The following is a 72,089-nucleotide window of genomic DNA, read 5'->3' as shown; positions in this document are numbered from 1 at the left end:
GGAATGTAATTTTACTCATTGCAGGATACACTAATAATAGACTGTCTTAAAGAGTAAAGTGGCTCCTGGGTCTTATAGATAGGAAAATCTTTTTCATGTAACAGAACAACACTTCCGATGTTCACAAAGCCTTCATGTGCCTCCCTCTTCACTGCAGAAGAGAAGAAATACATTTCTCCTATATATGAATCAGAAAGGTGTAACAAATCTCAGATGATTGCAGGAACTTTCCCAATGATAGAGGGTTGTGTCCTCTGTTGTTGAATGTGCTGGTCACCACAGAATAACCATTGCAGATGTATTTGCAATAGCGTTGGGCTGGTCCACAGCCGTAGTCATCATAGCCACAGAGGAGGAGGGGCCTGTGTACTGGAGGAAATGATGGTGGTGCTCACCTGCATAGGAGGTGTATTACTGGAATGGCCAACACTACACCGTGCAGCTCTTCTTCTTTCTTGAGGCCTGGACATTGCTACTGTGTAGCCAAACACAGACTACTGGGTAACAATGGCGTGCTTGTTTCAGGGGGAAGATTTCCAGCAGTTGCTACTGCAGATCTCACATCGGTGTTTTCTTTTCTTTCTTTCTTTTTTTTTTAAAATTATTTTATTAATTTATTCTTGTTACATCTCAATGGTTATCCCATCTCTTGAATCCTCCCATTCTTCCCTCCCTCCCATTCTCCCCCAATTCCCCTCCCCTATGACTGTTCCTGAGGGGGATTACCTCCCCCTTTATATGCTCATAGGGTATCAAGTCTCTTCTTGGCAACCTGCTGTTCTTCCTCTGAGTGCCACCGGGCCTCCCCCTCCAGGGGACATGGTCAAATGTGAGGCACCAGAGTATGTGATAAAGTTACATCTTACTCTCCACTCAACTGTGGAAAATGTTCTGACCATTGGCTAGATCCGGGTAGGGGTTTAAAGTTTACTGCCTGTATTGTGCTGGGCTGGTGCCTTAGTTTGAGCGGGACCCCTGGGCCCAAATCTGCCTATCATAATGTTCTACTTGTAGGTTTCTAGGACCCTCTGGATCCTTCTACTTTGCATTCTTCCATGCTTCTCTCATTTAGAGTCCCAATAGGATGTCCTCCCCTCTGTCCCAGTTTCCTGGTAAGTGAAGGCTTTCATGGGACATGCCCCTTGGCTAGTATGCAGATATAAGTGAGTATATACCATTTGAGTCTTTCTGCTTCTGGGTTACCTCACTCATTATGATCATTTCTAGCTCAGTCCATTTATCCCCAAATTTGGAAAATTCCTTGTTTTTAATAGCTGAGTAGTATTCCATAGTGTATATGTACCAGTTTCTTTATCCATTCTTCTACTGAGGGACACAGGCTGTTTCCATGTTCTGGCTATTATGAATAAGGCTGCTATGAACATGGTTGAGCAAATATTCTTGTTGTGTGCTGGAGCATCTTCTGGGTATATTCCAAGGAGTGGAATAGCTGGGTCTTGAGGAAGCCCTATTCCCATTTTTCTGAGATAGCACCAGATAGATTTCCAAAGTGGCTGTACTAGTTTGCATTCCCACCAGCAATGAAGGAGTGTTCCTCTCTCCCCACATTCTCGCCAGCATGTGGTGTCACTTGAATTTTTGATCTTAGCCACTCTGATGGGTGTAAGATGGAATCTCAGAGTTGTTTTGATTTGCATTTCCCTGATGACTAAGGAGGTTGAGCATTCTTTAAGTGTTTCTCAGCCATTTGATATTCCTCTGTTGAGAATTCTCTGTTTAGTTCCAAGCCCCATTTCTCAATTGGGTTATTTGGTTTGGTGGTGTTTAGCTTCTTGAGTTCTTTATATATTTTGGATATTAGACCTTTGTCAGATGTAGGGTTGGTGAAGATTTTTTCCCAGTTTGTAGGCTATCGCTTTGTTCTCTTGACAGTGTCTCCTGCCTTACAGAAGCTTCTCAGCCTCATGAGGTCCCATTTATTAATGGTTGACATTAAGGCCTGGGCCGTTGGTGTTCTGTTCAGGAAGTTGTCTCCTGTGCCCATATGTTCTAGGCTCTTCCCCACTTTTTCTTCTAAGTGACTTAGTGTCTCTGGTTTTATGTTGAGGTCTTTAATCCACTTGGATTTGAGTTTTGTGCAAGGTGACAAATATGGGTCCAGTTGCATTTTTTTACACATAGACCTCCAGTTAGACCAGCACCATTTGTTGAAGATGCTATCCTTTTTCCATTGAATGGATTTGGCTTCTTTGTCAAAAATCAAGTGACCATATATGTGTGGATTCATATCTGGGTCTTCGATTCAATTCCACTGATCAACCAGCCTGTTGCTGTGCCAGTACCATGCTGTTTTAATTACTATTGCTTTATAGTACAGTTTGAGATCGATATGGAGATTTCTCCAGAGCACCTTTTATTGTACAAGATTGTTTTAGCTATCCTGATTTTTTGTTTTTCCATATAAAGTTCAGAATTGAACTTTCAATGTCTTTAAAAAATTGTGTAGGTATTTTGATAGGGATTGCATTGAATCTGTAGATTGCTTTTGGCAGGATGGCCATTTTTACTATGTTAATTCTCCCGATCCATGAGCAAGGAAGATCATTCCATCTTCTCAGGTCATCTTCAATCTCTTTCTTCAGAGTTTTGAAATTTTTTTCAAGTGAGTCCTTCACTTGCTTAGTTAGAGTAACTCCTAGATATTTTATATTGCTTGTGGCTAATGTGAAAGATGTGGTTTTCCTAATTTCTTCCTCTGCAAGCTTGTCATTTGTGTATAGGAAGGCTACAGACTTTTTTCAGTTAATTTTGTATCCAGCTAATTTGCTGAAGGTGTTTATCAGCTGTAGGAGTTCTCTGGTGGAATTTTGAGGGTCACTTATGTACACTATCATATCATCTACAAATAGGGATAATTTGACTTCCTCCTTTTCCATTTGGATACCCTTGATTTCCTTTTGTTGTCTTATTGCTCTGGCTAGAACTTCGAGTACTATATTGAAGAGATCACATTGGTGTTTTCATAGGGCATCATGCTAGTTGGCAGATTTTTAAGAGTATGTTGTGCAGACATTGTAAACGTCGTCTCCTTCATTTTTAGAAGCAAAACACTCCAACTTCTTTATTCTACATGCAGTCGCAGTTGCCCCCTACCTTTCCTGATTCACTTCCCAGTGGGGTTTCTTTTCTTGTATGTCCCTTCTCACCTGAGGCCCACACCTCTAATCCTCCACAGTCTTGGTTTAGAAACAAATGTCCTTGACTTTTTAACTTCTATTACTGTAGTGCCAAGGTCTATTCTACAAATGCTTGATATTACATGATGCCATCTAAAGTAACAAAATGATAGGCATACCCTCATGCATAAAGCAGCTTTGGCCAAGTTATTTCAGGATTTTGTCATGATAGAGGTTTTTGATATTAATATTATTATTAGTATAATTAATTCTGATACCAGGCAGAGGAAATAAACTTTAAACATATCGTACTTGTCCTTCTCCCATGCAGGCCCACCAACATCATCACTATGACTGATGGAGACTATGATTATCTGATTAAACTCCTGGCCCTTGGAGACTCAGGAGTAGGAAAGACAACATTTCTTTATAGATACACAGACAATAAATTCAATCCCAAATTCATCACTACAGTGGGAATAGATTTTCGGGAAAAACGTGTGGTAAGTGTTTACTATTAACTTTACTACCTATTCTCTTGTACAAGAAAAGAATGGAGAATCTGTGTTTATTGCATTTCAAAGTGTCTTTTTTTTTTTTTTTTACCACATGAAACTTCCAAATGTTATTTATTATTTCTTCAACTGCCAATAACATTTTGATAGAAGAATATTGAATGACACTATCTCCTGTCTTCAAATGCATATGAGGAACTAAAATGTTTTTCTGAATTTGTAGATGGTAAGGTTTCTTAAGGAATCTTTCAAATTTTTGACTTATTAAGTACTAGAAGTATGAACTCCTTGGTCCGAGGTAAATTCCTTAGAAGTTGAAGGGTGCACTTCCTTGGGCCTAACAAAGAGGTTAACAGTATGATTGGCAAGTAGCTGGAACATGAGATTTGTAAATTCTTGCTGCATTTTTATTTATGTGTAGCCTCAGCCATCAATCACTGGCTTGTTACGAACAGAATGTGAGACCCATCCATGCTATTTTCCATAATAAGGGAGCTTAAGTGAGAATCACAACACCACTTCTTCCTCCTATGCTAGACACTAATGACAGGGAGGAGGGTATTGTGACATATGAGGCATGTAGCATAGGCGCATAAGCTTAGCCAGACGTTCTGCCACCCATGGTATCCTTGACTGCCAAGATGACTGTGCCTTCCAGTTGATGTCACAAATCCCAGAGGAAAGGCTTGGTTGAAAGCCACAGCAAGAAAAGTTGAATTGCTTCCTATACCTTATCTGAGAGTCAATAGACCATGGGCATCTCTGTTTCCAGCACTGCCACGGTTCCTCTGACTTCCCATCTTAGCAGTGCCTACCAATTTAGGTGGAAACCCTGTAAAAAAAAAAATCCTTGTAAACATTTTCACTAAGCCTATTGAGGAATCCTATGCATATGTCCTACTTAAGTCATTTTGAAAGACAATTCTATGCTAAAAAGTATGCAGGTGGTTATAAAGCAAATTTTGTTTAAAGCGGTTTTCCCATTTGTAATTTCATTTTGGTCTATTACAACTGTAGAATAGAAAAATTATGGTCTTAATTTAATGGTTTTAAAAAAATACTCAAAAGTTTAAATGAAAAGTTGGTGTTTGAACCTAGTGCTTGAGTCCTCATCTGATGCCTGCTGCCTTCATGAGGAAACGACAGAAGGTGTCTAATTTAAGTCTGCAGTATGCCCAAACTGTGCTGAAAATCATACTGTACTTGACATTTAAAAGTGAGATATATGCAATGCTTTGGGGGAAAATAAAGCAAATATTTATTCTGCACTATGAACTTTGATTATAGTAATCAACAAAAACATACTGAGTGAACCCGGAGAACTAGGATGTTGACAGAATCCAAAGCAATATTAACTCGGGAGAACTGTGTTTTCCAGGTTTATGACACACACGGAGCAGATGGCTCTTCAGGAAAAGCGTTTAAGGTACACCTGCAGCTTTGGGACACTGCTGGACAAGAGCGGTAACAGGAAATTACTTTATTTATAGCCACCTATGCCTTAGAAACCGTCGAAAAATTAATGTTGTCTGTGAACCTTAAAAAATAAATGATATCCTACTTTTCCACCAATTTCAAAATAGATACCTATGCCCAGTGTGGTAGTCCATTCCCTGTAACCCTAGCACCCAGGAGTCTGAGGCAGGAGGATTGCTTCAAGTTTGAGGCCAGTCTGGACTACAAAACGAGAGAGACTGGCTCAAAACACTAAACAAGCAAAACAGAACAACTAATGGACATTTGTATCAAGATATAAAAGTTCATTATTTCTGGTTTGTCATCTACACTAGAACTGGACAGTTAGTGCAGATCATAGCAGTCAGATTCATGTAAAATTTTATACTTCCTAGCGGAAAGAAACTTGTGCAGATTTACTCTAGTGAAGATGGGTGTGAGCAATGTTACAGGAGCTGATTGCAAACGGTGTTCAAGAAAAGGTGTTTGTACCTTTCCGGTCTTTCTGTTTTCCCACCAAGACTCTTTGTCACATGCTTGGTGACTGCCTTTTCTTACTCAGACTTGACTCACACCATTGCCTGATAACTATGTCTTTTTGAACTCTCTCTATGTGTGTGTATGCTCACATGTATTGTGTGTGATGTATGTATACACGTGTGTGTCTGTATGTGTGTGTGTGTGTACGTGTGTGTGTGTGTACGTGTGTGTGTGTGTGTACGTGTGTGTGTGTATGTGTGTGTGTGTGTACGTGTGTGTGTGTGTACATGTGTGTGTGTGTGTGTGTGTGTGTGTGTGTGCCTGCCCATGTGTTTGACTATGGGCATGCAGGTGCCATGAAATGTCTGTGATGGTCAGAGCACAGCCTTGGGTGTAGGCATGGCAATCGTCACCTTCCACCATGTTTGAGGCAGGGTCTCCTCCCTTGCAGTTCACTAATGCATTCTGGCTAGCTGGCCCAAGAGCTTCCCGGGGTCCCCCTGTTCCTACTTCCCAGCTCACTGTAGGAGCAGCTGGAGAACAAATGCACACCGTTACATCTGGCTCTTTGTGGCTTCTGAGAATCCAAAATGAAGTCTGTTCCTGCTTCAGCCACGTTGTCCACTGAGCCATCTCCTCAACCGTAGAACCTTAGCCTCAATCCCACCTTCCCTAACCATCTCCTCTCACCTGTCTTAGCTCAAGTTCCACCTTCCCAGCCAGGTACAAACTCCCATTTTCTTTGGAACACCAGCAACACCTTTATTCTGCCACTATACCTCTACTAAATGACTGCTATGCCACTGTTTAATAGTGTACATTTTCTCTTTAAATCACTAACTGCTCTTTATTGACTCACTTTTGGCCACCTCATCCCTAAACAACTGTGAGCTGTGTAAGGACAGAATTCTACCTCAGTCTTTCAACATCATCCCCACTGTCATAATCAAGAGCACAAACAGTGCATAGTCGCAGTGGTTGCTTGGAGTTTGCAATGGTGATATTCCATTATTCAGTGAAAACAAGTTTCTTTGGGACCCAAAGTTTTAAAGTGTTAAAGGCCCAAATCTAATAAAACCCTCTACTATCATCAGATTGAATAAATGTGGCAATAGAGTGACAGCAAAGATATGTAGAAGACATCTTGCCTCTGATTCTGCATCATATGTCTTATACTGCTGATGCTTGTAAACACCCATATTTTTGAAATGCATCCAAAATGTTCTCACTTTCAGTGAGTGTAAACGCCAGGAGAGGTGCTGGGCCCTCTCTGTTAGCTTTTTTTTTTTTTTTTTTTTTTTTTTGACTGTGAATTCCATTTACACACACCCTTCAACACTGCTGGCTGGTTCTTCTGAAGTCATGCCTCTGAAGACTCCCCTTTCATGTGTCAGTTTTGTTGTCACAAAGATGTATGTTTTATGGACCAATTTAATTCATTCTTGAAGAAGCAATATGAAAAAATGTGGTTCCCATATGTCCTTGCACATGACATGTCAGCCTTGCATGATGGCCGACTTCTCTCATCTGTCCCCTTAACACAGCTGCATTGTGGGGGAAGTGGGGCATGGGAGGAGCTGACTTAGTAACTCCTGGTTTATTCATCCCTTGAGAATTCTGCATCGCGGATATATAAGGTATAGCTATGCAACAATATAAACAAGTCCACAGACCTCAGCTCTATGCCTCGGGGCATCTGGCAGTCTAATCCAGGTAAGAGTAATGGTCATTGATGACAGCCAGTCGTGGGAAAGCAGGAAACTACATAACCTTGTGTGAACATAAAAGGTCCAGCCCTTATGGCTCCTCAGGGGAGAAAGGATGACAATGTGTCTGACTTTGGGATCTGTCGCTTTCTGTGGTCTTAGGTCCCTCCACCGTGCTGAGTCACTGGCTAGAGCAAGGTGGGAAAGGAGGATGTGTAAGTGGATAGCAGCTGCACAGTTCTTCCAGGGAGTTATGGAAAGAAAGATGACAAAGGATGAGCGGTCCAGGATGTTGGCCTGCAACCACAATAACAGTGTCCTATTTGTGCTTCTGTTAGTGAAGAAAAATATGCTTCACTCAGACGGCGGGAAGAAAGAAGCATCTTAGTTGCTTTGTTATGTGTTGTGAGCAATGAGGGAAATAGCACATAGGCTTGTTGTCCAAACACACACACACACACACACACACACACACACACACACACACACACACACACACCACACACACAATCAGTTTTCTCAGCCACATCAATATGATGATTAAAAAGCAGTTTTGTGGGCACTGCTTTCCTCAGAGAGAACTATCACTGCAAGAATTCCCAGGCATGGCAGAAACAGACAAACATGGAAGAAGATGAGTAATGTCTTGGTTTTATAATCTACATCTTTGCATTATAGCAATGCTGTGCAGAAGAAATGATTGAATTATCTTTTTGGGGGGAATATGTCAAAGTATCATTCTCTTTTGATGTTAAAATCTGGGAGAATTTTGAATCTTGTACTATACTCTGTCTTTTTCTTATTTTCTTTAATATCAAAATGTAATTTGTAAGTAAATAGTGTGTTCTGGGCAATGAATAGACTGTTCCAAGCTGTAAACACAGCTCCTTATTCCTTGGAGCTTAGGGATTAGCGCAGTTGGACAGTCAATCTCCACATGGCCCCAGGACAGCAGTAGGAAGGCAGAAGGTGGGAAGTGAGCCCTCAGGAAAGAGGCTGTTCTAGAGGAAGCAGCTTCTCCGCTGGTGCACTGTGTTTGCCCTCATACACAATGCATGAGGAAGTGTAATCCAGGCTAAAGGACAGGCAGAGGGAGAGGAGGCACTAATGTGAGGCAACCCACAGAACAACCAGCGTGTGAGAGAGCCCAGGGGGGACAGTGAACTTTCTCAGAACTAAGAGAGGATTAGCATGCCTGTGGGCAAGCAAGAAATGAGGCCTAATGATAGATGGGAGAGGACCCTTAGAGCCTTTATGGCTTAGTGAGGTGTCTGGGGGCTATCCCAAGAGCTGTACACAATCATTAAAATGTTGTTAGTGAAAGAATCACAAAATCAACCAGAAGAAATGAGGGCTCCCCAAAACTGGACATGGGCAGCTTTGCTAAGATGGTAATTGTGGGTGAGAGATAACGGGAGTGAAGGTAGTGGAGTAGAGCATGGTGTAGTGAGGTGAGCCAGTGACGAAGCATGTGTGGATGACTCACAGGCAGTGAGCAGGGAGAGGACTCTGCCACCAGCAGGATGAGGATGCCCTTCCCAAGAAAAGAAGACAGGAAGGAGAGCAGCTTAGTTTGGGGTGTATGATGCTAGAAACACCTGAGTTTTGTCTATACAGAAAATTTTCTAAAGCATACGTGCAAAGTGCAGCCAAAAAGCTAAGTCTATGTATCCAGGGTGTGGGCATAAAATGAGAAACGTCCAGAATAAAGCTCTGAGAAAAGCCAACATGAAATATTTATAAAGTAGACTAAAACGAGAGACCAAACGTTAAGGAAACCATCGAGGACAGCAAATGCTGGATTTCTCTATGTGCATTTCCGTAATCCCACAGTTAACTTCAAATGTTCCCTGGTCGCTGTGTGCATTCTCCAGTCTTGTCCAGTGCTCATGTCACTGTTAGTCTTAGGCCATCTCTATCTCTACTAATGAAGTTGGGGCAAGGCCGGGGGAAGGGTCCATGAGAGTGCATCTTAGCATTTGTTCATAGAATACGTTCAGCATCCTCCACTGTGCATGAATATCTTCACTTCCTCTCTCCAGCTCCCGAGTTTCTCCAGTATCTTTCCTTTAGTCTCCCATCATCTTCCTCTTCCCCGTGAGATTCACACATCCATATGAGGGAGAGTTTCACCCTAAAGAGTCCTTTAAAAAGAGTTCACCAACCTTTCTGGTTCTAGCCGCTGACCAGCTTGTGGTGTGCCTCTTAAGCTCACAGGGGTTTTCGTCCTCAGCTTGGTTGTGTGGCCATGCTTCTGCTGTGCATAGACAAGAAAGTCTGAAAATTCTAAGTTAAAATCCACTATAAATGGGCTAAGATTTTCACTGTGGACCAGAGGATACCACAAGGCAAAAAGAATAAGATTCTGAGAGCTGTGATGGCAAGTTGGTGATTGAATGCAAGTCTGTATTAGTGCCATGGTGTAACTAGGCCTGAAAGTGGTCTTTAAAAACCATCTGCAAGCAAATCTTCTCTCCCTGTCCCACAGCCATCTTCTGGTCTAGTCTCACGTGTCCATTTAATAAGATAAGGGCATGCTATGCACACAGCACGTGTGTGTGGGAAACAGTATTGACAGTGATTGTCCGTTTGTGGACTGAAAAACACTCCCTGTGCTTCATTGGCAGGTTCCGGAGTCTCACCACCGCCTTTTTCAGAGACGCCATGGGCTTCTTGTTAATGTTTGACCTCACCAGTCAACAGAGCTTCTTGAATGTCAGGAACTGGATGAGTAAGTGGCCTGAGTACTACACACACATGGGCAGCTTCTTTGGGACTCAGCAACTCTATTTGCATGTTTGCCTTGGAGGATGCAGCCACAAATTAACTCTGAAAACACATGAGCATAGTGTATTGTGTGCTCAAACCTTACCTTTTGTGTCAGTTAACAGCATGGGTTAGAATACGGTTTTCCTTTGACATTCTTCCCAGAGAAGCCTATGTGACTATCTCACCACTAAGGTCATTAGTATTTTAGTTAAGCAGCCATTAATTTCATTTGCCCAGTAAGTCTTGATGAGCTTCTACAAAGTGAAAGATAACATGTATGGTATTAAACTTGAGTAGACAAGGCACAGAGAACATCCATACTGTTTCTTGGGAGGGGACACTGGTACTTAGACATGTTCAAGGATGAAAAGGTTAACTAGACTAGGCGACTAGGCACTATGCCAGTGAATAGTCACCCATATTGATAAGGCATGGTGTGGGAATCACACAGCTCATGCTAGGTTTTACTTGAATAAAATTTTCCTAAAGGAGAACCAATAGGATGCTCTTTCAGTAAAATGTGCACCGTGTGGGCATGAGGACTTGTGTTCAAGAACCCATGTAAAAAGTGCCAATAATGGTAGGGAAACTTCTACTCCAAGCACTAGAAAGGTAGAGATAGGGGTTCCCTAGGGCTTCCAAGACAGTAACTGAATCCACAAGATCCGGTTTGGAGAGATGCCTCAAGAAACAAGCAGACAGATGACACCTGAAGAATCACATGATAGTGATTTCCGGTCTCTAAAGGCAAGCGAGTACCTGTGTACACACACCTGTATACATATATGTGCACTCATGAACACACACACTCACAAATAAATAAGTTGTTCAAACATGAAGACAATTCAAATAAAAGAGTCCCCAGCCTCCCTCTCCAGCTCCTTCCCACAACCTTCAGAGTCCACGACTTCATATTTTGTATGGAATAAAAGCCGAGTCCTTCAGCTGCATCGTGAACAGGAAGCCCAGATGTCTTCTCTGATCCCTGACACTCTAATCACTGGCCCCCAGTCTCACAGACTCCCCTTCCTGTCCTCTCTGCCTGGATTTCTCTTTTGCAGTTGACATCCTTGTGCTACTTCCATCCTTCCTAAAATTTTGCCTAGACTTCATTTCTCTCTTCATTTTTTAAAATATATTTTATTAATTTATTCATATTACATCTCAATTGTTATCCCATCTCTTGTATCCTCCCATTCCTCTCTCCCTCCTGTTTTCCCCCTACTCCTCTCCCCTATGACTGTGACTGAGGGGAACTTCCTCCTCCTGTGTATGCTCATAGGGTATCAAGTCTCTTCTTGGTAGTCTGCTATCCTTCCTCTGAGTGCCACCAGGTCTCCCCATCCAGGGGACGTGGTCAAATATGGGGCACCAGAGTTCGTGTGAAAGTCAGACCCCACTTTCCACTCAACTGTAGAGAATGTCCTGTCCATTGGCTAGATCTGAGTAGGGGTTTGAAGTTTACTGCATGTATTGTCCTTGGCTGGTGCCATAGTTTGAGCAGGACCCCTGGGCCCAGATCCTCAGAACTAATCAGAGAATTCTCAACAAAGGAATATCGAATGGCTGAGAAACACTTAAAGAAATGCTCAGCATCCTTTGTCATCAGGGAAATGCAAATCAAAACAACTCTGAGATTCCATCTTACACCTGTCAGAATGGCTAAGATCAAAAATTCAAGTGACACCACATGCTGGCGAGGATGTAGAGAAAGAGGAACACTACTTCATTGCTGGTGGGAATGCACACTTGTACCGCCACTTTGGAAATCTATATGACACTATCTCAGAAAACTGGGAATAAGGTTTTCTCAAGACCCAGCTATTCCACTCCTTGGAATATACCCGGAAGATGCACCAGCACACAACAAGGACATATGCTCAACCATATTCATAGTGGCCTTATTCATAATAGCCAGAACATTGAAACAGCCTAAGTGTCCCTTAGTAGAAGAATGAATAAAGAAACTGTGGTACATTTACACTATGGAATACTACTCAGCTATTAAAAGAAAGGAATTCCTGAAATTTGAGGACAAATAGATTGAACTAGAAATGATCATAATGAGTGAGTTCACCCAGAAGCAGAAAGAGTCAAATGGTATATACTCACTTATATCTGGACACTAGTCCAAGGGGCATGTCCCATGAAAGTCTTCACTAACCAGGAAACTGGGACAGAGGGGAGGACATCCTACTGGGACTCCAGGTGAGAGAAGCATGGGAGAATAGGGAAATAGAAACCTACAAGAAGATCATTTCTCTCTTCTGAGAGTTCTTTCCTGACCTACTGCTCCACCTAATGGAGGACTTATCATCACCAGTGTCCTCTCAACACTACACAATTCTTATGGACAGTGCCACTGCCCAGCATCTTTAGAGATTCTTGCATTTGCTTGTGTTATTTGCTATTTCCAGCCTAGAATGCATGTGCTTTGAAAGAGTAGACTTCACCTCTTTCTTCCAGTGCAATGTTCTGCATCTTTCCTGGCACTTTGTAGATGTAAAGTCACTTTGTAGACTCTAGCTATGTCTACCTATGTCTTTATGGCTCTATGTCTGCTTATTAGAATATATTAAACAAAATTAACAATGTACTAAATATAGCAATAGGTAAAATTTTATATGTGTTTTCATGTGAATTCAGTAACCAGTTACAGCCATTAGGGAAAATGTCAACAAAGCCTGACTTTCTCATTTGCCTTTCCAAATTAATGTTTACCCTAGGATCTGGCTTTATTTCCTTTGAATGTTGTATGTCCGTATCCAAATTCTGGTCCTATGATTAGATTCTGTTGAGACCAGGAAATAATATTATTATTAGATTCTTCCAGAGAATGGTTTGTTTGTTGTTTTTCAAGGCAGATGATCCTCTCCCTCAAGTCTCCAGGAAGATATTATTGGGATTTAAGATAATTAATTGTCGTGCCTAATAATCTCTGAGTTTCTAACACTCCAATCACTGAAATTACAGGATAAATCTGTGTGTTTTAGTCTTGGCTACAGGGCACATAGCAGACCTTAGGGAGGTAGAAAACATAGATGGACTGGCTTCTCTTTCCTTTCATCTTTTTTCCTCATTTCCTACTTTCCTCATTTCTTTTGCTTTCTCCTTCTCCCTTCATCCTTCTTTTATTCCTTCTTAGTTTACTCTCTCTCCTTTCTCTCTCTCCTTTCTCTGTCTCTTTCTATCTCTCTCCCTATTAACACACGCACACCACACACACACACACACACACACACACACACACACACACACAAACACACACACACACACACAGTTTGCCTAAATAAAAGAGAAAAAGATTTTCTCTTAATCTTGTCTCGACACAATTTCTGGGTTTTCAAACTTGTCCATTTCATAGATCATTGTTTTCATGTCAGGAGAGACGGGGAGAAAACTGCCATCTAATGAAGCTAATGAAGCAAGCAGAGGAACATACATGAAAACTGTGCTCTGTCATCTCCACTTATAGCTGAAGATCCAAGGGAAGGAAGACACATAGGTCAGAGGGCACTTTCCCAGGTGTGGGGGCACATGTTCAGGCACTGGTTCAGGCATTTCCTGCATACCTTCCTATCTGTGCTACTCTCTGTAATGTGTAGGCATCAGCTCTATTTTATAGATAACGAAACTATGATTGAGGAGAGGAGATGACCAGGCTGATCCAAATAGTAGCCAACAAAGCTAGCTATTATATGACCAACTGCGTTAGGAGTCCAAAGTATAAGCAGTCTTTCACATCACTTGTATGCGTCTAACTCATTGCTCTCATCTGCTTTCTTACCAAGGCCAACTGCAAGCAAATGCTTACTGTGAAAACCCAGATATAGTATTAATTGGCAACAAGGCCGACCTGCCAGACCAAAGAGAAGTTAATGAACGGCAAGCACGGGAGTTGGCTGAAAAATATGGGTAAGTTGGTTTCACTGGGAACAACCTGACCTGTACAGACAGGAAGCAGAGCTGTGAGACATACTGTTGAAAGAATCCCGTTGGATCAGAAACAGTGGTGAATTTAAAAGACTTTCCAGGCTGGGGAGACAGCTTGCTGGGTAGAGCGAAGACCTCAGTTTGGATCCCTAGCTGCCATGTAATAGCTGACCATGGCAGAATGTGTCTGTAAGCCAGAGCTGGGGGTTGAGAAGAGATTCATTAGCAATCCAGTCTAAATAAACCAATGAGCCCTAGGTTCAGTGAGAGACAGAGTCTCACAAGAAAGCATACCTGCACATATATACATATAACATACAAATACACACATGCATACATACACACCACCACCACCATCATCACAGCTTCCAGAAGTCACATTAATAATAATATCTAACATTTATGGAGTCTCTGTCATGCACTGACAATTGTTGCTAGACTTTGGCTCACTGATAGCCATGTGTAGGAGACATTGGAGGCAGTGCCTTTTGTATAAGAAGGGCCAAGTCACAGAATGATTAAGCACTTGGTATAAGCCCAGTAGCTATTAAGGAACAGAGCTTAAACATATTTCAAGGAATCTAGATCAAGGCTTATATTCTTAAACTCTGGGCTTTACTGCCTCTTACTTAATAGTTACAAGTATGCAAAAAAAATCTGATATGACCTGACTAATGCAGAGTTGTCTTCCTGGTACACTTGACTGATGACTGGAAGCAAACTCAAACAAAACCAGCCCTGTAGTTGCAAAGTACCTTCCACAGAAGAATTTGTCCACGAATTTTATACTTAAAGCAGTTTTGTCACCTGCCAGAAAGATCTCACTTGATCTTCAAAGTTTAGTTCCTCTTGAAACTGTTAATTCTAAAGAAATGTAGTTTATATTCCCACAACTACTGTATTCAGTTTCAAAATCACGTTTCTAGGTGGTTGGCCAGAGGAAAATAAAGTGTTAGGGTGCTACTTGTCACTGGTGTAGGCACGTCTCCTATGGTTTTAGTTTCTTTCATGGTGTCAACATAGTGCTGAGGTCTTGGCTACCTCCTCTAATGGTTTGCCACACAATGGGGTCCCGACAATATGAGAAAAATTCACCAAGGCTTCCAACTTACCAGCAAAAACTGATCCTAAGAGCTCTTTACCAGCCACAGATTGAATCACATTCACTTGTATATCCTATATCTCTTCTGATCTCCTCATTTAAAAATATTTCTCATTAAAATTTTGGTTGAAACTATTTTTTCTTTTTGAGAAGGCCCTGGCAACAGTTAGGTGGTTCTCTTTTCCCTAGGTACCTCTCTTTCTGTTAACCATTATGCTCAATTTCAATTTATGCCAAATTTTTGTTCTTCGTACTATGGTGCCTCACATTTGACCATGTCCCCTGGAGGGGGAGACCTGGTGGCACTCAGAGGAAGGACAGCAGGTAGCCAAGAAGAGACTTGATACCCTATGAGAATATATAGGGGGAGGTGATTCCCCTCAGGAACAGTCATAGGGGAGGGGAATAATGGGAAAATGGGGGGGGGGAGGAATGGGAGGATACAAGGGATGGGATAAACATTGAGATGTAACAAGAATAAATTAATAAAAAAAATCATTTGATCTTCACAAAAAAAAAGAACAAAACTTTAAAAATTAAAATGTAATTATATCATTTCCCCATATACAAATGCAATTTGATGAATTTGTTTTGTGTGTGTGTGTGTGTGTGTGTGTGTGTGTGTGTGTGTGTGTGTGTCTGTCTGTCTGTCTGTCTGTAATGGGGAAGTGGGGCTTCCAATTGGAATAACTATGTAGAGTGCTCGTATTTGGGGAAGACTAACTTTTTGTCCTTTGACAGTCCTTAGTTGACTGTAGCTCTTCATCTAGGGGTGAGGCCTCATGCAACTTCCATATCCATATTGGCCTTTCAAATGGTGATGTCATTGGCCAGCTTTTATTTAGGGATTCATATTATTGAGGTATCATGGGAATAGCTTCCCTGTTATTTCTAGGATACAGAATCTTGCAGTACACTTCCTGGCCCTCTCCTTAATCATCCTCAGTTCTGGGACTTGAGAGATGGCTTAGTCATTAACAACACTTGACACTCTTTCAGAAGACCACTTTAGTTCCCTGCATCCATGTCAGGTGGCTTAGAACCACTTGTAACTCTAGCTCCAGGGGACCAGACACCTCCTGCTTCCTTAAGCACATGTGTGTGTACACGCATGCACATACACATGTGCATACATACATAAATATGAATAAAATATTTTAAAAAATAAACCCCAAATATTTAAAATGATTTTGTGTGAGAATATTACTTTTGCATTATTCAAAAACACAGTAAGAGTTGGGCACAGTGGCACATGCTTATAACCCAGCACTATAATCCCAGGGAGGCAGAGGCAGGTGAATCTCTGTGAATTCAAGGCCAGCCTGATCTACAAACTGAGTCTAAGTCAGCCAAGGCTACACAGAGAAACTGTGTCTCAAAAAAAAAAAAAAACCCAAACAACCAAACAAAAAAACAAAAAAGAGGAAGAAAGAAAGAAAGAAAGAAAAGAAAAGAAAGAAAAGAATATAGTAAACTCAAAATGTCACAATATGGTGACTATATTTATGAATGGTAACATTGTATTCTTGAAAAATGAGTGTGAATTGTAATAAAACATGATAATATCATTGAGTAATACTATTTGTTAATTAGCTAGAGTTAATCTTCCTGTGATGCATATACATTCCAAAAGAACATGTTTTATATTATTCACGGATACAATTTTACAGGTCGTTTTTGAAAAGTCTGTCTCTCGCTTTTCTATGCTAGCATACCATACTTTGAAACAAGTGCAGCAACAGGACAAAATGTGGAGAAGTCTGTGGAGACCCTTCTGGACTTAATAATGAAGAGAATGGAAAGATGTGTAGAGAAGACTCAGGTTCCGGACACGGTCAATGGCGGAAATTCTGGAAAGCTGGAAGGAGAAAAGCCAGCAGAAAAGAAATGCGCCTGCTAGACACTCATAGGAACCAGTGAAGAAGAGCCAACCCAAATGCCGTGTCCTGAAACAGTGACAAACCACAACGTTGTTCTTGAGTAGATCATGAACAAAGGCATGTCTTTCTCATCCAACCCCAATCTATTTTAATAAAGCAGAATAGTCAATAGCGTTTAAAAAAAAAAAACTGTGCTGTTATTCTGAGCCCCTTCCAAACAAAAATCAAAGCTTTCCTAAGGTGGTCTCAGCATTGTGAATGATCAGTTGTATTTTTATAAACTTGTGTATATGAAAAGAAGTATCAGCGAGTTTTAGACAAAAGCACATATTACTGACAACCTGGAGAAAGGAATAGACTAACTAAAAGGAGAATATGAAAGAATGATTTCTGTTTGCAACTACTTATGTGAAGTATGACTCATACTTCTGTATTTGCACTGGGGAAAACATATTCCTAAAAATGGATACATAACAAAGAATTCTGTGTGGCTTATTAAGGATGACTATGTCTGCCCAATAAGCCATACTGCCCTAACGTGGTGGATGGGTTAACGACAGGCTTCTGTAGGAAATTGTGTACTAATGCCATTTTTACATTCCTAATAAATGGCAGAGAGACAATTACAGGTCTGTGGATGGAAAAGTGCAAGGGACATTCCCTGGAGGAAAATGAAACATGGGAATATGACATTTGAACGGTGAGATTAAACGGATCTTTAAGGTATGTCTGAGAGAATAACTTAATCGAATGCCACTGGAGCAGATCAGGACAAGCATCACCAGTTCGGATTGACAGTACTTTCAGAGGCTCCAATTCAAAAATTTAAACCCTTAGCATTGCTTCTGATGGTGCCCAAGTTCACATTTTATTTTTTTTATCAAATTCTTATAAAGAGTCACAAGAAAAATAAACCATTTTTATTGTACATATCTTACAAATGTAGTAAAGAAAACTTTAGATTTGTCTTACATTTTTGGTAGAAAACAAAGAATGAGTATAAACTGTGGCTTTTGCTTCATTTGAGAAAAGCACTAGAAATACTACATTGCATTTTCCTTCTAAGCCACACTCACCCCTGCACTGAAGCAATTACAGAAATTAAGGTGTGTTCATGAAGTTATAGATCAATCACTTTAAAATAATTATGGACTTATAAGTATGGTCACCCTGAATTTTCATGCCATCAGTCAACAAAATATGGTGATGCTTCATTCTTTATTATAATGTTTTTACTTTGTCAGGAGAAAAAAATATAGTTGAGAAGTACTTGAGAAATTACCAAGAATGGAGCTGTGTTCCTTCGTCTCTCCAAAACTATAGTCAGTGGGTTTATTTTTTCCTGAAAGCTATCTCTTTTTTCCTCTAGAATTAACCACAGAATTATTTCCCATTGACTTATTCTTATCATTGTAAAAATGCATATTGCATTAGTTTTTATTAATCTTAATTTGGGGTATATATAAGCCAATCTTATCAAAGTAGTGTTTAAACTTGTGGATCAATTTTACCAATAATAAAGACAATGTACTTTTAACAAAGACAAATTGCTTCAAATTTTCTGTTTTTATAATGAGCATACAACTTGTGACAGGACAGTGCCTCTTCTTTTACATTTTTTTTTAATGTCAAACTTTTGCATTTCTTGACTCCTTTAAAAGTTACAAACATTGCAATACAAAATTCCAGTGCCATCTTCAACCTTTTCCCGCTGACCTCCACCTGGTGTATAGTCCATTTCAGAAGTACAAACAAGACCCAAGGGCGTGTTTACATAAAATGGTTTAAAGACAACTTAGGCCCAGAACTGTGCCACTAATCCATGTGATCTGGAAGCTTAGACCTTTGGTCCAATTCTCTACATTAACAGCTCAGCATTCCAGCTTGCACGATGTATTTAGGTTAGTGTTCCTTTCGATTCCCACGGTTTAAGACACTCCTCAAGATCTCAGTGTCTGTGCCATAAATGTAGAAATCTAACAGTCAATTTTTGTGACATGTCTTCTGGAAGGAAAGTGGAAAGGATGACCACAGCTATGGCAAAATCTGGTGAGTCTCTTGAGGTCAATCTATTTCTGATTTTGATTCAAATCATACCAATATTTCCATAACGGGGATGATTGAGTCCTGTAATGGTGAAGAGACTTTACTTTTCCATCTTTCAGTTTATCAGTGTGTTCTAGTAACATGGCAACTTTGCTTTGACCAGAACGAGCAAGATTCTTTTATTGTCAGAATAAGGAATTTTTTCGGGACCCATTTTAAGAGCATCACTGATAACTGTAGCATGAAACGAAGTGCAATGATGCCTGTAAATATGGAAATGTGCCTGTAAATATGGAAATGTGCCTGTAAATATAGAAATGTGCCTGTAAGAGTAACAGGTGTTGTGTAACAAGCTCAAGAGGGTTGACATCCTAAACTGCCAAAAACAAAAGTATTCTACTCAGAAACACTTGGTTTAGAAATATTTCTGTCTGTAAACTTTGATGTCTGGCCTTGAAATCTATTTGACCACTGTTAGAAATTTATTCTCCTGTGACACCCAGATTCTACTTCTGTATATTTCATTATATAACTTAAAATTGATCTGGTGCCATGAATATTCTACTTCAAAGAGCTATATGTCTCTTTTACCCCACCACAACATATATTTTTTAGCTGATATTTTCTCTTAATAATCACCTCCCAAATGCTTGTAGTGAGCTATGTTGTGTTTTTGAGAAGTATGGAGTGTCCACGATACTTCTTATAGACACAAGGCCGAGTCTCGAGTGTTGATGTTTACAGTGCCTGAACTCAGTGCCTCAAACACCTCTGGGACAGGTTTTGTCTCCAATAACATAAGTTGTTTTTGCTCATCTTGGGTCTCTGAAATGCCTAGCAGAGACGAAACAAAACAAAACAAACAAACAAACAAAAAAAACAGCTGAAAGTCATCTGATAGTGTCAGCAAAGGGTGCAAGAGCATTAACTGGGACCTGGGAGTTATTGCTACTTTCTCCTAACATGTCGCAGATTAGAAATTGCTATTAGATTAGAGTTAGCTATAAATTGGTACAGTGCTATTTTTAATTGTATATAAGAATTGTCTTCTGAAAGATATACAAAATCATGAAGAACAGAGAATGTGGCTCTTCGTCTGATTGTGGTGACAAACCATGACTAAGTGGAGAAAATACTACATGTTGGGGAATATATTTGTAGTTCTCTGTAATGGTTTCAAATATCATAATTTACTATGTTAGCCAATTTTCTATCAATTTCCTTCAAAAATGCCACTAAAGCTAGCATTTTAAAAGTATTTTATCTGTTAATTTTTGCTCAGATGGGGCATTCTATGGATCACTGGGAGTCTTTGTTTTACTCTACAGTTAATGTTTGCCAACCTATATATGTAAGATGACTGGGCAAAAGCTCTTCTAATCAATGTTGTGTTATCCTTTGTATCAAAAACATAAGTAAACAACCTTAAATGACAGCATGACAACATTAAAAATGTGTAATAACAGCCTCATTCCAAAGACATTTAAGCTCCAGACTGAGTCTAGTGGGAACCGGCAGATTTTATGAGGCCAGGGCATCTTCTCATTAGTGTCCGTTAGTGTGTGACTAAACAACGTGAGCCACCTGAGAGAGCCTGTGAAGGGGAGCGTTCACTGTTCTGTACCTCTCTTCTCTTCAGCAAGAAAACAATATGCCTTCCTTGGTATGTGTCACATTCAAGATTTGAAGACAAGTTGTTATTCATAGAGGATTTTAGAGTTATATTCCAACTCCACCTATAAAGAAGTAACATTTCGAGTCCCTGGTTTGCTGAAATCTGTAGTAACTTCATAAAAGTTTGGAGATATACAAACTCAAATGTACATCCCTGAGTAGTGTATTTGAGGACTTGGGTTTGGCCCTCAGGCAACATGGGGAGGGGAAACTGGAGCTAATTTTAGCCAAAGTGATAGAAAACTTGATTTACATCTTCTACTGCCAAGCTTTACAATACTGAAAAAATGACCTAACAAGTTTGAATATTTTAAGAAAGCTTTATCATTTTAAAAGATGCCAAGAATATAGCTATGGTTGCCTAAGAATTTAGTCTATTTAATTTCTTTCTTGATATTTGACCACGGTGATGTCAGCTCATTTCTGAGGTAACTTTGTAAATCTGAAACATAACAATTAAGTACTGAGTATTATCTCAACACATGGAGCTGCCTGACTTACAGTGTAGAAATGATAAACACTACTGGGCATAGAGAAGACTTCATCAAAATTCTGCCATCATTTGATTCTTGAATGGGGTCCAGCCACAGTGACAGTCCTGGTCAAAAAATATGAACAGAAATAAGAATGACAAGCTAGCTGAGTCGGGCTTTTCAATGTAGGCGACCATGAAGAAGGCCGTAGGTCGACTAAGGTAGAGAAGGAAAAGATTTATCATCTTAAAACTAGATCCACAGAAAATATTTCCTAATTAATCTTGCCTGTTTAGTAGGGTTCATGCCCTTATAACTAAGCAAAACAAAGCATAAGACTACCAAATGTTTAAGATACTTAGAAATATTTTACATATGAATCTGAAAGTCTTAATGAAATAGACTTTAACTTTTCAAGCACTAACATTTAAAGAAGCTTTACTGTAGCTTTCTTTGTACCAACAGTTTATGGTAGAAATGTTTTGTAATTTAATATATGAAAAGATTATTGCCAAAAACGACAACAAAGGTGAAATAGTACCCAAATGGTGGAATTACTTAAAAGGATGCCGATTTTTAGGGATTCTTCTATGGTTTAAATTTTCTTTGTGCTTTCTTTCCTTTCTGAGAGGTCATGAACACTGTGGCTAGCAAAGTCTTGAGTGAGTGCCAGAAGCCAGCTTATCCTATTAACTAGCAAATGTGGTCCTCGTGTCAGACAGTGTATAGTAAGGACTCAGACACACACACTTATTGTTTTGTTCCATGTGATTCCTGTCCCCAGATTCTCCTTAACTGAGAGTCTGTTGCAGAAAGGAAAATGCGCAGAAATGACAAGTTCAGGACCATGTGGCGTCCTTTTTACAGACGTCGAGTAACTCATAAGGTTCGAGTTAGATTCAGAAGAAAAGTACGATAGAAAATGTTGCCTTTCTAAGCAGACACCTTTACCACAAACTAAGAATGAGAAGCTTGCTCCTAACTTGAGTCGCTTCCCATGGTAAGATGTATAGCAGGGTCATCACAGTCATTGTAGTAGGGCTTCTAAATGGACAGTCAGTCACCGTGATGTCACTGTTAAAAACATATTACTGTTTGAAATAATGTGTCATCTTGTATTTCTTTCGAGGAAACCAGTTAGATTCAACATAGGATATTACAAATTGCTTAAAATCCCATGTACAAATAAAATTTTATGTCTAAACGATTCTTGTATTTGAACTTAAGAAAAATAAAGTATCCTGCTTTACTTATGTAATGAAAGTAGTCTTTCTAACAACATTGAAGTGCTTCGTGGTGTAACAACAGTTTACCTTCCAGTACTATTGTCCATCCTTTTAACCTGAGCATGTTTGTTTTGTCTGCTTCCTGTACCGATCTCAGTTTTGTCAAATGCTTTAAATGTAACTTAAAGCTTTGAGTGTGGATTATCCAATGTGCTCCTGAACGGGCTGTGGTTTGTGGTTCCTTACAAACACCGTCAGGTAATTATTTGTTCTTTCACAGTTCCAGTGGCTTCAGAAATCATAGCATCCCATGAGTTTGTGGTATCTGGGTTTGCATAGTATTGTTGGCAACTGTACTTAGTGATTGTTCTTGCACACTTTTCAAATAAAAACATATTTTTTATCAAGTGTTTCGTGTATTCAGGTCAACTTTGTGTGTGTGTTGCTGTTGAATGTGCAGTTGAGTGGAAAGCAAAATACTGATACCAGCATGAAATGTTTGCAACATTAAAAAAATGGAATCCATTTGGAGCAAGGAAAACTTTGAGTTCAGCCAAGTGACTTACTAAAATCTCTAAAAGTTCTTACTCGCTGTTTAAAAGCTAAGCTTTTATATTGAAATTCTTAAATACGTTTGAATGATGGGTTCATTAAAAAAACGAGAGGTTCATATGTTGAGGTGTTCCATGTCCATAAGCACTTCCACATTCTTTGTCTAAAACAAAAAGTTGCACCGCAGTGGGCTCCACCTTGGCCACAGAGCTAGCTAAAGCCTGGCAGTTCGAGGCCCATTCTAAACCGCAGCCATCCAGCTTCCGTTCACGTGCCCATTTGCCAACGGTTCCTGGTTCCCAGAGTGAGTCTCTTTCCATATGCTGCATGGAAAGGCTTCGCCAAGATAGTGATGTGTTTTTAATTTAAAGACCATCAAGGATCCCAGGTGCAGGCAAGTCCATCCGTGGCCTCACTCTTCCGACTTTACTGCCCAGTATTGCAGCTGGGCACAGGCAGAATCTTTTCCTTCTGGGCTCACTGTAAATCGGTCTGTACAAATCTCTAAAGTCTTGCTTTCCAAATATTTTATGGAGCTTTTTAAAAGGCATAGTATGTGCCATATTGAAAGGAAAAGGCAGAGAATCCTGACATTATTCTCTGTAATTATAGGATTGCTGTGTTTCCACTGTGTTTGCGGTATGTTGTGTCACAGTCATCTAGTCTAAGGAAAAAATTTACTCTTATGTGTTGTGGCTTCTGCAGAAGGAATTAACTCTAAGAAGCGTAGGGGCATTGCTGTTCTGTCAGAAATGCACAAAAGCAGCACACACCAAGGTTTAGAAGCCAACAACATTGATTAGGATTTCACTAAGCCAGTCTGCTTCCGGGAGGGGTTTTGTTATGCTAATAGAATTTTTGCAATCATCCTTTCTCTGGACCATTTTCACGAGTCTCTTAGAGATGAAGGATTCTTTTATTCCAAGTGTCTGAAGGTAAAACAAAGCCAGCAAGAGCTTTAAAATGACAGCAGACCTCCTTGTGTCCTCGATTCATGAATGTATGCACTCACCCTGGGATGGAACGCAGAGGGAGCAATAAAGGGACCCCCCTCCCCCATTTAACACATTGGACACAGATGCATACCTAATTCCACCCAGAAACCTAGGCCATTGCTCCTGTTCTTAGTTCCAAGGGCAGGTTATCACGAGACCATTGGAGCAGTGTAAAACATGTTTCCTTCCTGGGAGACTAGTGGGCCTGCCTGAGCATCAGCATGAGCCCCACTCTGGTCCAGCCTGATCTCCTCACTTTCTTGCCTCCCTCTTTCTGCTTAAATATACTTCCTAAGAGAAGATTATATTTTAAACGACTGCCCCGTTTAAATCAGCAATGCATATCACTACTATATCACCCCATCTAAAAGGGGGTAATGTCAGCTTGGCAACTGCTTGTCCCTGTAGACAGCTTCATGTTTTCTTCACGGTCCATCAGATTTCTCCAGCTTGATCTTCCCCACCAGTAGAATGCCTGCTTTTCACTCTTGTGGGGATGGAACTCATGGCCTCAAGCATGCAAGGCAGCCACGCCTCCATTCTATTAGCTATGTTTAGAAAATATAAATGTTTATTTTTCTTTCTTTGCTGACTCTTCCCCTTCATCCTCATGCCTACTACCACCCCCTCCTGTAGCTCTGGCATCTAGAACTGGGTCTGGCAATCAAGGGACATCCAACAATATTCCCTGTAAAAAGAAATGAGTAAATCTTACCTGAAAACACGACTGACTAAAATATAGTTGCTTATGGCTAGTTCTTTTCTTCTTTTTTTCCCTTTTTCATTAACGTTTTTTATATATACATTTATATTATTACATCTATATAAAATAAACTACATACAGCAAGAGGAACCACGAACATTCAGGAATTACATTCATGTTATACTCATAGTGTTTTGGCTGTTTGTCTTTGGCAGCCTTGCAGAAAACATTTTCCTATCTCTGTGAGTCTAAAATACTGAATGTAACTCAATATCTATCATATCTCATCTCTATCAACTTAAAACATCTATCTAGACCTAAAAACATCTTAACCACTAAACAACTAGGCTTAATTTGGTCTTCAACCTCAGCAGAGACTTGAGAAGGAGTAAAATGAATTACCTGAGTAAACAGGAAGTGTGCGTTAGCAGCTTCCAAATTTAATAATAATTTTAAAAAATGATAGAGACAGTTTTCTACCTGAGCAGTCACCCGTAGCTCTCTAAAATATTAGAGCATTGTCTTCAGCCTTTTGGCCCAATATATTTAAGAGACATATTTTTTAATATTTTATTAATTTATTCATATTACATCTCAATTGTTATCCCATCCCTTGTATCCTCCCACTCCTCCCTCCCTCCTGCTTTCCCCCTACTCCCCTCCTCTATGTCTGTGACTGAGGGGGACCTCTTCCCTCTGTATATGCTCAAAGGGTATCAAGTCTCTTCTTGGCAGCCTAACAGACATATTTGTGAGACAGGAACTATTGAGGACTTTCTTACTCTGTCTTGGCAGAGTTTGGCTACCAACTCTGTCTGCATCCAAGCCTGCTAAGTTTTAGGCAGAATTCAGTCAGTGGTCGAAATGAGGACATTTTGCCCAGTGGCTTGTTTGCCATATTTGAAGCCATCTCCATGAGGAGGTTCATTGATGCTCATCATCTTTGAGGTAGGCTGGGTGCTGCCATGAGTTAACTTGTCTTGTCAAACAATCATTAGAACAATATAAACATCTTTAAATGCCATATTCTGTAGGACTCTGAGGTTTTTGAAGACCTTAACTATTTTACCTTATCTGTCTATAGAATCATGTCTATCTGTTACATCTAGGATGTATATCCTTGTGGCATAAATAGACTAGTAACTGAAATTACCACAATTTGATCATTGACAATTAACTTGTCTAACTTACTTATCCTAAACAGCCTGCAGTAGCATTTTCATAATATTAGAGGTAAACCTTGTATTCTACTTGAGTGGTATGTAAAGGATAATCTTAAATTTGAATTCTAAACCAATGTATCAATACAGGCCGTAAACTTCAAACCCCTACCCAGATCTAGCCAATGGACAGAACATTCTCCACAGTTGAGTGGAGAGTGGGATATGACTTTCACACATACTCTGGTGCCCCATATTTGACCATGTCCCCTGGAGGGGGAGACCTGGTGGCACTCAGAGGATGGATAGTGGGTTAACAAGAAGAGACTTGATACCCTATGAGCATATAAAGGGGGAGGAGGTCCCCCTCAGGCACAGTCATAGGGGAGGGGAGTAAGGGGAAAATGGGAGGGAGGGAAGAATGGGAGGATACAAGGGATGGGATAACCATTGAGATGTAACAAGAATAAATTAATAAAAAAAAGTATTAAGGTAAACCTTGTATTCTACTTGAGTGGTATGTGAAGAATCTTAAGTTTGAATTCTAAACCAATGTATCAAAATTAAACTTATTTTGCATCAATATATAAATTTCTATACCAATGAATTAAAAACAACCTTGTGAACACAGTTAGGGCCTTGATTCAACAATCCACTTTTTGTAGTATCTTCCCCATATACCTCCACATTCCCCCTGCTCTCTTTCCAGCCCCCCTTTCCAAACCATAGAAAGAATGATAAAGGAAAAGAGAAAGATCCCTGAGTCCCACTTCGTTTTCCTTCTGGGTAAGATCTATAGTAACTTATAACCAACTCCCAGTAAAAATAAACACCTAAAGCCTCAAAAGGCAACCAAAAACCTACCCAACCCCCCTTAAGGGTCATTCTCTTAGAGTTTCTTCTGGCTGATTTGGTATGAATAATACCTTTGTAGGGATCCAAATAAAATTGGGGATATGGTTAAACAAGGTAGGAATGTCACTTGTGATCCAGTTTCTAAATGTTGAGAACTTCCAGGCTTAATAAGTCCTATGTGTGACAGTCTGAAGTGCTGGAGCAATTGGGTACAGAAGCTGTCCTGTTCTAATGGAGAGCAGCAACTGAAGCACTTGGTGCTGGAACATGAAGGATGTAGGAAGTCAGCATCCAGCGTGCTGAGAGGAATGAATCCTGTCAGGTCTGATGCAGGTTCAAATTCCAGTTCTTTTGTTCTGGAAAACAGTTTCTCACAAGCATTATACCATCCTAAGATTATAAGTGTATGAGGTGTGCATGGTGCACATAGCAATTATGGCTAGTTCTCTGCTCTTTGCATGCGCAGAAGAAAGACATCTGTAAATCTTCATTCTGGCCATATGATGAATGACATCTAGTCCTAAGTCACATGTATTCTGTAAGCAATAAGAAGCATTGACTATGCATAGACATTCATGTCTCAGCCTGTATCAGAGCTACTCCCAAATAGTGGGATTAGGAATATAAACTATCTCTTTGTTCTGCAGGTTTTGTTTTTTTTACATCCTGCTTGTAGTCCCCTCCTTCATCCCCTTCCAATCCCACCCTCCCTCCCTCATTTCCTCTCCCTCCCTCCCCTAGCCCTCAGTAATGGCGGCCTTCCTCTCCTAATATCTGATTTCAGCTCATCAAGTCTCATCTGTACTCTCTGATTCTATCTTATACCTACTCCAATGATGAAGATCAATAACTCAAGTCACAACACATACTGGTAAGGATGTGGAGAAAGAGGAACACTCCTCCACTACTGCTAGTAGTACAAACTTGTACAACCACGTTGGAAATCAACCTGGTGCTTTCTCAGAAAATTGGGAATAGTTCTACCTCAAGTCCCAGCTATATCATGCCTAGGCATATACCCGAAAGATGTTCCACCATACAACCAGGACATTTGCTCAACTATGTTCATAGCAGCTTTATCTGTAATAGCCAGAATCTGGAAACAACCTAGATGTCACTCAACCAAAGAATGGATAAAGAAACTGTGGTATATCTACACAATGGAATACTATTCAACTATTAAAACCCAGGAAATCTTGAAATTTGCAGGCAAATGGATGGAACTAGAAATGATCTTTCTAAGTGAGATAACCCAGACCCAAAAAGACATGCACGGTACTTACTCAGTTATAAATAGATTTTAGCCCAACGTAGATGTCTGCTGAGAGTCTCCACCCAGTGGGGATAGGGACAGTTACTGAGACTTCAAGCTGGACCTTGGGCAGAGTGTTGAGAGTTGTATGTAAAAGTGGGGGAATGGAAGGTCTGGGAGGAAGCAGGAGTTCCACAGGGATACCATCGAGACCTGTGGATTGAGGTCTGGGAGGGTGGAGAGGGAAGGGGATTGCACAAACTGATGCTCCAAGCAAGGACAATGCATGCAGAGAAACAAGACCCCTTTCTCAATGTAGAAATGAACTGCAGATTCTCTGCATGGGGGAAGGCGGGACTGCTGCTGATCCTCTGACTTGCATAAATGGGGCCCAATACTTGGTCACTGCTCCTTGGCAAGACGGCCTAGTGAGCACACAGTGGAAGGGGATGCTGACTACCTTGATGATAGGCTGTTCCCAGAGGTCTAGGGGAAGGGAATAAGAAGAAGAGGGAGGGGGAGGGTGTCAAAGGGAAGATAAGAAGAAGGGCATAACAATTCAGAGTAAAATAGAGTAAATAAATTCTAATAAATAAAATATATACTTAAAAAATCTGACCGGGTTGGGCATGGTGGCACACGCCTTTGATCCAGCACTTGGGAGGCAGAGGTAGGCGGGTTGCTGTGAGTTCAGGGCCAGCCTGGTCTACAAAGTGAGTCCAGGACAGCCAAGGCTACACAGAGAAACCCTGTCTTGAAAAACAACAACAACAACAACAACAAACAAGCAAAAAACAAAAACAACAATCTGGATGGAGAAAGGGGTTGCTGCAGAGACTGATGCACCAACCAAGGACCATGCATGGCAAGGACCTAGACACTCAGCTCAGTTGTGGTACATAGGCAGCACAACCTCCTTGTGGGTCCCACAATATGGGGAGGAGGGACTACTTCTTTTCTTCTTCTTAATCTCCCCCTTCCTCCTTCTCCTCTCTTCTCATTTTTTTTCTCTCTTTATTTTTCCATATCTAATGCCTTATTGGAATAAATGTATATAGATTGTATTGCACATGGATGGTGCCTGTTAAATCCACCATCATGAAGATACTGAACTCTCGATCTTTCTCTGTGCCCATCTCCAACTTCTGTCTCCCACAGACACCAAGTTTTCACTAGGAAATCATATAGTATGTTTTTAGTTTACTTCAGGTTTCCTTTTGCTTAGCATAATAATTTGAGATTTTATTGGATCTATATAATTGTTTATTGGTGGTTTGGCTCTTTGGTGAGTTACAGTGCAATGTATATGTATGTCACGTTTTCTTTACTGATCTGCTAGTGGGCATTTGCTTGTTCTGATTTTAGCTTCTGGCTCTTATAAAGATGTGATTTAAAAATAATATAAAAACATACCTGAGTTAAAAAAAAAAAAAAAAAAAAGCTTCAGTGCTCCATCAGCAAAAAATCTGGAGACTGGATATCTAAATAGTATGACAAACATGTCCAAATGCTTAAGAAATCTCCAATGTGACCTCACCACTTGTCTGGTCCTATCAGGAGTTCATGGATACATCCAGTTGTTCCAAATCTTCAGTACTGGGCAGCCTGTGATTTCCACTATTCTAATGGATCCTGGGTGGTTAGCGCCTAGAGGTTTTAATTTGCAACTTTCTAATGTATGGGCTGGAGAGATGGCTCAGCGGATGAAGGCTAGGCTCACAACCAAAGTATTTATCAAGCCTTTTTTGTGTGTATCTGTCGTTTATGTGTCTATTTCATAAAGCAATTGCATAATCATTTTGTGCATTCCTGTCACACTATTGTCTTATATTTTAATAAGCATATAGTCTGGACTTAAATAAAAAACTATGCATGTTGTGGAGGGGTTCTGTAATTCCACAGGTGGAGTGCTTTAAAGGAGAAATGCATGCCGCCCTCATTCCACCTAAGCTGCACCGGAGCCTCAGACATTTGAACACTTGTTCTCTGGTTAGCAGCACTGTTTGGGAAGGCTGAGTTACTGTGGCCTTCCTGGAGGAAGTAGGTTATTATGGAATGGGCTTTGAGATTAAAAGGACTCCATGACTCCCAGTTCACTCTCTCTGCCTCATGCCAGCTATTCACGATATGCTATCAGCTTCTAGCTTCTGCTATCATGCTGTCGTCACCATTGTGGACTCTAACCATCTGAGACCGTAAGCCAAAATAAACTCCTACTCCTATATGCTGCATTGGTAATGGTATTTTATCACACTAATCGACAAGTAACTAATACAACAGCCTTTTGGTTTGCTTAATAGTGCCTTCCAAAGAACACAGACTTGAATTTTAAGGAATCCAAGTAGAAATTTTAGACTTTGCTGGCTCCCGTCATTTGTGTGACACTGTAAAATTGGCTCCACTCTACAATTGTAAAAAATATTTCCTCCCAAAACTTTGTTTCTTGTGGGACTCTGCTGGATAAGGTTGAAGTCTGACTTCTCCGGATAGCCATTTTGTGCTCAGTGTATGAAGGAGGACTCCCTTTTCCCAGATGGTCGCTCCACCAGATCTGGTAACGCCAGATTTTGTAAGGAGTGTCACATAGCCCTCAAGGAATATAACAGGCCTGACCTTTTCCTGATAAGGAACTTGCTTAGCCAGCAGAAGGAAATTTCTGAAAGTACCCCACCCTATGCTTAGGAGATCCTAGCCTCCAGCAAATGACCTTTAATCCTACTTAGAAGTTATTCTCTTACCTATGGGATGATTAAGTACTGTTTTCTCCTTCTTGTGATGGGACCCTTATGTGTTACTGCCACAGTATGTAGATTAAGCATCCTGGTACCATTAGCCCTAGCAAATCAGATACATTCACCCTCAAACCCTTCCCCAGGACCTACAGTTTATAAATAAAGGCTGGCTGGCTTGCTCCTGTTCTCTTGCTCATGATTTTTTCCACCATAAACATCTGAGACTCCATTTACTCCAGAGGGAAGCGCTACTGGACAACCAGTGGTCAGGAAGCAATGGTGGAACTGCCTATGCAGCTACTGGGGCCTGCTCCATCAGTGCTACTGGCTCTGTGCTGACCTCCAGAGAAGCACTGTGGAGCCTGTATCCCACCAGATCTTCCTGCCAGCAGGGTTTGGACATCTGCCTGCTTCCTCTGCTGTGCTTACGACAACAGCTCAAACAAAGAGCTGTAACACTTTGGTATCATCGCAGGCTTGTGGGCTCAGGTCTCCACTGCCCTCTGAGACCTGCAGTCTCATTCTAAAAGAGCAAAACACTAAAACTCATTTTCTACCTCCCCTGGAGAGGCCAGGAACCTGGCTTAGTGTCCACCCTTAGGGCCTCACCCTAAAGTGCTCTAGCTGCCCCTGAGCAAGAAACAGGACATTAGGGACCTTTGATCTTGAGGTCCCTTCCTCTCATCCAGAGGTAAGCAGTGCCTGGACCAGACCACTTGTTGTTTTTGCAAAGAAATGGGGTTCAACTCTCAGCACCCTCATAGTGCTTACAACTATCTGTAACTTCATTTCCTGGGGATCCAATGACCTTTTCTGAATTCCACTGCTACCAGGAACGCACATGGTACATCTATATACATGCAGGCAAAACATTCAGACACATGCAGTCAAATGAATGAATCTAAAAATTAATTTAGAAAATCTAGCAAACAGTAGACATGTTAGCAAAAACACTATAATTTTAGTTATGCAACATTCCCCGGACTGCAGTACCTGAATAGACCTATAAATACATGTACATGCCTTTAAATACTTAAAGGGTAACATACTTTACATGAAAACTGGACAGAGTGGAGGCATCTTTCCTGAGAGAATGATCAAAGGACTAAGGAAAAGTTTCCTTTTGTGCCACCGTACTAGCTAGTTTTATGTCAGCTTGACACAAGCTAGAGTCATCAGACAAGAGGAAGCCTCTTAATTAGTGATCAATGGGAGAGAGCATAGCACATCGTGTGTGCCATCCCTGGGCTTGTGGTCCTGTTCAGAAGCCCCACAAGGAGACCATCAAGGACAGCAGATCTGGACCCAGGGGTGGGGGTGGGGGGTGCTGCACAAACTGTTGCACCAACCAAGGACAATGCATTTAGTAAACCCCCTGTTCAGATCTAGCCAATGGACAGCTCATTTCCCAGGGTTATGAGGAGAGCAGGGACTGCCTCTGACATGAACTCTTGTGGCCCTGATTTGATCACTCCCCCTTAGTGGGGAGGGCCAGTGGGCACACAGAGGAAGGGGAAGTGGGTCCCCTTCTGTTAGAGCTCTAGGGTGGGGAGCGAGGTGGAAGAGAGAAGGAAGGTAGGAATAGGAAGATACAAGTGAGGGGATATCAATCAGGATGTAAACTGAAAAAACTAAAATAAAATTTAAAAAACAAATAAAAAAGCCAGTGAGCAAGCATGCTGAGCAAGCCACGAGCAGTAAACCAGTAAGCAGCACCCTCCATGGCCTCTGCATCAGCTCCTGCCTCCAGGTTACTGCCCTTCCTGAGTTCCTAGCCTGACTTCCTCCAATGATAAACAGCGATGTGGAAGTGTAAGCCAACAAAACAAAACAAAACCCAGACCAAAAACCCTTCTTCTCCAACTTGGTTTGAGCATGGTGTTTTATCACAGCGATAGTAACCCAAACTAAGAGAGTGACAAAGTCTCTCTCTCTCTCTTTATTCAACAGACACATGGTCTGCTTTCTGAGAGTCAGCATTTCTGAGGTTAGAGTTTGGTTTTACATATAGCACTCAAAAGCCTCACCTTACATGAAGGCACACAACAGAATTTGAGCACACTTTCACAAAAACACCAGGCATAAGATCCCAGCTCAGAACTATAAATGGATTCTTTGTGGCTTGGAGAACAGCCATTGTCCCGTCGCACTGTACTGTTTACATTACCATGGAGACCCCTGGTAACGGCACTGTGCTCTGTCATTTTACCTAATTATTTTAGATAATATTAATATCAGGAAGAAAAGAAGTAACAAAGCAAAATACACCACTTGCAGTCATTTGTGTGTGTGTGTGTGTGTGTGTGTGTGTGTGTGTGTGTGTGTGTGGTTTTCCTCTAGCAGAAAACAAAGGCCTTCTAAAGCGACACAAGGCAACCAGGCTGCCATAATTCCAACCTCAAAGGCCAGCATTTGGTGTCAAATGAGTCTAGAAAAATCTACTCCTTCCTCTTCACATCAACTTGTAGAGACCAATTCTCTTAAAAACAAGGCAGGAGATGAAACTATGTCAAAGTGAGATATTTATTATCTAAAAGCTAAATTAAACCACACCAGTCATTCGTATATGTTACACACTCCTTTTTCCTTGTCCATATAAAAACCACTAGCAAAGGTCAAATCCGACAACCTTAAAGGAGTCCACGTAGGAAAATATTTGAAGATATAGATTCGGACTTTATTTTCTTAGGTTTAAAGCAGAATTCACCGTCCATGTGGGAAAGGTCAGAAGACATTTGTTGAACTGCCTGCGACATCACCTTCCTGTGATGTCACTGACACATAATAAGGAACATTGAAATAAATACTGGCATGATGCTGTTTTAACTTGGGAGCTGAAACTGCATTTCAAGGAATAAGTAAGATCGTCACAGTCCTTCTCTCTCAGAGCTTCACGCAGCCAGCTCATTTCCGTAGCCGAATCAACATCAGGTAGGGAGAAGCACCTTCAGTCTTCAATTCGCTGTAGAAAAGACGACAGGAATTATCAAAGACCAAAGCGGGACCAGGTATAGTCTAGTAATACAATTAGCATACTATCGTTATCTAAGGAGAGGCCTAATTGAGGCAGGCCTCAACTACCACCAGACCCCAAGAGACAGCCACTAATAGATCTATTCTGATGGATTCCCCATGGGATATAGTGAAGTCGTATCAGAAAGGCGTTTATCATCAACAATTTCATCTAGGTTGAATTGAGCAAGAGTGAGGTGGAGTAGTGAGAAGGCAGAGTTGGCGCCTTTCCACGTGGAGGAACTATGCAGCAAAGTAAACTTAGGATGGGAAAGGTCAAAACATCTGTCCCCTAAGTGCTTCAGTTCTGCCTGTTCTTCAGGCCTGAACTCCTTCCTTCCCATCTGAGTACAGAATTTAAACTATACGTATATGCGCATATGTATACATGTGCACATCTATATATGTATGCATGTGTTTTGTAACAATATAGACCCTTAACTCAAACATATCACCTTTTGTATACAGCATAAGAAACATCTCTGTGCTGTTTAGGGGGTAAAGTCTTTTGTGTACATAGTGAGACATAAGATAGAACTAGATCTTGGGAGAAATCTGATTGATTTATTCAGACAAGTTTTACATGTCATCTCCCTCAAGTTATAATTCCATTGTATACTGGAAAATCCAGGCTTAACTTACCAAACCATGTTGCAATGACATTCTTAAAGCAGCTAGACAATTCTCTTTTACCCTTAACACTGGAACGTGTATGTTTAAAAGAACATAAGGTGTCCAGTGTCAACATTTCAGTCAGGAAGTTGCTACTAGTCGATTTTTTTTCCAAGTTTTAGAAAGAAAAAAAAAAACTTTTTAATGGTCTAATCCTGAGCTGTTAATTAATTGTACCTAAAATACATTGCCAAATAAATCATTGTTTCCAGCATATCGCCTCTATACCAGCCAAACTTTCAGCATTCAATGCCACGTCATTGTAAAGGGATGCATACATCCAGCACTTCCTCCACAGCCCCACCCAGGCTCTGTTCCCTCTAGAGTCAACGCCACTTGACTGTGACATGATGCTCACCAAGTTCTAGGCAACAACACCGAGCATCCACTCTTCTCCAGGAAAAGCTGGCTTCCTCTTTAAGTGCCTCTAGGGCTTAATATTTTTTTTTTTTTTTCTTTTTAGAAGTTGCAGTGTTGGTGACCAATAAGTTGAGAATTTCGCACCTGGAGATCTGCGAGGCATCTCTACTCCCTAATTATGCACATCATTAGCAAACTGAATCATTGTTGCTAGGAGTTTTGAAGAGACAGATGAAATCTGTCTGAATTCCTAGACTAATGTTAATCATAGCAAGTCTGATTTTCCACCTCAGGCCTGTGCCCCGGAGTCTCGGAAAATGGGCTCCTTCCCTAGGGACTAGACAGTGGAATTCAAAAGCAGCTAGAACAGGAAGTTTTTAATCACTTTCTAAACGACACATGTAATTACAGGCTATGCTTTCTCTTAAGTGATCATTTCTTAAAGCTTATGGAAATGAGACTTGAGTCCGGATTCAAATTCTGATTCAGCCAACAACAATAAATATCATACACAAAGAAATCTGTCTGGCTCTAAGTATCATTTTGATTGCTTCCTTGGGTGGTTATCACCACTTGAAATCATCGGTTGGTAGCTGGGAGTTGTTGAAGTTACATGTTCTTAGTAGTACAGAAAATAAAAAGAAATAACAGGACACGGTCCTTTCCTCGGAATGTTTACAATCCTTTTGATTGAGAGCTGGCATGAAAAAATCTAGTAAGTACTAACAAGTCATGATTAAAACATCCATTAATGGCACAAAGAACGGAGCAGCTGGGAAGGAAGGAGAATAGAGAAAAATTTATGTGCAAGGCTTGAGGAAAGTTGTGAAGTTAAGTTTGGGCTTGGCTTAAGGCAGAGAAGTAGGGGTGGGGCATAGAAACACGTGTTTATTTAGTAGGTATTAATATGTCCAGCCTCACGTGCTCAGGGGTGTGTAATACGGACAGCTCTGGACAATATTTGGGTGAGAGGTGTATGGTGGTTAATCTTCATCATCAACCTGATGGGTTTGAGATCACCTAGGAGATACACCTCTGAGGGTGTCTTTAAGGGGGAGACAGAATTTCAGGTGGAAGATGGGACTGAAGGGGGAAAGACCTTACCTTGTAGACACAGCCTTAGATACTGATATCCTAGGAGGTTGCGTCCAATGTGCCACCTTGGTTTTAAGTTCTTTATTCTAAAATTGGAAGCCATAAGGTACAGAGATCAGACAGCAAATCCACACATTACCTACACCCTCAGTGGTTTTGCTCTGCTCTTCACCTGCCTCAAGCCTATAGAATGATTCTGTTGTGGTTATTTTATTAGAACCAAGGGGCACAATATGTAAATGTACCCTGAAAAGTATATAATGTACCAAAGGGTTAAAATATAGTACCCTGAGATTCAGCCTTTGAACTATTTGAGTTTACAAAGATTCTTTTTCATAGGCAAATGAAAACAATCTTAGTGATACAGATGGCACATGTGTTTATATGTATTTTACACATTAAATATACATATACCTACACATGCATTTATCTGATCACCTACATGAATATTGGAGTTAGTCACAATCTTTAGAGTCAAGTACACTCAATTGCAGTGTCTGCCATCTGTCGAGTGAGTTGGTTTGGATGAGAATGGCCCCCACAGGCTAATATTTGAATGTTTGGTTTCCAGTTGATGAACTATTCAGAAAGGATAGAATGTGTGCCCTTTTTGGAAGAAGTGAGTCACTGAGGGTGGGCTTTGAGGTTTCAAAAGCTCATGCCAGACCAAATCTCACTTGGCCTTCTGCCTACAGATCAGAATGTAAGCTCTCAGCTACTGCTCTACCATGCCAGCCCTCCCACCTTCCAGAACAATCTCCACCATCATGAACATGGACTAGTCATGCCAGCAAGCCTCCAGGTATATACTTTCATCTTAAAGCTGCTCTTGGTGTCTCTTCACACTAGAATAATACTCAAGGCACTGAGCAACTTTAAACAAATGTCTTATCATCTCTGAATTTCATCACTTTCAATACGTAAAAATAAACAAACAATAACTTTCTCCTAGAGCAGCTTTGAAATTGAACATGCACAAAGTCTTGAGTTCCATCCCAAGCAGCTAATATACCTTAGACAGGCCTATAATCTCAACCCTCAGGGGGAGGCAGTGTCAGGACCTCAGAAATTCAACGCCATCCTTGGCTGTGTAGAATGTCAGGGCCAGTTAGTTATAAGGCTTAGGCTTCTAAAGCTCCAGAGTGCTGACAAGGAAAACATTTATCTACTGAAGAAAGTAAAATTTCAGTTTCTAAAGACCAGGGTTCAGTAGTACTTGGAAAATCTAGGAAAATACTGAAAGGTATTGTCACATCTTAGGAAGATCCTGTAGTCAACTACCATGTTTCCATGATGGGTTCATGTCCCCACTAGATGGGTCAACCATCCCTGCTGAAAACGGAAGACAAAGGCAGGATGTGATGGAAAGAGACACACTTTCTTGGTCCCACTACTGGACCTCAAAGATAACTAAATCAATGCACAGCATCTAGGATAAATTATGATGAAGTTACTGGATGACAAAAATCTTCTTGGAGGGACTCCACTTTTGGAGGGCTTTCCTGTACTTCCTGTGAAACAGATGGAATCTACCACAAAAAGCCAGGAATGGTTTTACAGAAGAGAAAATGAGTGGATGAGAACAAAACCATGTCTTATCACAGAAAATTAAAACATGTTGCTTATGTTTTTTATTTTGTTTTTAATTAGAGATTAAATAACATTTAACTTAATTTAACATTTAATTTAAAAATGGTTCTTCACCATGAATTGTTAAGTCAAATCTAACAAAAGTGGAGGAATTTAATGCAATTATAAAATTACTTTAAGATTTTTTAAGTCAGTTTTTTGCATAGCTGTCATGTGAGAAGCTCTTGATTCTACAGTCATAGAGAATCTTCTACTGTGAAGGAAAGCTAACCCACACCACTTCTCCAACCAATTCCCAAGAAAAGCCTCTCATTTTACAGAGTTTTAAGAGCCCCGAAAAGCACAACAATTTCAGCTGACTTTGGGATTGTAATTAAGCCCAGAGGCAAAGCTAGGGAGCTGGGATGGATGTGGGTGAAAAGGACATCACATGTCAGGGGGAAGCATGGGGACAAGAAGTCAGGAAGCCCCACGTTGTGCCTGGAGAACACACAAGAGCAGCCTGGACCCAGCCTTGGCCCAACGTGTATGATCATCATCTGTCTGGCCATACAGTCAGTATCCAGGCACAGTGTGGGTGAACCTTTAACATTTATGTTGTATGTAAAGATAATAATAATAATAACAATAATAATAAATATAATATGTTTGTTCAATAATGATTTAGTCACAAATTTAATAGTTATTGAAAGTAAGCTATAATTTCTCATGCATATGCACTGAAAAAGATACCTTCATAAACACCAGGGCACGTGTAACATAGAGACACTGAGACACAGCCAAACACAATTTTACACACAAACACATTCAAAGTCAGACAGGCACAGAATCATGCACAAGCACATGCATATGCTTGTGTATGCTTGTGGTAATGCATGATTTACACACAGGCATACACTTAAATATATATGTCCAGGCATGTACCAATACTGAAACATAGAGCACAGATTCTGTTCTTACCTGGGCTTCAAGTGTGTTGACCTTTTCTTTCAAGGTTTCAATTTTTTTATCTTGTTCCTTTAAAGTATGTTTTAGTCCTTCCATCTACAAATAGGACGAACAATTGGGAAATCTTGTCAGGCCATGGGGTGTAGTTACAAAAGTGAGGCATTATACAGCTCTCTGTGGTCAAGTGATGGTCATCAAATAAAAAGATGCAATCCCGCAGCATGAGCAGAGCCAGTAGGCCACTTAAGATCACAAGACAAATTGGCACCCAGGGAGGAAAGCACCAGATGATGCCACTCTTCATTTCCCTCTATAGGAGAAGTGTGCCTACAGGAAAATGCAGCAGAAGGCTGCAGCAGGTACCCTGTGTCTCACCCTGCAGAAGAACTCACTGAGGAAGAGCACAGACTGGTCCCTGCTCTAAAATAGCCCCCTAGATTCACTGTTTATGACTATGTAACAGTCAAGTCGGCTTGTACCTGGGATCCCAGCTATCCAGGAAGCAGAAGCAGGAGGATTCCAAGTTCAAAGCCAGCCTGGGCTGCATAGCAGCTCCCACACTATCATGATCAATTAAGCAAGACCCTATATCAAGGATCAAGGTAAAACAGGGCAACTGCTACAGCTCAGTGCGACAGCACTTAGCTAGCATGTGCAAGGCATAGTGGATCCACAGTACTAAAAAAAAAAAAAAAAAAAAAAAAAAAAAAATTTAAATCACACACAACCCAAACCTGATTAGGTAAGAAAGGTTTGAATCTCTTAATGTACAAAGTCTTCCATATGACAGTGCGCAACATCTGACTCAGAACATGTACACTTGTACAAAAATCACTGAAATACCTAAAGAGCAGATAAGCTCAGTTTTTCAAACTCTCTTCTAGAACCTGACAATGTGTTGACGTTATAGGTAAGAGAAGCCCGGAGCCAGGTTGCCTGAGAAACAGAAACGATGCATCAGTGAGAAGGCGAGCCGCGGAGCTTAGCCTGCCAAAGTGTCCAGGTCCAGTCTTTGCACTGCAGACCTGCAAATGGCCCTGTGACTCTGACCTCCTGGATGGTGCTGTACAGGTTCTGGTGCTGGGAGTGAATCACAAACTGCAGGTGACAGATCTGCTCCTGGAGGGTGGAAATCTCCATCTGAAGATCCCGGCAGCTGAGAAGGAATGCAAAGGAGGAGGGAGTGGAGGGTTTTATTTATTTATTGCGACACCAGCCCTACCCTCCTGCTGTTGAGCCTTGTGTGGGTAAGATGCCAGGAATAAGCGGACCACCAAAGAATCATGGGGGAAGGATAGGCCTGTGCTCTGCTTGTGTAGGAACTTGAATGAGATAGCCATTGAGGTCAAAAGCTGCTTTCTGGGTGGGGAAATGGATCAGTGGTTACAAGTACTTGCCCTGCAATCACAAGGACCTGAATTTGCATTCCCCGGACGCATGTAAAGCTACATGTGGTAGCCAGCATCGATAATCCCAGGATTTCTACAGCAAGTATCCGTTAGTCCAAGACTAACAAATACTTAGATGTTCAAAGCCAGTGTTTTCGGCATATGCATAGGGGAACAGGAGGCTTGGGTTCCATAACATGGTCCGTTAAAGGACCCAGTCTCCAGCAGAAACACAAACCTTGGTCTTTCTCTTAGAGAGAGGCAGTGGGAGTTAACATGTTGGTGGGCAGAGGATGGTTGAACTAAGTTGCTGACCTAAAGTATGCGTTATGTTGACATCAGAGAATACCATGACTATGGTAAGTTTATAATCAAAAGTATAAGAAAAAGACCCACAGGAACTGTGACATGAATCAGGACCTAACATTCCAGAAGATTCCCTAAGAGCAACTGAGCATGACAGCTTCTGTGATGACCACAGTCCCTCCCCCGGAACTAGGGCCGAGAGAGATCAAGTTGAAAATTATGGACGAGCCAGCCAGCCCAACAAATGAAGGTTGCTTCCATAGAGCTTCTTTCACTCTCTGTAGAGTCTGAAGAGTGCCAGACTATCATAGCTTCACCTGGTGACAGGCCAGAGTGATGTACACTGTTGAAGATACCCACTCGCTCACAGGGATGAGGATAAAGCACAGAGGATAAAGACACCTCCAGCATCTCTGAGTAAATGGAGAAGGATAGACTCACTCTTCGGAAGAATGAGCTCTCCCAGTGGGTCTCCAGGACCCTCCTGTACTCTGCTCCCCCGCCCCCCCCCCCGCCATCCCTGCTAGGTGAGAAACAGGATGCACGTCTGCTAATCCTAGGAGTGTGCCATCCCTTCTCCCTGCATTTGTCCTATTTCCTCTACTTCCCTTAGGCCAGTGGTTCTCAACCCGTGGGTTATGACCCCATTGGGGTTCATATATTAGGTATCCTGCTTTTCGTGTTTGTGTGTGTGTGTGTGTGTGTGTGTGTGTGTGTGTGTGTGTGTGTGTGTTATAGCAGTAGCAAAATTACACTTATGAAGTAGCAATGAAATAATTTTATGGATGGGGGTGTCACCACAATATGACGGGCTGTCCTAAAGCGTTGCAGCACGAGGAAGGTTGAGAACCACTGCCCTAGGTATATAAAACCTACCTGCCAGCATCCCTGCACACCCGCAAACAGAAACGCTATCAGAGTCTGCTTTTCAGGAGGTAGATTCTCAAACCTTTTGGAATGCGCAGCACTGGACTTGAGTTGTAGCAGCTTGCTTTCCAAACACAATTTTCTCTCTAAGAGTATTTTCTTTTCCTAGGAGAGAAAAAAAAAAAAAAAAAGATTTTGTGTGTGTGTGTGTGTGTGTGTGTGTGTGTGTGTGTGTGTGTGTGTGTGTGCGCGCGCGTGCGTAGGGCTGCACAGACCTGCTTGCAAACTTTTTGCAATAGATGTGTCTTGTGATACGAGAAATATGGCCTGCTCTCCAGAGCTCATTTCATCTGAGCAGTTACAGTGTGCCACCAGGAAGCTTGGCCTGGGCCAAGCCCTCCGTGTTGTAAAAGGAAATCTATACTGCGTCATGAGTACTGTTCAAGGCGTGCGTGGTTCTGCACGTGGTTAATGCTAGCACTCTGGATGTAGAGACTGGAGTATCAGGACCAGCTGTTGCTACCTAGCAAGTTCCAGGTCAGCGTGGGCTGCATGAGACCCTATCTAAGAATAAATAAAAGTCTTCATAACTTACTCATTTAGCCTGAATGAAAGCACTTGCTCCTTCTCAGCCCACTGCCAAAATGCAGCCCTACACTTGCAACCTTGCCCACCCACTTTCCCAGTGCCACCTGGAGTACGAAGCCTGCAGGGCCTCTCCTGATGTGAGCTCCCTTCCCTTCTGCACCTGCCTCTTTGCCACATTAGGAGAGCTGCTGGTATCCAAGGACACCACTGCACATACGTTGATGCTTCTACCTGTTCTCACAGCATCTGTCCTCACTTAGTAAAGCGGTAAATGTATGCTTAATGAGGGATCGAGGACACAAATGTTAAAACTACTTTCTAATGAGGATGCAGGAGAAACTACAGGACAGGAAGAATATCTTTTAAAATGCCATGATTTAATATTAAACCACATTGTTCAACCCAAGGGGAAACTGACAAGTCCATGAAAGGGCTTGGGAAACCGGAGTTTGACTTGCTGCTTAGTGCTATATGTTAGGGGAACCAGAAAAGGCTACAAAAGAGGCAAAAACTGGAATTGGCAGCATGGGCAGAGTGGACTGGGAATGCTTCAGAATCACTGCCTGCCACAGCATGTGCGTTGACACCGCACAAAGAGTGCTCTATAGCTGAACCCAGAAACCCCCTGCCATACACTGGTCTGGTTTTAAAGCTTTGGCCAAGGTTTTAACCTCTCTGGACCTTATAAGAAACTTTGGCGAAAACTTGAAAACAGAAGTGATCTACAGCACGGGTGTTCTTTAATGGCACGCTGGGTCACTGTTCAATAATGGGATGCAACAGTTATTCAGTCGTTCCAGACAATTTTCCTATCTTACTTTATTATTTAGAGATCAGAACCCTGCTTCTCTGAAGTTGCATGCTATACTTAGAGATTTTTATTGTGTTTTGGTTTTGTTTTTGAGATTAAGTCTCTTGAGGCACAGACTGGCCCTGAACTCACTATATAGCTAAAATTGGCTTTAAACTCAACATCTCCGTTTCTCAGCCTCCATACTACTGATATGATAGGTGTGATTTTCCACACTAAATTTAATTTGTAAATTTCTATCTGGTAGAAGATAATTATAAAGATCATTGTCTTAAAGAATATTAATTAGATACACCTAGACTGGTAAAACATGCCTGTATCCTGTCCATTCCATGCGCACAGCACCCAATGCCTATAAACAACTTATATAAACAAACTTCCAAAATTAGTAATGAATTGGATAAAAAAGCAATCATTCTCTAATTGTATGAGCCACAGTTTTAGCTATGTTTCTATCACTAGAGTGAAGCTAGCACGGAATAAGTGGAGACAACATGTGTGGGATGAGACGTTTCCTACTTGTTTCCCTGACAGACATTTGGATTTCAGTATACAGTAACTGAAAAGTATCAATTACTTCATATACTGTGTGAGCTGCTACTTTTAATTATGGTGACTTATTTAAATTATTTTCTTAGAGCAATCTTCCTCACAGAAGTTATTCAATATTAACCTTTTCCATGTTAGACTTAAGTGTCCTTAAGTAATTTCTGAGAGATGTTAGACGTGTCTTGAGGCTGAAGCTGATGCACGGATTCTCCAAGAACCAATGTCACACGCCATGTAGTATGATTTGTAGGGTCTGGAGAACATGTATAGGGCAAATGTTCCTCCCAGGGGCCTTTGTCTTGATTAATGAATGCTCGTGGCCAGAGCCAGAGACTGGGCATATAAGAATGTGTTCTGCCCTGGCCACAGCTCTTGTATACACCATGGGATCCTCATGAACTCCTTTTTGTCAGCACAGAAAACACACACTTCACCGCAGTGCATTGCTCAAGCATATAACACCTCGCTATGGGTACCAGTTCTACCTCTGAGAGTTCAAGATTTCCCATCACTGTCCCTCAAAGTGGACCCGACACAGATCTAGGATATTGTAAGTGCTAACATATGAATGCCTTAACAACCAGGAATATAATCTTTTTTTTAAAAAAATAGTTGCATTTTTATTTACTTCTTGTGTGTATACACATGTGCCACCGCATACGTGTAGCAGTCAGGTGACAGTTCGTGGGAAGGCGTTATCTCCTTCCACCATATGTGTTTTAGGGATCCAACTCAGGCTGGCAGGCACATTTACCTGTTTCGCCATCTCTTTAGCCACAGAACATATTCTTTATCTCACGTTAGAAAACAGCTGGGTATAATAGGAAGGTTACAAAATAGAAATGGGAGATTATGAAATGGTTTCCTGGTTGTTCCATCCTCATTTATAGAAAAACGATGAGGAAGTAGGTGGTCTCCGCAGTGCCTTTGAGCCCTGAGATTCTAGTGGAGCGCTAGCAATGACACTGGCAAACAAATGTGAACCAGCAGAACCGCACTGCTGGCAAAAGGAACATATGCCATGCTAAAATGCTCTTACAGGGCGTTTCTGCTAGCTTCTTGCTGTGTGTTCGGAATTCATTCTCACCGCATTCATGATTAAAAGGGGACAGATGGTGGGGGCTTTAAGTAATGTGTTCATTACCAGACCTCACAGCGCTAATGGCTATTTAGTGGAGCAAGGCCTTGCTCAAGTGAGTTGCAAATGAATCCTTCTCAGGGAGCAGCCACTGCTAGGGCTGTATCTGTCAGCCTTTCTGGGGATGTGCACTTTCCATCATCTCTTCCCATTTGAACTTGCATCCGCCCCCACTGAAACAGAAGGGTCAGCAGCTCTCTATTACTCCAATACTAATTCCCCACCCAAGAAATTTCCATCCAGTCTCTCTTCTCATTACCTCCTGAGCTCAAGAAGGTGCCACCAGGCTGTGCTGCTTATTTTACTTATTTCCACACACGTTTGGAAAAGATGAAATAACGTCAGGCTAAATATGTTTTACAGTAACAGTTTGCACATCGCTCCTCTATTTAATTGTTATTTGCTTTCACTAATCCCACTAACCAGAGACTCTAAGAGGCCCCACGTAGCTCCCCCTGAACAGGGAATTTGGAGGTTTGTTTCCTGGCCTTCTTGAGCATGGCATCTTGTCTACTTACTGCATCACAGAGCTCTGAAAGAGAGTCGCAATTATTGGTCAGCATCAATGTTCCTGGATTCACTGGCCGACCTTAAGTGGGCTTACAGCTTTTGAAAAAGACCCTTAGAAGAATTAAAAATGGGAAATATGGAAAGTTCCTTAGACTCAGCACAATCCAGTTATATACACTGAAATCCTCACGAAGAGTGATTATTTCCAGTTCGTTCACAAGTATCAGTATATCTCCCGTGCCTGGTTGTGTGCAGCACGCGCGTGTAGCACATGGTAGGTACTCAGATATCTTGAAATAAGAGCACTCTACACACCCAGGGGTCGGACAAGGGCTTGCCTCGCGTACAGAACTCCTTGAGTTGCTAGCAGAGGGTCTTTCTTTCCACTGTTCTTTTGTTAAGAACACACCCATAGGTGGCCACTAAACTGACTCTGGGCCTCAGAGATTGTGCTATCAATCCTAATGTCCCATCTCAAGTTGTTTCATCATTTGCTTGGTTAGATAATTCTCTTTGCTCTACAGAACTGTCTTTCTTCCCTTAATGCCAACAGGTAGTAGCACACTGTCTTAGGCCCTCAGATTATTCACTGCAAGATAAGATATTCAACACTATCGGGCACTCAACTAATACTGCAGTTCTTCCAATTATAAACTGGCATGCTGGCATGAGCAAACTGCCAAGGATGATTTAGTGACTCTGGGAATGACAAGAGTGGCCCGTGGCATAGTACAGACGTCGGTGAATCCTACTATTATTAGGACCTGTTATATAGGCGCTCATGCCATATTTCTGATTCCCTTCATTAGGACTATACATTTAATAGTCACAGTGTTATCAAATTGTACATTATTGGAATATATTTTAAACTAATTAAATTTCCTTTGGTCAGAAACCTGCATAGTACAGAAAGGTACTGCTCAGGAAGTGATAGTTCGCTAATGGCAAAACCCCAGGAAAATGCAAACAAGGGAAAGCTGAGTAGATTTGGGGCCAATCCAGGAATATAATGAGTGAGAGGATGAGAGAGACATAAGTTACAAGAAGCCTAAGATTATATTCTCATCCACTCACACCTTGGTTTCTGAGATGCTCATTTTTTTTTTTTTTTTTTTTTTGCTAATAAAAGAGCATAATCCTTATTTTGTCTGAATTCTGAATTCAAAGGCACTATTTAAATTTATATGATTTTTATTGGCATGTGTAGGCTAACCTTTGGAAGCTATTCAATGAGACTTCCAATTTTTCTTCCACTGCTCTTCTGGAAATAGACCTTTTGAGAGTTCTAATAGCCACAGTTTTCTCACAGATTTTGTAGCCACTGTTTTTTTTAATAAACTCAAAGTGGCCGTGGACTGCTAAAAAGAATGGATACTATATTGACTCTAATATATCTACGTGCTAAATTACAGGCAGCCACTCTGCTACTGCTCCAAACAGAGGAACTCTGTGACTTAACCCACTATTTCATTCCCAGCCCATCAAACGCACACATGGACCTCAAGGAGAAATCAGGCAGCTAATAACTGCAGAACAGGTCACAGGAAATGTGTAAGGGGAAAAGCAGAATTGTGAAGCACCACCCACAAAGCCTCACTCCAAGGAAGACTTCTGACGTGTCATTCTATTTCCCTTGTCAGGAGGAAATATCTTCACTTCTCTGGGGACTTACATTTTCCATCCTCTGAACACGGTTCTCCAGCCCTATGATTTGAACATGCTTTTCTTCAAGTGTTTCTGAGAGTTCACTTAGATTTTTATCATGTTGCTTTAATGTCTGCTCTTTTTCAAGGTTGTTGGCCTGTGGTCAGAAAACAAACAAACAAACAAAAACAAAACAGAACAAAACAAAAAAGGTTGCTAGACTCTTGTTTTCATTATTTATCTAGAACAAAATATAACGTCTTGTATTGCTAATTAAAAGTGTTTTCTTTCTTATCAGAAAATGTCCTAAAAGCAGGGCCATTACCTCCACTGTATCCCAAGGTTACTTGTTAGATGTGAAGCTGGAGCTGAAAGGTCAGTCCTAGATGTGTCCCCGTTAGGGAGGGGTCTTCAGCTAACTTCCAGTATAGTACGCATGCACATTCCTGTGCTCACATAAAACACAGGTCTAAATGGCTCAGTAAGAAATGAGTGTGTATCTGGCCCTGAAAACACTAGGTAAGCCTTTTTGCCAGGTCACTCAGGTTAGAGCTGAGCCCCTAATGCTAGCACACATACACCTGTTCCTGTAGGTCACACCATCCACACGGTGCATAACCAGGCCTCATATGGCTAGGTGGGGCTGAGTTCTCCCATTCATGAGCTGCAGCTGGAGATATATATATATATATATATACACACACACACACACACACACACACACACACACACACACACACACACATATGGATGTATATACCTGAAGTAAATGTTTACTGTCCTTATGCCTTCTCTTCATGTCTTCAGACTGTGTTTGGTAGTTATCAAATAATCTCTGGGCCACGTTTCTCAATGCTGCTGCTCCTGCTTCTCTGGAAGCTTCTAGCTAGAAAAATAAATAAATAAATAAAGTCACCCTGCATGTTTAGACATTTCCGATAAAAAGAGGTAAAAGGAGAACAGTTGTGTGGCCAATTAAAAGCAGTCCCTAATCATGATTTCCATCCTTATAGATAATTTATGGGAGAGAAGTTGCTGGTGTTGAGTAAGAGCCAAGCGTTAAAGGCTGAAGTCTCTGGTAGGGCACAGGACATGGGCATGTGCCATGGTCAAGCCAAACCAGAGCACTCTGCACACCTATGGTTGGCACATGGAGAAAGCACCCTGTCAGTATACTTAGTGGCTGCTTTTAATCGAAACTTCTATTGCAGAGAGCTGCATTTGTCAGTACGTTCTGGACACTGGTGAAAGACATGGGACAAGACTGGAGTAGTAAGAGAAATAAAGCTCAAGCGTCAGCCTTTCAAGGATATAAGCTAAATAAATGACAAAGAGTGTCTGCTGAGATTTATGTACCAAGGTAATCATTGTGAAGCCTCATACAAAAGAAACCCAAGGGCGAAATATAAAGCACTCAACAACAGATTAATTAGAAAACTGATGAGGCATGTGATAATAATGGTTGGAATCAATATTTGGGATTGGGGGTATGTGTGCATGTTTTCATGTGCACAGATGTGTGAGTGTAGATGCACAATTCGTACACACATAAGGAGGTCTGAAGTCAACCTTGTGCCGGGTGGCCCTTCCTCAGGGACCTTGTCTTCCCACCCCGCCCCCCCCCCCTTAAGATGGAGTTTCTTGGTATGTCCTAAAGCTCGCAGATCAGGCCAGAATGTCTGGTCAGCAGCTCCATGGATCCTCCTGCCTCCGTATCTTGAGCACTGGGATTGCAAGCACATGCCTTGATGGGTAGCTTTCTCTGTTGGAGAAGGAGCACTTAGCTGACTAAGGTATCTCCCTAGCTCTGATAGTTCTTAAAGATGCAAAGTATTTTAGAAAGGCACTGTGGTAAAAACAGCAAGGTAGCCTGAGATCTCTCCCCTGAATAAATGTGTAAGTACACAGTACAGCACCATTAGCTGTAGGTGTGATGTCACATGGGATACTGGCAGAACTTGCTACTTTTTCATAACTGAAACTTTATAGCCATAGACCTTCAGAAGATTTCATCAGTACTAAAAGTCATCTCTAAAAGAAAACAGCAAGATTTAATTTGTATTGCATCCCAACAGTTTGGCCGTGTGTCTGCATATAATGGTCTTCTGCATGTGAGTGGGTGCCTGCCAGTCTGTGTGACCTATGGATGCTAACTGCCTATGAGCAGCTAGCATTCATACCTTGATTTGCAACACTTCATTCTCTTTGTTCATTTCTAGGAGCTGCTGATCTTTCCTTCTCATGTTTTCCATGAGCAAGTCCAAACAGGTGGGGTCTGTTGTAGAAGCTGAGCCATTCTGAATCTTCCCAGTTCTCTGAAGTGAAAAACAAAACAAAACAAAACAAAACAAAAAAACACAGAAACCATCGAGCTGATGATCCCTTCCTTTGTGAACAGGGGCCGCAGTGATTATCATTCGCTATGTGAGCCAAAGAGAATTCAGGCCAGCAAAAATAACTCTTTGAAATCTCAACTTTTGATGGTTAATTCTAGATAAATGAGCTAGCTTCTGTGTCTGTGCCGATTTAAACATAGTCTTATAAGAATATACATCCTTTGTGCCTTTTCTATTTCCTACAGCTTTAAAAATATTGTTAAGTATGTTGTACATACCAAGCAACAACCATGAGGCTAGATTAATTAAGGCCATACCTATAAATATGTTTTTGCTTAAAGGGAATTGGATCTGATAACATCCCATGTTAATGGTGTTTCCTTGCAATCACTTCATATTGAATTTCTAATCAGAGATATTGGAATAGGGTGCCACAGCAATGTAATCTTGTGCAGAGCCATACTCCTCGAAAATACACCTGGAACACACAGTTCATCTAGAACCCTGGGCATATGAGGTGAAGAGGAAAGTGGAAAACAGCTTAGCCCACTAGTTTCACAGATGTGGACACTGACCAGCAGAGCCGACATTTATGCAAATAAAGCCAAGAGCTCATGACACAGACCTCTAGATCATCACTCGCACTGCCTGCTCTTTCACGTCATTTCATGGCGGATAGAAATGCTCTCTTGCAACTCCACGTACCCTGTGGCTTTGATAACAATTTCTCTTTGTTAAGCAGCTATTATACACAATGTCATGTCTTCAATGTCATATACACTTCTTTCCCTGGGTGCACAAAATAGAAGAAAGCGCTATACTCTTTAGAGAAGTGAGGAAACTTAAAATTAGAGTTTTGTATACTCAAGTGTGCTAGTTTGGTTTTTGCTGCTGCGAAACAAAATGTCACTCTGATCGTAAGCAACTTGGAAGAGGGAAGAACGTATGTCGTGTAACTTCCAGGTCGGTCACTGAGGGATGCCAGTGAAGGGTCTGGTGTGGGAGCTGGAAGCTATGGAGGAGCATCGCATGCTGGCTCATTCACACACCCAAGCACGCCAGCTTTCCTAGACAGCCCAGGGCCACCTGTCCATGAAATGGTTCTACCCACCATGGCCCGAGCCTTGCTACATCAACTGAAAACCAGGACAACCCCACACACAGACAAATCTGATCTGGGCACTCCTTCAGTTGAGTCCCCTGTCTCGGGTGATTCCGGGCTGTTTCAAGTTGACAGTTAAAGCTAAAGTTGCACCTACATAAATAACCACGGGACCAGATTTAGAGTGTTGCTAACAGCCAATCTTATAATTTTCCTAGTACAATAAACTACCTGTACTCCAGAAATAAAAACTAAGCACATGATGTATCTACAGTAACTTGGCCTTTCCTTTTCTGGCTCAGGCCCCATACATACCTTCCCTGACAATATATGGATATATACTAGTGAGTAATTGACAGACTCTTACAGAAGGTAAATTACTGGCTGTGGTTGATGGTTGTAAACGACTAGATCAGTGTTCTCCTAGGAGTAGTTGATGGCAAAGAGCTGCAGATTCTTAATGTACATTAAGAGCACCATGGACAAGCCCCAGCATGAGTACTAGGATGCCCCAATAAACCTTAGCACTACCATCTCTGCAAAAAGAAAAGCTGCAGATTCCAGGTCAGGAGGTCTGGGTGGAAGCCTAGACAATCCAAACCTTATAATATAATATAATATAATATAATATAATATAATATAATATAATATAATATAATAAAATAATATGTGATAATAATATATAATAATAATAATATAGTATAATATAATCATAATAGGAAGCCTATGGAGATGCTACTGCCAGGCCAGCAGCCCCCACTTTACACGTTAACAAGACCTTCCATCACAGCAGCACCATGTCCTCTCCATTCATGCAGAGATACTTCTAGCAAGGTCAGCAAAATCTCTACGTCAGTGTTTCCAGTAGCCACTGGCCAGTTCTTGGTTTACATGGACAGCACTGGGCAGTTGCTCCTTTCACCCAGCCTCAGGAATCCATCCTCTATTGCTTTTCCTCCTAATTATCCACCATCTATTTCAACCTCTGTGATGGTTTTTCTTCTTGCACAAACACAAGCTTCGAGAAGTTTATCACTATGCATTTAGGTCACCTATCATCTCTGTGTACACTCACTTGCTTTAAAATCCTCTCCACTGTCAAAACTATTGTTCTTTTATTATTTATTCTGGAGATGAAGTCTTACTATCTGAACTAGGCAGGTCTTGCACTCTTGCCCTCCTGCTCAATGTTAAACCCAGCTCTAGTTTCAGACAGTTACCAACCATAATGCCCCAGTTCTATATTTGCAGCCTGAATCTTCTAACCCAGATTAGTACCCTCAGATCTAAAATCCTATGTCTACCCACTGATAGAGTTCTAGAAGACAACTTAACACCACCAAAATGATTTTTTAAAATCTTATCTTCTTTGCCATACCTCTACATAATCCTTATCTGCTTGGGTTTGGAGCACTTGCACTAGCTGAGGGTGTTTATGTAGCATTCACTACTCTCTCATGTACTGAGTGGCTATGATTTATAGTGAGTAATGCTGATGAGATGCACATGTTCCTGATGATATTTAATTTGGTAGTTTGTGCTCAAAGAGGTTTGCTCAAACTTAAGTACACCAAGATGCTTTGAAATCAGAGAAAGGCGCCTAAGCTTATTGATTCACTGTCAGTTGCCCCATCCCAGGGCAGGCTTGCAAGCTCGCCCTTTCAACCCTGAAACATGCTGCTGCCATGTATTCTCCTTGGTCTGACATTCTGTCATATAATTCATAATTATGTTTAGTTTGCAATGTCCCAGCAAGGTCTGGCCAGTCTGATCTGATCCTTCTAATGATATTCCTGATGAGCAATGCCATACACAGAGGCACTAACCAGCTTTAGATGTTAGACACACATGAAATACTTTATCACTCAACTCCATGGCTGGCAAAGCTGACTAAATAGAAATCTAAGTGGCTTTTTGTTAATTTTCAGAAACGACGCAAGTAATGGATCTTGATGCATTTGTTACCTCTGTGTCTAGTTTGTGACTGGCATTGCTGTGTCCTTCTTCATCTTTAAACATGTGATTTCGGATCTTTTCCAGGGTAGTTCGGATCTGGAGGAGAAAAAAATTAGTTAATTTGTTTTACAAGGCATTTAATTCCAAATGCATTTTTCTTTCTTTATACCAGCTATGGGGTACCTTTTTTATACATATACCCTGATGTCAGATTGAAATATTAGCCTCCAACCTAAATTATGTTTAGGTTCATATTGTTTGGAGTAATGAAAATAAGTGTTTCTCATTTTTTTCAGATAAGCCTAAAATATGACAAACTTAATTAACATTATACTAGAAAATAATTTAGTAATTAGTACCTTAAAACTGTGCATTTTGTTCGTCTTTATCTATAATTCAGTACTAATTTAATGTTTAGTAATTACTATAAGACAATTTAGTAATCATTACAAAATGATTACTATATAGTAATTACCACAAAATAATTGCTATTAAGTAACTACTACAGAAAAATCACTAAGACATGATCATATAAACTTATGCTGAAATTTGAGCATCACTCTTTCTGACCTGTGGAATTATGAGACAGTCCAACATAATTTAATTAGCTGATCTGATAAAATTACAAGCTATAAATGTCAGAATTCTTCTATGTGGTGTAATAGGCAGTTTATGTGAACATCTTTTGTTAGTTCTTTTTGTAGTGGATTCTCATAAGTTACATTTTTAGTGAAGTCACTTTCCCAGGAGGAGGAGGAGGAGGAGTCACTGGCAGTAGCTAGCTGGAGTTGTGCTTAGGGACAGGGCAAGGAAAAAGCTGGAATCAACAGGAAGCATAAACATCTAGTGGGGGGCAGAATTCAAGCACCCACCAGGGAAGGCTATAAAACAGCAGGAAATCTAGCGGTGAATGGTGGGCTGCGAATTAAATGCTGACAGGTGTTCCGAACCCTGCTGGCCTTTATTCAGTTTTACTGAATGGAGAAAGTAATTTTACTTCACATGTAGGCTCAGGTTTATATCCTAAAGAAAAGCGACTAGCCATGATTAAATCTAAGCTGTCTACTACGCCAAGTCAGGCAAGGTTCACTCCTTTTCTCATACACTGTATGGCTGAGGAAACAAAGGCCACCAATCAATACTGGTGCTTATCCTAAAATACCTGTGTCGTGTAGATGGTGTCTGGTGCCCTCATACCTTTCTCACATACTCGGTTTCTTCAATAATGTGAGCTGGCGTAGATCCATACAAGACAGAGTCGTCTTCTGTCTTACTTCTTGGGGGAACTTCTGTTGTCACTGTTACAGTTGTCATGATGAATTCTGGCTTTAGGAAAACACAAATCATCTCAGCAGAACAACATAAAGGAGTTTCATCATAATTAAAAGCTTTAGTACCAAATGTTTAGTATCATCTTAGACTGAAAAATCTCAAGAGTGGCCCCCCAGTTTACTCATTTTATGTTATAGCATACTGCCAGAGTTTAATAAATGTCTGCAAAACTATAAATACAGTTATAATCAAACTGTATTGTGTGAGTATCCTGCAGAAACTCTATAAAGGCTGTTTATTAAAGGACTCTGTAATGGAAAATAATGGAAGAAGTCTAAATGCACACAAATAGGATTGGAAGTAGTTTATTGTTATGGAGTAATCTTTACATCGTGTGACTCGATACTGAATGAACATTTAACATCATGGTTTTGTCTTTTTTTAAAATGTAGAGAACATGAATGAAGAGAAATATCTGTCTTGCAACGTTGACAAAGTAAGTTTCAGATCAGCCTGGGCTTAGGTGAGCTCCTGCCTAACACACACACACACACACACACACACGCACGCACGCACACACATGCATGCACGCACGCACGCACTCACGCACTCACGCACGCACACACACACGGTGGATTCTGGTAGAGTAATGGTCACACTCCTGGTGTTCAGGCTGTGTCTCTCAATATCAAATCCTTCTGCGGAGAAGCTAGAAATTCTACTACAGAATCCTGGACCTGCCACAGACTATGTCTTGGGGCTGGGGAGATGGCTCTGTGTTAAGAACATTTGCTACTCTTAAAGAGGATCTAGATTTGGTTCTCAGTATTCCTATCAACAACTCACAACCACCTGTAGCTTCAGTTCCAGGCAGGGGATCTAGCGCCCCCCTCTGGCCTTCCCACACATTTACATACATGGGCTATCCATGTATGTACACACAGGCACATATATACACACACTTTTTAAGTACTTTTTTTTTTAAAAAAATGAAGAGTCTTAAGAGACATATACTGAAATATAATAGATGAATCTTATTTGAATCCTGCCTTAAACACATTAGGCATATCTAGGTTGGTTTGTTGTTGTTGTTGTTGTTGTTTTAGATTAACGAAAAAAGCTGATAATGAAGATTTCTTATCATATAATGGGGATACCTCCCTTGGTAAAGTGCTTACTTTACAAACATGAGGAGCTGAACTCATTAAACCCAAGGTGTGTGGAGGGGAAGGGGACCGGTGGGTGCTACTAGTTTGTAACCCCAGCATTCCAGAGGTAAGAAGTAAACAGAACCCTGGAACTCACTGGACAGCTCGCCTAACATTTTTGACCAGTTTGGAGACAATGAAAAAGTCTGTCTCCCCCTCAAAAAAATACGGGTACTATTTGAGAAATAACAGTGGAGGTTGTTTTCTGAATTCCACATGCAAGCACATACACACCTATACACATACACCTGTACAAACAGGAACAGGAACACACGTGTACACATGCTTATACACACACACACACACACACACACACACACACACACACACACCTTATGTTTCTAAATTTAAAAGAATTAAGACAGCCTTTTAAAAAACTGTGTCTCCTAGGGGGACTTGCTGAGATAGTTGTGGGTGAAATAAGAACAGTTGGGCCTGCTGTGAAGGAACACACAGTAAAGATGGAGCTTGAATACAGATAACAGTTGTGTCTTAACCAAAAGTTTGGCGAGCTCCAAGTGGCTTGAATCTACACTATTCTCTATAGGTTAGTGTGTTGGGACACTGGATACCTAGCTGACGGTGCTGCTTTGGGAGGTTACAGAGACTTAAGGAGATGGCTTTTGGCTGGGTGAGATGGGTCACTGAAAGGCTACAGGCCTTCTTTTGACCCAGTGTTTGGCATCCTGGTTCAGGCTCCAAGTGAGGAACTGTGCCACAGGGTCTCACCACAGAGCCCCTCCTTCCAAAACTGTGGGGCAAGGTAAATCGACCCTCCTCCAAGTTGGGCCTCAGACACTTTGTCACAGTGATGAGAAAGTTAACCAATGGAAAACAAGCTACAGGAAAAAGCTGTGTAGAGAATTATTGAAGCTTCTCTACTGATTAGGAAGTTTATAGTGACGTCATGTCAACTTACCCAACATCACACTAAAACTAACAGAGGCAAACATCAAACTCTGTTTTGTTTTTTCCCAACCTCAAGGTATTTCCACCGCATTCAGACTGTCTTACCTAGAAAGAGACAACAAAATGCCTAAAATCTAGCAATGACCTATGCCTGCTAAAAGACAGAGAGAAATTTTATATTGGCCCACAGCACTCTGAAAGAAGATTGCCTCAGGGGAAGCCACAAAGCCTTTCCTTTATCCTTTAATCTTCAATGAAATTGACAGGGCATGCCAAGAATTTTCCATTTTATTGCAAATCCTCTCAGAAGGCAGCAACGGGTTCCTTTTGTTTCAGCTGAACTCAATTTGGCAGCATCAACCCCGAAAGTCTACTGTGTGAAACAGCATGGAAGTACTTCCTTCTCTTGGGTCTGTAAAGTCTCTTCCAGGATTAGAGGCCTGCTGCACAACAGCATTTGAGTGCTCAAAGAAAAAATAAATCACCTTAAAGACAATAAGCAATGTGTTCAGGAACTCAAAGGGGGTGGTCAGCAATCTATAGATTGCTTCCTTTCTAAACTGGGTTTCTCCTTAGACACAGCCTACAGTCTAAGAGTATTCATATATTCTTTTCAAATGATTCAAAAAAAGCGTATCATCTCATGAAATGTGAAACATATATGACGTTGAAATTTGTAAGCACTACATTTAGAAAAACACATGCAGTTTGAATCTGAAACATACACAAGTCCATGTTTTGCGCGCCTGGTCCTTTGGCTGGTGGTACTGTTTTGGGGTGAGTGTGAAAGTTTTGGGCAGCAAGGAACAGCTGACAGAAGTGAATAGAGGTGAGCCTGTGAAGGTTGTTAATTGGCCTCTTTTTATACCCTTACTGCTACCTGCTCTGCCATATTGCCACAAGCCTCTGCCATGTGCCGTTCTATCTTCCCACCATGAGGCACTGGAACCTCTCAGAAATTAGTCAAAACAGACCCTTCCACCATACATTGTCTATGGTCACAGCAACACTAAAGTAACTAGTACAGTGTCCATTCGGGAGGTTTTTCTGTAATGCAGCTGTGTGTGATTGTTGGCAGATGGTCCTTGCTCATTTGGCACAGGTGAGCATTAACCAGAGAAGCAGTACACAGCAAGCAAAACTGAAATACTTCCTATCTGTCTATTTCCACAAAAGAGTCTGCTTCATGCCGTTGCAGGGAACAGGGGCTGTGAAGTGGGAGAGCAGAGGCAAGCAAAGCGATCTCCAGGCTTGGGCTGACTTCTTTTCTTCACTGCCACTCACTTCTCCACAACTTCATTGGACTGAGGGATTTCCACTTTCCTTCTTCATATCTCTGCGTTTCCTCACTGAAAAAAATGAATCTAAAGAAAAAAAAAAAAAAAAAAGCGCCCTGCTTTCTTAAGTCTTTCCTAATCTGACAAACACACTGGACCTAAGTAATAGATCCTAAAACACATTTTCTTCTCCGCCTTTCATTTTTAGTAACAATCGCATCTTTACCTTAACTGATCTTCAGTTGCCTTCTCTCAAAAACACCATCCTCCCTGCTTACTAGTTGTAAAGGTTACACATAACTCAAGCCTGAATTTATATACCTGTGCTATAAGGGGGACAATCCCCTGGAGATGCCACACGTGTTGTGTTTAATGGTTCATTGGAGGAGGCTATCACAGACTGTGAACATCAGTTATTACCGCCCTTCTTGTTTTATAGTACTAATAACCCGAGAAGACAAGTCATCTATAGCAAGGGAGAGAGGTCAGGCCCCTGCGGTTTAAAGCTTTACATCCAACAGCATCTATATGAAATTAAATTCCATTTCTCTTTGGTTCTGAGGAACTTCTGTGCCCACGGTCCTGAGTTGAATAAAGAAATCACAGACAGGAAGGAGGTGGAGGCGGGAGGGATAGCAAAGTCCAACAGGCCATATGGCATTATTATCCCGAGGAAAATCCATGTTAGCATTTTATGTCAGCCAGAAGTAGATTAGACAGATAAACTTTTTAAAATAAAGCACAATCAGTTAATTAAAGTGAGGAAATGCTTTATTTGTTTTTTTTGTTTTTTGTTTTTTTTTTTTCTGGGATGGATTGAAGATAGCTTATGCGCGGCATCATGCAAAGAGGAGGTATTTCCTACATCAGGCCTTGCAAACAAAGCAGCAGGGGGTACTGGGCAGACAGTGCTCTGCCCCCCCCCCCCCCCCCCGCCATCTGCAGCCAAAGCAGATGCTTTGTCTTACCACACTGCATCTTCCCAAGAATGTTCAGTGAATAAAAAGGGTTGTGTAGCTAAAAAGTTCAGAGGGAGCTCTCTTAGCTTCAAGGCCCCTGGAGATACATAGCCACCACCCAGCAGATGTCACCATGGGTGCTTCCCCGTTGTTGTTCAGGGCCTCAGTTGCTATTGTGGTAGAATTTAGGTAATATTAATTATTGACAATAAAAGTCAACAGGGGGTGGTTTGTGAGTTAGGTTTTTTTTTTTTTTTTTGGTCAAGCACTTAGCAGTATAATACATAATAAATGACCTGCACTTGTTTGTCAAATGAGTAAATAAAAGATGAGACAATTATCCATAATTAAAGCTGAAGAGTAGTCTGAATGGTTTTGTCCCCATTGGGGACAAATCAGGTAATATTTGAAATAGTCTGCCCTCTGAGTTGGGCTATAGGGGAAGTTTGCTTGGGGACATTTGACACTGGTAAATTATGGTAGCCATTCCTTATTGCTAAGGCATCAGTGACAACATATCCAAACAATGATGCTAACAACAGCTTACAGTCTACAGAGCAATGCACACACATTGCGGTGCATTATCTTCTCTGTGGGATAAACCAACACACCGAGGGACCAGGATGATGCAATTAAACCCACTTCACTGCTTCAGGACCTGAGAAGAGCTGAAAGAGTACTAAACAAGCTCATATAAGGATGATACGGATCCACCTGTGACCCCCCCCCCTTCCAAATTTACAGGCTGGAGTCCTAGTCCTCGGGATCTCAGAACATGACCGTCTTTGAAATAGGGTCACTGTATATAGTATATATGTACATAGTATATATGTTAAGTGACGCCCGTGCCATGGCGCAGTACAAGCACGGGCTTCACCCCAGCTGTAGATAGCTTTATGTGTAAGAAGGCTTGAGGGGTCACAGGAACAAGGACACATGAAGATGAAGGTACACATCGATGCTCCTACCAGCCAAAGAATACCAAGGATTTGCCTCAGACTTCCAAACTTCAGAACAGCGAGATGACAAATTTCTGTGTTAGCTTCTCAGCTGGTGGTTCCAGATTAGAGCCGCTCTAGGACTAAAACACAGGGCAGTTTACAGTCGAGGAACATTAATGAGCATTTCCTTTCTTTACCCTACTGTCGATTCATCCTTCTTGTAGGAGCTATTTCCTGAACGTTGTTGTGCTAGCAGCTGCGTCTACAGGGCCAGCCTCTAAAAGCCTACTAGGCAGGCCGTTGAATTCAGGAAGGCAGGCAGAGGGGAGTAAATGAACACAACATGTTTGGGGGGCAGGGTAAAGACTAAAGAAGAATGGGGGAGCCCCGTGAAAGGAAGTGCTGCTTGGAATAAACCTGAAGGAAGGCAACCCAGGAGGGCCCGCCCCAGTGGAGAAAAGTCTGGATTGGAGGAAACCCGTGTGGCTACCAGAAGAGGATTCCAGGCTAAGGGGGAGAGGGGCAAAGCAGGATTTGCTGGTTCTGAGAGCAGTATGGCAGACAGCACAGTGCAGCTGATACTGTCTACCCAGGGGCGACCTCCCCAGATTGATGGGGTCTCTATTGACATTTAGCTTCCATTTTGAAAGAAAAAACTCCTTCACAAATCCACCAAAGGAGGGAGCCCGGCGTGCCGAGCGCTGCTTACTTAGCGTTCAGAAGCAGGAGGTCCGGCAGTGGTCGCCATCGCCTCCCCAAGGGACCTCACCGGCTCTTCTCCAGTCCCTATCCCGAAGAATTAGCTGCCCAGGGACCCTCTCACTTTCTAAATCTAGTTTTTCAACTTCCCTATCACTTCTCCGGTCAACTCCACACCCTTACAGCAGACTCTTATTAGTCAGTTAGAGCAGGAACCCAGACTGGTTTTGCCACATTTTCTGAGTTCTTCACTCAGAAGCTAGCAACTGCCAATAGCTCCTCAGGAACACATGCGGCCTGAAGACCATCTACCTCATCTACACCAGGACTAATTGAATTATTTCTTAATGTTTAGTACAGGGAAAAGCAGGGAAGGGGAGGGCTAACATTAAGGAGGGTGGTATAAAACACAAACACACACACACACACACACACACACACACACACACACACACACACAAAGCTATTATCTCACAAAGCAACATAAAAGCAGTAACTGAAGGGATATAGTACATGTGAAATTAAATAAGAGAAGGGAATACTAAGAGTTAAAGGATTAAGCAAGAACAGAAGCTGGAGGGGAGGGAAGGAGGGAGTAGAAAGTTAGTTGGGCAAAACCCGGAATGTGTGGAAGAGCCTTATGAAAATCCAGGGGTTATAAAATCGATTTCAAAATTCAATTTTAGAAATAAACAAGAAGATTTTGAATGGAACTAATATTGGTATTGGTCAGGGAGGGCCCAGGGGTCCCCAAAACAAGACAGGCTACTGTCAACTGTCATTGCGCTTTGTAACTCCCCTTAACTACAATGGTAAGGCCCCTTTGCTGAGCACACCACAGACTCAACTTCTCAACACAGAGAAGTCAGTCTCAAACCAACCAGGACACTTGCTCTCTTTTGGGAACTATTCTGTGTTAAGGGCATGGCATTGGTATGTTTCCCTTGCTCCAATACAGAATAGAGTTTTCTAATACAGAGTAAAGCTGTATTCATGCACATAGGAGTAGCACTAATTGGACATTGTGGTTATTGAGATTTTTTTTTTAAATGGCATGAAATTGAGGTGTGTGTGCGTGTGTGTGTGTGTGTGTGTGTGTGTGTGTTGGAGACATACGGGAAGATCATATTTCATGGCATACATGAAGGATACTCTCTCAAAAAACAATGTTTTCCATTTAAGAAGGAGAAGGAATCAGGATATGTTGAACTTTACAATATGCCAGGAAACCATGCTCCCTATACACTTTACTATTTCTCAGAAAGGTTAGTGTTATAAGTAATGTTTTACAAATGAATAAGGAAAGCTCAATAACACTAACCAAAAACAGCTCATTCATTCTAGCCCCGGATTCAACCCTATGACTCCACTCTCTCCTCCCGTGATCCTGCTGGCTCTTTCCCGAAGTTCTGCTGGTTCCCTCTCTTTTCTCCAGGGTGCCCTCTGGCCATCTGCTACATTCTAAAAGAAGTTCTAAGTCTCTCTGCTTGGGCCCAGATAGTTTAGAAATAAAGTCACTCATTCAATAGCAACAGCGAACTTGCAAGGTGAGCTCCCAGATTAATGACCTGGGAGTCTTAGCAGCTGCTTTGATCAAAGCAGATCCAGCCCGTGAACAGGGCAATGTGACCCCGGGGCTTAAAGACCGGAGATGTGGACTCACCTGTGCTGTCTACAAGATTTTCTTCCACCCCCTTATTAGGTGGAATTATTTAAAATTATTTAAATTCCCAAGTACTTAGTTTCTTCATGTAAAATAAATGCAAGTGAAAATGTGTACTTCTACATAGCTCTGTGAGAATGGAATGAAACAGGGAAGCATAAGGGCTTATAGAGTATCAACAAGACGAAAATTAAGTGAATAGCAAATAATAATATGTATTTTCACAACATTCATATGCTAGGCTTCAGTAGAGTATGGCAGCTGTGCTCTCTGTCCATCCCACATCCGTTCAGCCCATTATTTCTGTTCTCCACTTACCGCAGACCCCTGAAGCATCAGGAACGAAAGAAAGGCTATGACACTTCCAAAACTGAGCATCCAGACTAACATTTCTTCCTGTAAGTTGCTTGCTTTGAGCATTTATTATAGTGACAGGAAATCTGACAAATATACCAAACAAAAGTATGATTTTTTTTTTTCAGGGAAGAAGATATAACAAGAAGCAATGTGAGTGCTAAACCACAGTTGATGATAGCATCCCTATCCTCCTCTCTTTGCAAATTTCTTGAGTCAGTCTAGAAAATATTTTAGGAGGAAATAGGTCAGGAATTTATCAACTAACCGTAGCCTTTTAGATTGGTCCTAAAGCATTGAGATGTAACAATAACACAGTTGTACATGAGAATGCAAAATGCATAGTCTTGGATAATAGTCTGGCAGTGTCTTGCACAGTCAAACACAGATAGTGCCATGGAGAAATCCTACTCCTAGCCATTCACCCAAGTGAAATTATGATGTGTGTTCTACCAATCTGTGTGCAGATGTTCACAGCTCCCATATGACTGAGATGTCCGTCAGTAGGTGAGCATGACTCAGCAATCCAGAGGCACAGGTAGTTTTTGGATCTGGAATGTTCCCTAAAGATCTTTAAGGTAAGGTCTTGGTTCTCATCTGGCTACTGGAGGAAATTGGAGCCTTTAAAATGTGGGGCTTTCTGCTTCTGGGTTAACTCACTCATTATGATCATTTCTAGCTCAATCCATTTGTCCACAAATTTCGGGAATTCCTTGTTTTTAATAGCTGAGTAGTATTCCATAGTGTATATGTACCACAGTTTCTTTATCCATTCTTCTACTGAGGGACACTTAGGCTGTTTCCATGTTCTGGCTATTATGAATAAGGCTGCTATGAACATGGTTGAGCAAATTTTCTTGTTGTGTACCCTATGAGCATATACAGGGGGAGAAAATCCCCCTCAGGAACAGTCGTAGGGGAGGGGAATAAGGGGAAAATGGGAGGGAGGGAAGAATGGGAGGATACAAGGGATGGGATAACCATTGAGATGTAACAAGAATAAATTAATGAAAAATTAAAAAAAAAAACAAAAAAATAAAAAATAAAATGTGGGGCTTATAGGGAGTCTTTAAATGCTGTAGGTATGTCCTTGAAGGGGAGCTTGGGACACCCAGCACCTTTCTCTTCCTTTCTTTTGCTACCTGGTTGTGAGGTAAACAGCTCTGCTGTGTGCTTCTACCCCGAGGTAGTGCTTTCTCACCAGCCTCGCAGCAACAGGGCCAGGTGATCTGAGACAGAAACTCTCAAAATGGAGAACCAAAGCTTTATGGACTGCACACCGATCTGTGGTGTCTTAGGTCTGGCAGTGCAGGAAGGCTGACTGTGAAAGGAATATGAGAAACAGTTTCACATTGTGATGTGGTGTGGCTTCTATGACTGCTTACCACTTTACACTGAAAAGATTAATTGCAATCTTCATTTTACTCCAACCATAATAATATCCAGTATCCTATGGGGGTGGGGACTGGGGGAGAAGGACAACTATAATTTTAAAATCCAAGGATCTTTAATGGGTTGTGAGAACTGAAGCAACAGCTGACTGGATTCGTTTTTCTTCGTTATAATCATTGGCCACACTGGCCTGAGAGGGAGTTTATTGGGATGCCTGTCTTGACCTGAGTTCAAACTCCACAGTCTATGTAAAACAGGAGCTGGACATAGCAGTGCACATTTGTGGTGCCAGAACAGAGAAGGAAAAACAGGAAGACGCCTGGGGCTTGCTGGTCAGAGAGCTTAGCCTATTGTTCCAAGACAGTAAGAGTAAGAGTGCTATCTGAGGTTGTCTTCTGGTTTCTACATGCATATGGAAAACATGCATAGGGTCCCTCCTTCACGCCTACACCTGTCACACACACACACACACACACCTGATGACAAGAAAGTATATGTAGCAAAACCCTAAAATTAAAAATGTCAGAGTCACAGAGCAGGCCACTGTGCTGCCAATAGCTAGATGAAAGCATGGAACGAAGCCTTGATATGTAGAGCCACGGGTCTATCCAGTGTGGTGACAGAGACAAGGCAAGCCTTCTAAGAATTTCAAGAAAGTTAATCATTGGTTTTCCCTGGATGCCCACCTGCCATGCTGACCAGGGAGGCAGTTGGATGATTGTCACTCTCCCTCCTCTCCTCCAAATCCAAATCCCCCGGTCTCATCCCCAGCTCTGTAGCAGATCGTCTGCTGTGGCCCCTCTTCTTCTGGAAACTCATCTCCAGAGGATCCCACTGATCTTCTGCAGCCTTCATCACCATCCCATGCCTTTGGCTCAGCTGCCAACTCCCACTGCCATGCTCTGGAGACCCTCTAGCCACCTCAGCCAAGGAACCAAGAAGCCAACGCCCTGACCATCTGCCTTCTCCCCCAGATCTGTAGTTTACCACCTGCTGGGGTCCTCCTCCCTCTCTGTCCCCACTCCCAGGGGTCTACACAGATGCCGGTGGCACAGCTGGCTGTCCTCCCGCCTGTGGACTCAGGAGCCTCCTACTTCCCTTGTTGCATCAAAGCTTCTGGCTCTTCTCAATGCTTTCCTTGAGGCTCTTGTCTTACAGATCATTGAGCCAATCTGTTCAGGGCCTGGAGCAGCCAGGACCTTTCTTTCTGCTACTATACCTAGCTCCTTTCTGTACAATAAAGATGCCTGGCTTCCCGAAAACAGCATCCTACCTAGACCCAAATAAAAATAGAAAGATACCAGAGAGAAGCAGGTGCCTGGTGGGAGCAGTATGGACTCCCGTTTTGTAACTTTTTAAAACCTTCACCAAGTTGGATGAAACAAAAGATGCTCCTGAGATCAGTCCGGGTCTAATCCAGGAGCTTCAGGCAGTTCCCTTGACATTTCAGACAGAAAAACTGAGCTGTCTATGAGAATACATCCAACATAGAAAATAATATTACTTTACTGTGGGTTATCTTGTTCTCAACTGTAGGGTATTTTTTCAGAAATCTCTTGCATTCTAAGTTGCCAAAAAGAAGACCTCATGCTATCTTACTGTTCATGTTTCGACAGTGGAAACTTTGATCTGAGTAGGAACAGAAAGGCACTCTGAGACATTGTCTTCCTTCGGGTTCTCAGGACCCATGGACTCTTTTATAAGAGTTTCAGTTCAAATACAGAAAAGCTCTTTAAGCATTAGTCATCGACCAGGCACAACCCTCCTCCAATGGCGTCCATTGCAGCAGCACAGTTTCTTGATTCCTAACAGTTAGCCCCAAACGACACTGCGTTTGCAACATTGGGATGTTCTTATTTGATTTCCTAGACAGTTTCACGCAGAAAATTCCACTGTTTAACACAATGCGGTGATAAATTCTTAATTTTGGAAAGTGGGCTAGGAGTGCAGCTAAGCCATTCTGTGCTTTCCTAGCATGCACAAAGTCCTGTGTTTGGTCCTCAACACTGCAGAAGCAGACACCATGGTGCATGCTCATACCAATACATACAGAAACAAGGAGGTTGGGAGATGGCTCAAAGAATGAAATGCTGCTGCAGACTGCAGGGACCAGCGATCGACCTCTAGCACCCATGGCAATGCTGTGCAGCCAGGACAGCCTCGTGGAATTTCAGTGCACAGGTGATAGAGATGGAGAAGCTAGAGCAAGAAGTTAGCTGGACTAGCTTACCTGGCAAGCTCTGCATTCAACTGAAAAACCCTGCCTTAAGATATAAGATGGAGAGTGATAGAATAATACCTGGTGTGAGTCTCTGGCCTCCACACCCATGTGCGCACACATGCAAAGACATTTACACGCCACAGACAGAATCATACACACACACGTATATATGTGTATGTATATGTGATAAAATATTTAAAACAGTCTCATCAAATGGAATGAATATTGGTTGACCATAAAACAACCAACTGGGCTGGAGAGATGGCTCAGAGAGATGGTTAAGAGCACTGGCTGCTCTTCCAAAGGTCCTGAGTTCAATTCCCAGCAACCATATGGTGGCTCACAACCATCTATAATGTGATCTGGTGCTCTCTTCTGGGGTGCAGGTATACATGCAGGCAGAATATTGTGTACATAATAAATAAATAAAACTTAAAAAAACCCAACCAACCACAGGTACATGCTTCAACCTAAATGAACCTTAAAATATTTATTCTATGTAAAAGAAGCCAGATGTTAAGGACCAAACATTGTTTGATTCCATTAGCTTGAAATGTCCAGAAAGAAGTCTAAATAGACATAAAGTAGATGAGAAGATCCCAGGGACTGGAGACAGGGACTGAAAATGTTCAGGGATGGTGACGTGATTGGACACTGGACTATGGTGACCACTGTGCAGTTCAGCGTGTTTATAAACTGCTCAAATATACACTTGGATATGTTTTACAGTGTCTTGATTTCACCTCCAATAAAGCTGTTTTCAAGGAAACTGAATAAAAGCAAGAATAACTTGAACAAAGATGATTTCCCCCTATGGGGAATCACAATAATTGTTGATGTGTTTTTTAACGTAAAGGAAAAGAAATAATTATTGGATAGGATTTTCTTAAATTTAAACTTTGTGTTCACATCTCCCTCCAAAATCAGTGCTACTCAAGGCAACACATTTAAATGTCAGCTATTTTTTCACAAATCTAACAACTGATTCTTTAGTCTTAATAGTTCCAGGTTAATAACATTAAACCTAGAATTCATAATTCCTAAGGTTTTCCCCAATCTACATGAAATAGAATAGCACTAGCCTAAAAACATGGAGTTCTTCTCTGAGTTGTAGATAGTTAGACATGAGGGGAAATCCTATCGGAAAGGCATTTATCTTATTCATGACACGTGCTTGTTGGTGTGTTTCCTGATACATGATTGTACGAAGCCCTGAAGGACTCCAATATAACCAGACAGGAATGTGTCCTCTTGTGCCTTCAGCACAGGACATGGTGCCAGGCAGGAGCACCATCAATACTGACTTAAGGACTGTGCAATCTCATCCACAGGCTCACAATTGCTTCAAGTGTGTCCTAGAACTGAACGCACATACACAACTGAAAGTCAAAGTTTGTTTTCTAAACCCATGCAGAGGGCCGATCTTGTGCTTAGCAAATCTGAATTTATTTTAGCAGGTTATTAAGTTAATCAAACCAGGCACTGCTGGTGCCTAATAGGGACCACAATCTGAATGAATCTGTATGCCCTTAGAGGACATTTTTTGTTATTCAATGAAATGTTTCAATAAATGGATGGTCATCTCAATTGGATGTACCTGTCTTTGTTCAAAATATTTGAATGTACAACTATAAACACTGTTTAATTCTCTTTAAAATTGTTTCTCTTTATCATCAAGTATTTAAAGCAGACAGTTTAAGGCTTCTGCCGAATCTAGTTTATATTTTTAAGCATTTTTGGGAAAAAAAAATGTGGATTGCAACCCAAGTCCACTGTTGGAACACATTTGATAAAGCCAAGCTAAAAAATGATAGTATGTGGATCTATTCAGGTGGTAGTCCCTATTAGTAAGTTACCGAACAGTGCCTGTGTTTGTTTCAGTCTCTTTTCAGTTAGGACAGAGAATCAGTTTATTTTGAAAAGAATGGATGGAGAAGCTTACCAAGTCTGCCTGGGTCCTAGGACATGAAGTATCATACAGTGCTCTCCCCCGCCTGAGACACAAATTCTTTCTCTTCTTTCCGCTCTCTCATCCCTTCCCCCTTCCTCTGCATGGAGCTGGAGGGGCAGAGGGTGGACCAGCAACCCCTGGACAACAGCACCAATTGTGCACGGATACTGGGTACCTGACAATCGGACCCAGCTCAAGTTTCCGGAAAACAAGTCTTAGGTAGAGCTGAATATTTAATGGCATCGGGTAAATTCGGCAGGCTAGATCACCTTTCACCATTCCTAAACTTCCTATTTGCCACTGCTACACTTTATCTAAGCCACTAACTAATCTTTATATAGCACAAAAGGAAGGGGCTAGGGCGAGGCGGGGAAGCGCTTCATCCTTCGAATAAAAACAACTGTGATTTGATGGTGGGACTTCAGTTATGTCCTGAGCTGGAGGCATGCTCTGTGCTCCCAAGTTTATGCTCACTGGTTTTCCTTCTGAAAGAGGCTGAAAATTCACTACCATGAGGATCCACTCTAGCACCCGAACTGGCCCTGCAGGTGGTAACTGGTCACTGGCAAAGCTGCCACAGGTCCCAGTCCGCATTGAAGGGCAGGAAAACTGCTTGGCAGCGGGGCTATTCCCTCACTGTACCTTCAGCTGTGCTACTCTGCGCAAGCAACTAACACTACTAGGCTCATCTTAGCTGCTAAATACCGCGGAAGCAGGAATTCAGCTCCAGGGAGATTGCAGAGTTTTCTGGGTTACTTTCCTCTGGGGCCACTGAAACAGGCAGACACACGTCTTAGGACTTTTGACTAAGAGACTGGAGAGCAGCAACAACCCAAAGAAACAATCAGGTGTGTGTGTACTGCGGAAAATTACTTTGTAGGAGAATGGCAACTTTTTCTCTTCCTTGACACATCTGAATCCCAGAAAAAACGCTCAAAGAAACACTTTCTTCACCTTTCCAAGACTCTCTCCCCACCCCCCTCTATCGCAGGAAATTCCAGGCCGCAAAGCTGCGCTGGGTGACCCGCTCCAAGGTTACCTGGAGTCCCCTCACCTCGCGGGCCTCAGGTGCTGTCCAGGGCTCGCCTGCCTTGGAGGGCGCTCAGCGGAGGGCCCCGCCAGCTGCAGCTCCGGGCGATCAGGCAGTGAGCCCAGGGTGGAGTCCCTAGTTGGTGCAGTTTGGCCACAGAAGGCTGCTAGTGCTCAGTTAGGCGGGGCGCAACCAGGGCAGAGTCCGGTGCTCAGCGGCCACTGGGAGGAGCCTAGGCTGTCCAATGCCTGCGATGCAAGAGACTAGGCATAAAGACCAGACACCTCCCTAAGGAGCCTGTCCCAGGAGAGAGGGTCTAGCTGAGCACTGGCCCTCATGAGGAAGTTCTACTTGCACCCTAAGTCCACAAGCTCATATCTCTCTCTCTCTCTCTCTCTCTCTCTCTCTCTCTCTCTCTCTCTCTCTCTCTCTCTCTCTCTCTCTCTCTCCCTCCCTCCCTCCCTTTACACCCCTCCCCTCCCTCCTTCTCCCCTCACTGCTTTTCAGAATTTTCCATCGAAGCCAACAATTCCAACACATTGGAAGAAAATGGTATTTTTCACAAGTTGATTTGTGTGGATTATGGCCCAGTTTGGAGATGTGAGAGTTGATCGCTTTATTTCAGAATTTCATATTTTTATCAAAGCAAAAGAAACAATTACTTTCAATAATCAGACACGCTTATAAAATTGATGAAGACCAGCGACATGGTTTGACGAGCAGAGGATCCTGTGTGCAGTCCTTCCACCTGATTTTAGTCCCCACAGCCCACAAGATGACAGAAAAGAAGTGATTCCCAAGAGTTGTTTTCTGAGCTGCACAGACATGCTCAGCACACATATTCACACACACACACACACACACACACACACACACACACACACACACACATTAATGAACTAATTCATTTCTTTAAAAATAAACTAATGGAAATTATCTTTGCCAAGAAAGAGCAAGGAGGTGAAAGAAGTAAAAACGATATGCTTAAAGTGATGGTTCTCAATTAATTTTCTGTTTGCTCATCTGCAAGGCTCTGCTAAGTTCATACATGCACGCTTGTAAAAAGGAAAAAAAAATCCCCACCCAAAGATAGCCATGGATATTTACTCCTGGCTCAAATACAGAAGTTCAGATGCTACCACCCACGTGTTGTTTTGCTTTGGTTTGCTCGTGTTTACTTTGCCAGTCTGTTGGATAAACAGCACACTTCCTCCCCTTGGCGAGGGTTTCATTCAGACTTTGGCGCCACCTTGCTGACTAGGATCCCTCCACCCCTCTTTCTGGCCAGACTCTCCAAGGAGTAACTCTATTGCTCCTTGACCCAGGATGTGCAGGAAACAATAATGAGCAACTGGCAGAGGGAACTGACTTCCTACTTCCCAAATGCTTTTTGACTTTATATTTAATTAAGTGTCATCAGTTTCCCTATAGAGTAAATGTTTATCTCCCCCATACCCAATTGAGTTTCAAATGACCAATGTCGTTTAAAAGTGGGATCTTTCAGCTAGTGTCACCCCCATATCCTCCCAAGAGCCTATCCCTGTCACAGGTCTCCAGCTTGTCCCAGAGATGTCCCCCACCTTGGCATCCCTTGTCTATTCCAGCCCTCTCGCCTCCCACCCCAGCTCTCCCCATATCTGATCCCCTCCATTGTGGCCCTTCCCATACCCTTTCCCACCCAGCTCTGTCTCTTCATCCACTTTCGCTGTCTATTCTATTTCCCTTTCTGAACGAGATTCAAGCATACTCCGATAGCCCTTCCTTGTTACTTAGCTTCTTTGGGTCTGCGCATGCCTTTAATTCTAGCACTCGGGAGACAGAGGCAGATGGATCGCTGTGAGTTCGAGGCCAGCCTGTCTCAAAAAAAAAAAAAAAAACAGAAACCAAACAAAACCAAAACAAAAATCCACTTATAATTAAGCATATACCATTCATGTCTTTCTGTGTCTTGGTTACTTCACTCAGGATGATACTTTCTAATTCCATACATTTGCATGCAAGTTTAATGATTTCCCTTGCTTTTAATAGCTGAGTAGTATTCCATTGTGTAAATGTACCACATTTTCTTTATCCATTCTTCAGTTGAGGGACATCTTGTTTTTTCCCAGTTTCTGGTTATTACAAATAAAGCTGCTATGAATATAGCTGAGCAAATGTCTTTGTGGTATGGTGGAGTATCTTTTGGGTGGGATATGAAGACTGAAGTGGCCACCTCCTTAGCCAAGCAGGACTTCCAGTGGAGGGAGAGGGACACCACCTCAGTCAAAAAATATTTGACCCAAAATTTACCCTGCCTACAAGATGTGCAGGGATAAATATGGAGCAGAGATCGAGAGAATGGCTGAACTAATGACTGGCCCAATCTGAGACCCACCCCCACAGGAGAAAGCCAACCCAACAGCATTAATGATATTTTGCTGTGTTTGCAGACAGGAGCTCAGCTTAACTGTCCTCTGAGACACTCCACCCAGCAGTAGATCAAAACCGATGCTGAGATCCACAGCCAAACATTAGGCAGAGCTCAGGGAGCCTTGTGGAAGAGTGTCTATATAAAGGGGGAGGTGAAGATAGAAGGCCCCAGTGGGGACAAGAACTCCACAAGAAGACCAACAGAGTCAGCTAACATAGACCCATGGGGCCTTACAGAGACTGAAGTACCAACCAAAGACCATGCATGGACTGGACCTAGGCCCCCTACACAGAGGTACCCAATGGGCCACTTGGTTTTCTTGTGGGTCCCCTAGTAAGAGGAGCCAGGAGAGTGGCTATCTCTGACAAGGACTCTGTTGTATGCTTTCAATCACTTACCCCTGGCTGGACTGCCTTGCCAGGGCACTGTTGAAGAGGATATGCCCAGTCCCGATGTGACTTGACGTGCTAGGATGGGCTGGTGGAAAGTGGTGTGCCTTTTTCTGAGGGGTACAGGAGAGGAGATAGAGGGAAGAGGTAGAGAGGGTGGGACCAGGAGGAGAGGAGGAAGGAGGCTGCAATCAGATGTAAAGTGAATAAATACATAGATTTAATGAAAGAGGACATCTTTGTTAAGCAGTTAGGTCTTGGAGACCTGAAGGCTTGGGGTCCTTATTAGAAAAAATAGAGAAGGGATCAGTCATTTGAGGACAGCAAGGCAGATACAAAGGAGAAAGAGGGTCTCACATGTCACAGCTGTGTGCGCTTTGATCTTCAACTTCCCAGTCTTTAAAGTGTGAGAAATGAACATTGATTGTTTAACCAGTTAAATATAAACCTATGGCATTTTCTTATCGGGCTGATTAGGATGATGTCCTGAAAGAAATCAGCAAAGTCAGATATATGAGTCTGTGTACTTTCCTAAACCCACACTTTTCCGAGTGTACATTCTAGGAGCTGCCAACAAGTCCAGTCCACCTGGAACGAAGGACACTGGCTGCAGGAAAAACAGGAAGGGGGACAATCTGCAGAAGGACCCGGAAATGGCTTATGTTAATTTTTGGACCATCTCTGTCTGTGAAGAAAAGATGAAAAGAATCATTAGAGGACCTGAGGCCGTCATCGTTGTTATAAGTTCATGAGCAAAAACACTTATCAAGTGTCTAGGAACAATAAACACATTGCTCTGTGTACACAAGTTGGTCTGGACAGGTAATTCTTTTATATGTGACTCCTGTCATATCACAGATGCAGAAACCATGACATAACCAGGAGTCCTGTTCAAAATATGTACCTACTGGGTAAACAGAAGAGCTGCTGGCCACAATAACCCATACAGATGTCAAGCAGCTGAGCACACGCTCTAGATGCCAGTGTTTGCTGCACCCTTAGCAAACGAGCTGTGCAAGGCTAAGGGTGCATGTCGATGGGAAGATGCCTACTCAGTATGCACAAGGCCTGATTTCGATTCCAAGCACCACAAAAACAAACACGCTGTCACCACAACAATGCAAATCTGATTTTCTACCAGAAATGTCATTTCAAAACATGGTGGTATATGCAGTTATCTGAACGTAGTAAGTTCTGTTCTCGATGGGCTTTTTTTTTTTTTTTTTTTTTTTTTATGATTGCGGCTTTGGCTTTCCCCTATGGTTATAGCTAAAGTACTAACTCTCACTTCCCTCTGCACTGTGAGCCTGTGTCATAGCTTCTACACAGTTTCTACATTGGCTGATTAAAGCCTGTGTGTTTATGAAGAGATGGGCTGTTAAAATCATGGAGTCCAATTATCTGGACCCATCTTGATCCTCTTGGTAACCATTCCTTGCTCAACTTTGTGGCCCAGCGATCATCCTTGCGCTAGTAGGTAAATCTTTTTACAGCACACCAATAATGCTGTAGCTTTCACTAACCAACAGGTTAGGAATGTCATCAGATAACACCTGAGGCCCATAATAGGAACCGCCCTGCTTTGTTGTAACCTGCCTATGTGACATTCTTACCAAGGTATTTTAAATACTAAAGAAAACTCTATTTCTGGGTATATGCCTATTTGTGGACATATGAGTGCAGTGTGTTCAGAGGCCAGAGGAAGTGGACAATCCCCTGGAGCTGGACGTACAGGATGTGAGTCTCCTGAGGAGAATGCTGGAACCCACCTCTAGTTCTCTAATAGAGCACACTGTGCTGTTACCTGATGAACCACCTCTCCAGTCCCACCAACGTTTACTCTTTCTTTTTATTTATTCTCTCATACAATACATCCCGACCACAGACTTCCTTCTCT

General features: G+C 41.8%; 2 protein-coding genes across 2 annotated transcripts; one reads left to right on the top strand and one right to left on the bottom strand.

The window, feature by feature from the left end:
* The first annotated feature begins 3,449 nt into the window (after nucleotides 1–3,449).
* On the top strand, nucleotides 3,450–17,031 carry Rab27b (RAB27B, member RAS oncogene family). The gene is made up of 5 exons (XM_051163582.1): nucleotides 3,450–3,640; nucleotides 5,031–5,116; nucleotides 9,921–10,024; nucleotides 13,854–13,977; nucleotides 16,808–17,031. The coding sequence occupies exons 1-5, from the start codon at nucleotides 3,488–3,490 to the stop codon at nucleotides 16,995–16,997; spliced, it is 657 nt and encodes a 218-aa protein (XP_051019539.1). The 5' UTR covers nucleotides 3,450–3,487; the 3' UTR covers nucleotides 16,998–17,031.
* A 16,518-nt stretch (nucleotides 17,032–33,549) lies between these two features.
* Nucleotides 33,550–52,941, bottom strand: Ccdc68 (coiled-coil domain containing 68). The gene is made up of 10 exons (XM_051163223.1): nucleotides 52,715–52,941; nucleotides 51,527–51,613; nucleotides 48,304–48,438; nucleotides 46,884–47,009; nucleotides 46,152–46,280; nucleotides 40,966–41,048; nucleotides 39,373–39,478; nucleotides 38,335–38,418; nucleotides 35,794–35,870; nucleotides 33,550–33,607 (listed from the first exon to the last, which is right to left on the bottom strand). The coding sequence occupies exons 1-10, from the start codon at nucleotides 52,862–52,864 to the stop codon at nucleotides 33,550–33,552; spliced, it is 1,035 nt and encodes a 344-aa protein (XP_051019180.1). The 5' UTR covers nucleotides 52,865–52,941.
* Between the last annotated feature and the right edge of the window lie 19,148 nt (nucleotides 52,942–72,089).

This window comes from Acomys russatus, chromosome 20, assembly GCF_903995435.1.
Source record: "Acomys russatus chromosome 20, mAcoRus1.1, whole genome shotgun sequence".
Taxonomy (NCBI): Eukaryota; Metazoa; Chordata; class Mammalia; order Rodentia; family Muridae; genus Acomys; species Acomys russatus.
The sequence above is the reverse complement of the archived record's forward strand: the minus strand, read 5'-3'. Positions and strand labels throughout refer to the sequence as shown.

What these genes read in the sequence shown, in the direction of transcription:
- Rab27b (XM_051163582.1), top strand. Translation starts at nt 3,488, where the DNA reads ATGACTGATGGAGACTATGATTATCTGATTAAACTCCTGGCCCTTGGA. An exon ending in GACACTGCTGGACAAGAGCG is followed by an intron (nt 5,117 to 9,920) that starts GTAACAGGAAAT and finishes CTTCATTGGCAG; the next exon opens with GTTCCGGAGTCTCACCACCG. An exon ending in GAGTTGGCTGAAAAATATGG is followed by an intron (nt 13,978 to 16,807) that starts GTAAGTTGGTTT and finishes TTTCTATGCTAG; the next exon opens with CATACCATACTTTGAAACAA.
- Ccdc68 (XM_051163223.1), bottom strand. Translation starts at nt 52,864, where the DNA reads ATGATTTGTGTTTTCCTAAAGCCAGAATTCATCATGACAACTGTAACA. An exon ending in GTCACAAACTAGACACAGAG is followed by an intron (nt 48,439 to 51,526) that starts GTAACAAATGCA and finishes TTTTCACTTCAG; the next exon opens with AGAACTGGGAAGATTCAGAA. An exon ending in TGTACAGCACCATCCAGGAG is followed by an intron (nt 38,419 to 39,372) that starts GTCAGAGTCACA and finishes TCCTATTTGTAG; the next exon opens with ATGGAAGGACTAAAACATAC.